The 72089-nt window shown below is 40.0% G+C and overlaps 1 protein-coding gene across 1 annotated transcript; it reads left to right on the plus strand.

The window, feature by feature from the left end:
* The first annotated feature begins 19762 nt into the window (after nt 1-19762).
* CTXND1 (cortexin domain containing 1) lies at nt 19763-58942 on the plus strand. Its single transcript, XM_081293326.1, has 3 exons — nt 19763-20191; nt 56705-56858; nt 58206-58942. The coding sequence occupies exon 3, from the start codon at nt 58268-58270 to the stop codon at nt 58445-58447; it is 180 nt and encodes a 59-aa protein (XP_081149452.1). The 5' UTR covers nt 19763-20191; nt 56705-56858; nt 58206-58267; the 3' UTR covers nt 58448-58942.
* The last annotated feature ends 13147 nt before the right edge of the window (nt 58943-72089 follow it).

A 72089-nucleotide genomic window follows, 5' to 3' on the forward strand; every position in this document is an offset into this window, starting at 1 on the left:
ATTTCACTCGGTATTAGACCCGATTTACCTAACTACACTGACTACCTAACTTTAAATCTGGCTTCATTCTCTCCCCATACCATGTCTCCTACTTCCTGGGGTGACCCTGGACCTGATGCCTCAAGACTGAGGCAGAGGGAGAAAGCATCTTAGAAAAAAAGCAGAATTTGAAGACCTGCCAAAACATTCTATTTGCCCCATATTCTTTTACTGAGGAAACTGGTGACAGCTTGGTGGCTTCTGTTCCTGAGACTGGACTTCCATGACTGAGATTGTCAGCACATGAGGAGCTCAGCTACTCCAGTCAGAAACCTGAGATACCTCTTCAGTTCATGGAGTCAACATGGAATATTGTTAGGAGTACCCCAAGGGATTAAGGAATAGTTTGTTTGGAAGTGATGTGTGTTGTTGACATAAGATATAAGATGAGGTAATGTTGTTGACTTAAGAGTAAACAAGTGTGTGTATTAGTGATAAGATAGGCCGCGACGTAAACATGTGTGAAAAATAAGTGATGTAATGCTTAAGGTATAAACAAATGATGTAATGCTAAAAGTAAGGAATATATATATGAGGCACAGAGGACTTGGGAGCCATCCTCGAACGGGCTAACATCTGGCCGTTCGTGGGTCCGACCAGTCTCTGCTCCGGAGCCGGTGTGTGTGGTGCTTTATCGGTGGTGACTTGAATAAATGAAGCAAACGACAACCGGGTTACAGTGTGTTCTTTGAGTACGTCGCCGGGTTACCAGGCCAGTGAGGACACCTTCGAGGGCAAGACGATACTAGGCCGATCAGAGGACCCCTGGGAGGTGATCCACTCCAGCTTCGGGAGTTGCTCGCGACAAATATATTAGGGGAATTGGGGCATCCTATGTCCTACATGGTACAGTTAAACACCCAGGTGTCAGGAAGGGCAGGAGCTAGCACAGTGTCAGAAATCTTGGTGTTGGCAGCAGAGACTCACATCAGTGCCACTGCCATGAACAGACTCAGCTTGTAGTTCTTTCTGTGTCTCAGAGGACAGAGAATCCGATGTCGCAGCTTTAGTTAGGGGTGACTAGAGACCAGTCACCTGTGGTCAGGGGCTGGATTCCCCGGGACCATTGTACTGATGGGATTCTTGTCATGGGAGACTGACTATGAGCCAGGTAACCACCCAGATGGTATTGACAAGAAAGAGAGGTGGAGAATAAGACATCTCTAGGATCATGAGGGCTGGCAAGGGGTGAGTCATTTTGAGTCATTTTCCAGTGCCTGGGTGGCCTTTACATTCAGCTCAGCACATGGCAGATGGTACTAAGGCCAAGACCAGGAATTATTCAGTTCCCTGAACACAGACACTCTGGAATCCATCCCAGCTGGCTGCAGACACCAACATGATGGTGCTCAAGTTCCCCATTCCAGACTCATCTTGTTCAAGGCACAGCTCTGGAGTCACTGCCAGGTTCAGGGTTCTCTGAGGTCTCCAACAGACCTCACCTCTGTGATTGGCTCTAGCTCATCCTGCACTGTGCCATTTGCTCTGCTCTACTCATTTTTTCTTGTTGTGTATAAAAGTTTTATTGTGTATAATTCACATCCTATGAAATTTACCCTTTGAATGCACAGTCTAGTGGTTTTAGTCTAGTTACAGATTTGTACAACTATCACTACTATTTAGTTGCAGCATAGTTTCGCTACCTCCAAAAAGACCATTCCCAATAGCAGTACATCTCCATTTCCCCAACACATAGAAAATACTAATCTATATTCTGTCTCTATAGATTTGCTTATTTTACAGAGTTCAAAAAAGTGGCTATGAACAGCTATTATCAAGTTGCATAATATATGGGACATAATGTTTTCTAATATTTTTTATTAGAAAATATTATGGGACATCTGACTGTCTCTCCCCTGAGACACAGAAAAAAACTACAAGCTGAATCTGTTCATGACAGTGGCACTGATGTGAGTCCCTGCTGCCAATATGATACTGCTGGTTATCAGTGATGAGTCCTGCTTTCCCACATGTTGAAGTTTGAACATTAGAGAAGCACACTAAGGCAAGCATATGGAACAGGGTTTATTTAAAAAAGAGTAACAAAGACTTCTCCTGCGAGGGAGAAGGAGGCCATAGCTGGTAATATGGTATTCCAAGAAACAAGGTGTTCTGCCCTTTTTATATGTCCTAGGCTTCCTTTGTTCTCCTGCCTTTCCCCCTTTATCTTTCTCCTTCCTGTGGAGGTGACTAGGTCCAGGAATGTTCCCTGGGATGGCCAAAAGGTGGGAAATAGGTGGGCTGAAGGGGGAAGGGCAGGATGGAGTAGACAAGGACACATTAACAACTTTATAGCTCCCTGTAGGGAGGGGAAATTCCTGGGACAGGTTACCTTGGCCACAGGTTGGAGCAGGGGCAGATAAGATCCCTCAGGGGACAGTCTCCAACTTTCCAGACTCACTCAAAATTGGCCTCTTAGGTCCGACCTGACTCGATTTACCTATCTACACTGACTGCCTGTCTAATTCTGGCTTCAATCTGACTCTCTCTCCTCTGAGTCACAGAAAAAACTATAAGCTAAATCTGTTTGTGACAGTGGCACTGATGTGAGTCCTTGCTGCCAACAACAAGATTTTTGACACTGTGCTAGCTCCTGCCCTTCCCGACACCTGGGTGTTTAACTGTACCATGTAGTATTAGTTCATTCATATTGTAGCATTTATTAGTAATTCATCCCTATTTGCCCAATAATATTCCATTTCATGGTTATACCACATTTTTATCTGTTCATTCATCAGCTAATAAACATTTGGATTGTTTTCATTTTCATAACTAGCGTACATTACTGTTATAAATGTATATGTACAAGGTTTCTTGTGGACATAGCTTTCAATTCAGATATATACCCAGGAGTGGAATTTCTCATCGTATATTAACTCTTATGTTCAACATTTTGAGAAACTGCCAAAATGTTTAGCAAAGTGAATGTACCACTTTACATTTTTTCCAACAGTGCATGAGTGTTCCAATTTCTTTACATCCTTATCAAAACTGGCTTTTTAATATTGTTAGTGGATGTAAAGTGTCATTGTGATTCAGATTTTAATTTCCCTATTGACCAATGATGTTAAGCATCTTTGTATGTATTTGTTGCCTATCTTGTGCGTGCAAGTGTGTGTGTGTGTCTTTGGAGAAATGTTGTTTGCCCTTTTATTGTCGTTCATTGTTTATTGTTGAGTTACTTGCATATTCTCAACAAGGAAGAAAGGAGGGCAAAAGAGAGGGAGAAACCATTGGATTGAAGGATACTCAGGGTCATTGATACTCTTGGTGAGATAAGCTGAAGCCCTGTGAGTGGGAAGTCAGGTTTCAGTAAAGTGAATAGTGAGTGAAAGGTTAGACAACATAGCTAAGAGTGGGAGCAGAGTGATGAAGAAGCTGGAGAGAGATGCAGCTGGGGGATAGGCATCATACTGCCTTGAGCTCTCTTTTCTTGGTTATCCAGAAGTTAATGCATTGCTATTAAACTTTGTTCTATAAAACAAAGTTTTATAAAATTGGCTCCTTAACACCTTAAATCCAGGAATAGTCTTTCTCATACACATTGTCCCAGTGGTGCTTAACACCCAAAAGTTGACCAAGAAGCAATCTGAGGATTTAATTTGTGTTTTATGAATGACTAATAGTGTCTGGCTAAGACCAGTCCACACCCACTCCAGGGACAAAGTGCAGGTAGTGTGACTTGCTTCTGTAGGATTTGGATAGAGGCAACCCATGTTCCTCCATTGGTACAAAAATCACATGGAACTGGCTTAGCCATGTGGTGGGAATTCATTGTTTTTTCCACCATATGGTCTGGTGCTGATGACAACTGTGGATAGAGGCTTCCAGCTCCCACAAATCCCAGGGTATGCACAAAGTGGTGCAAAGTGATGGTTATAACATCAAGACCAGGGAAGGATCTTGTACTTTGCTTATTCTAGACCCTGGAGATCTAATCAAGCTGCACTGGCAACTAGTGCTATAGACCCCCCTCGTCTGGATTTTGTATGACAGTTCTGAAATTGCCAGGACCTTGCTGGGTTGGAAGTTCTATGGAAATGACACCCAAGCCTCTTTGCAACTCTTCCTCACAACTATCACAATCCTGAGAGCAGCTAAGACTGTGACACATTACCATATTATCCTCCTGGGTGATTTGATAGAGAAAGAGACATGGGTCTGAGAATCAGATAGACCTGGGCCAACTCCCACATCTAATTTCAAATAATACTTGCAATGGTCTAGATGTTTTAATATGCATTGTGGTGGTGTTATGAGGTGGGCCTTTGGGATGTGATTAGATCATGAGGGCTCCACCTTCATGAATGGGATTGGTGCCCTTATTGAAGAGGTATGATGAAAACTTATGCCTCTTCTGCCATGTGAGGACACATTGGGGTATCCCTAGGAGTAACAGGCCCTCAAGATAGAGAATCTGCTGGTGCTTTGATTTTGTGCTTCCTGTCCTCTGCTTACTGTGATCAGTAAAATTATGCTGTTGATTGGTTACCTAGTCAAAGGTATTTTGTCAGAGCAAACCAAACAAAGACAACACTGTTATTGTTTGTATCCAGAATGTCTTCCAAAGGCTCATGTGTTGAAGGGTTGGTCTCTAATGCAGCAATGTTCAGAAGCAGGAATTTTTGGGAAGTGATTTGATCTTAAGGGTGCTAACTGTATCAGTGGATTAGTCAGTTCATGCATTTATATATAGCTGAATGGGCGATTAGTAAGAGGGGCCTAGTTGGGGGAAGTAGGTCATTGGAAACATGCCATGGAAGGTTATGACTTGTCTGCAATTCTCTTACTTTCCCTCTCTGCTTCCTGGCTGCCATGAGGTGAGCATCTTTCCTATCCTATACCCTTCCACCCTTCTGTTCTATTTCACCATAGGCCCAGAAACAATGGATCCAGTTGACCTTGGACTGAAACCTCTGTAACTGTGAGCCAAAATAAATCTTTCCTCCTTTAGTTGTTTTTCTTGGGTCTTTTTGTCACAGTAATGGAAAGCTAACTAACACAAAACTGAATTGTAAACAGAAGTTTGGTTCTCATGGGTTCTTTGAGGCACACAGAAGGATGTAGGATCCATGGGGTCCTTTGTGTGTTGGTGTTTAACTACTCTTTTCCATTTTGATTATAGCCTGACTGGATCAGAGACTGAGATATATCCCTCTTTAAAATATACACTCACAGAATCAGATGATGAGTTTGGGAGATTGGGTAGAAGAATGAATTCTCATCTCTTTTGAATCTTGTACTATTTGACTATCCACTTATTAAAAATATGAATCAAATGCAAAACAAATATGTTGCAAAAGCAAGGATTCCAGTATACTTTATTCATTGTCTTAAGAAAGGGGCAATTAAGATAGAGCAAAATGTGAGTATTCATTGAATCTAAATGGTAGGTATGTGGGCATTTGTCATAAAAAACTCTGCTTTGCTTTGGTTTTTCTAACTGTGCTGATGTAATGGAAAATGCAATGGAGGCAGTTATGTTTGTGGAGAGAGTGATGGTATTATGGCTTGAATGTGAAGTTTCCTCCAAAAGCTCATGTTTGAGACAATGCAAGAAGGTTCACAGGAGAAATGATTGGGTTATGAGAGCCTTAACCAGTCAGTGAATTAATTACCCGATGGGATTAATTTAGTGGTAACTGAAGGTAGATAGGGTATGGCTGGAGGAGCTCTGTCCCTGTGGGCGTGCCTTTGGGGTATATATTTTTATCTGGTGAGTAGAGTTCTCTCTCTCTGCTTTCACATCATCATGTGAGCTGCTTCCCTCTGCCAAGCTCTTCTGCCATGATGTTCTGCCTCACCTCCAGCCTCGAGGAATGAAGCTGGCTATCTATGAACTGACTGAGACCTGTGAGACCAAGAGCCCCCAAATGAAATTTCCCTCTTATAAAATTATTCTTGTCAGGTCTTTAAGTCAGAACAGAGAAAAAACTAACTAAAACCAGAGGGATGGTGGGTGGTGGGTGGAGATATCTTGAGTCACTTGCTTTTAGTGACTGCTGTTAGGAGGTCCAGGAGGCTTCAATCTGGGCTGACTTTGTGTTGTGGATCTCAGAAATTGGGTGTGGGTTGTGGCACCAAATATGGATGTAAAGACCTGGGGAACAGTAGGTTGAGAGAGGGGATCAATTTCATCCAGCATGCAGAATGGTTGGTACCTGAGGGCCACTGTTATGGTTTAGATATGAGGTATCCCCTCAAAAAACTCTTATGTTAATTTGGGAGGCAAAATGTTATTAAAAGATTAAAAGAGTCACAATCTAATCTATTTAGTGGATTACTAATTTGAATGGTTTATTTGGTAGTAACTGTAGTCATGTGGGGTGTGGCTCGAGGTAGAAGATTACTTGAGGGGTATCTTGAGGATTAAATTTTTTGTCCTTGTCTTCTTACACTCTCTTTTTGCTTCCAGACTTCTGAGAAGCTTTCCTCTGACAAGCCCTTCCACAGGATGTTCTGCCTTACCTCAGACTGAGAGTGATGGGAAATGGCTGCCTATGGACTGAACCTTCGACACCATCAGCCCCAAATAAACTTTTCTTCCTTTAGGTTGTTCTGATCAGGTATTTTGGTCATCACAATGAGTGGAAAACTAACACAACCATGGATGGAAGGTCTTTCATTATCTCCAAACCTTGCTCCCCCAAATTCTAATCTTTGACAAACACCACCAGGTAACACATTTTTTTTGTAACTTCTCCATTTTTTTAACCTCTGATTTCTACTTTGCTTCCTTCATTCTTAGAGGAGGAACTTGCTTCATTCTTCATAGTGAAGATAGGAGCCATCAGATAGGGAACTGGTTGGCATCTGCTTCAGCTTCCAGGGATGTACTTTCATCTGTATCCTGATTCAATAGGACAGCTTTCTCTTCCAACTGGAGGCCACCTCTTCCTCCTATACCCTGACCCTGTGCCTAAACTTCTCAGGTTCCAGAGCAGTTCCTTGTGCTCACCAGCCTCTCTGTCTCTGCTGCTGATGACATTCATTCTATCAGCATCCAAATTGCCACGTCATTCCCCTTTGGGAAAGAGTAAAAAGCAAAGATAAGTACTTTTCCAGTACTCTACATGCTCCTCCATTCTCTTCACTTTTCAAGAGTTGTCTGACCTCAGCTTTTCCATCTCATCCCTCTTGCTCACTCCTCTGTCAATTCCAATCTGATTGCACTGCAACTGTCCTTGCAAAGGTCACCCTTGACCTTCACACTGCTAAGCCCCAGGCCAGAGATACTTTATAGCTCTTATGGTACTTGACCTCCTTAACATTTGCTGGCATCCATCACACCCTCTGCTTGAAGGAGCCCTCCTTGCTCTGCGCAGCAATTTTCTCTTGAGGTTTTCCCCTAATAACACTCTGCCACTCTATGTCAATCTCCTTTTCCTATTCACCCTTCTCCAATCTGTGTTTAAGCACAGATGTCCTGGGTTTTTATCTTATGAACACCTACCCTCCTTGTAGTCTCTGCTCTCTCTCCAGCAATATCAACATAGTGTATGATGTCAGTTACCCCCAACACCCTCAGACTTCTCCCTCTACTTTCCTTCCAACTTTATGCATCTATTTTTTCCTCAAAATCCTCATTTAAACATCTTACACACATCTCACACTTGACCTATCAAATCTGAACTCATGATATTTATCAAATCTTCTGCATACCTCAACAAATTAGTCCCCTTCAGCTCTAGCTCCACTGCTGTGCAATTGCTCAAGCTAAGAACCTGAGCACTATTCTTGGTAAACCCCATGCTGCTGAGCTTCCACAGCTATTCACAGATCGGTAGAGTTGGTTTTGCCCCCAAACAAATATGGTGGCACTTCTGTGTCATTTATCCCTACCACCACCCTCATCCAGGCCATCACCTTATACCTCCTTTCTTCCCTATAATTCATTATCTGACATTATTTTAAGAATGTATATGACCAGGTCACTTCTTTTGCCATTTTCAGGCCAAAAGCCTTTTCAAGGCCTCCGGAAGGGCATTTGCATTTCATTTCTGATCACAATTATGACTTCGTTTCCTGCCCTACCTCCCCCTTTCTTCACACTGAACCCCTGGCTCCCTGAGGGCCTTGGCATGCACTTCTGTAACCATCTGCTCTTTCTTCACTCTTGCCTTTTCAGCTCCTGCTCCTACTGAAGATGTCAGCATGAATGTTCCCTCTCCAGAAAGCTTTCCCAACGATTCAGGTTTGGTTAGGTCTCTTATTACCTTCTCTCACATGACTTCACTTCTTTCTCAAGCATTAATGCAGCTGTAAACAGATAATGTGTAAATGTTTCTCGATCGCCTCTCCAACACAGTGGATTGCAAGTTTCAGGGACAGCAGGGATTGTGCCTTATATTATTCACTGAACCTACAGTAAAAACAATGGATGCTTATTGAATGAGTGAGTGTGTGGTGTGGCAGTGGGGAGAGAGGAGATAGATGTGGTATTGGGAGGACAAAAGAAGAGTGAAAGATTTGTCATCACATTGCAGGCTTGTGGAGAATATGGAATTACTAGGCACTATGATAGGGGGATAGAAGATAAAAAAAAAGAGGGTCATGCCTGCTCCCATGAGTAGAGGTGGCAGGTTACTACCCTGTAGTCTAAGCAGCCAGGCTGTCCTGAGCAGGTCATCTCTCGAGATATGTGCAGTGGTGGTAGGAATCACTATAAGGAATACCTGGGATTCTCAGCCTTCCACTGTGTCAGGCCCTTTTCAATGGCAGATTAATTAGTACCTTAGGGGATAAGATTAAATCACAGACCAAGTTTGAGTGGCCTGAGATTTAATTTCAGGGATTCCCTCTTCCTATCTCAGGTTCAAAGCTTTTAAAAGTCTTACTTCTCTGCTTTTCTTCTCTCTTCTCTGGCTTTACCTTCTTGGAGACAGGGCTTTTTGGGTTAGAAATGCATCCCTTTGGGTAGAGAATGCTGATGTGTGGAACACCCAGGAGGAGGGTGGACAAGGGGTGAAGGGGCAAAAGTCCTCTTTGGAATGGGGTCCGTTATGACTTCCCAGGGGACCACGGTCTCTGCATGGGCAGGGCCTCCCAGGAGGCATCTGTGTTGACTCACAAGAGGAGAGTCAGAATCACAGAGCAGGACCAAAACTGAGGATTCAGATATCTGCCCCTGCCATTGTCACTGCCTTCTGTTTGCCCAGAAGGTGGGAGGAAGGCTCAGAAGCACACAGCTGGCATGATTTTCTCTGGATGATGCACAATACAGACTAGGGGAAGGGTTGTGAGTCCTATTTCAAGAGAAACCCCAAGAGTCAAGGCTTGGGCCAAGCTCCAAAAGGAGGAAGAATTCCATAGTCTCTACAAGAATGGAAAAAGAGCCCTCAGTAGACAAGGGCTCTGCAGCCTCAGGGCTCCTGTGGGCATCACAAACTCATCACCTCTTCCTGGAAACACTTCATGTTTTGACACCACCTCTCAATAGCCCCCAGTGCCCAAGCACACACATATGCACATACACCATACATCATACACAATGTGGTCACCCATTATGGGTTGAAGGAGTAGCTGAGAGTGGGCAGACACCCAGGAGCACTTATTTCTCAGGGCTGAGTAAAATAATTCTCTCGGGTCATATTAGAACAAAGATGGCCCACTGTGCAGTCCAGAGATTCTGATCCACCAGATCTGGGTGGGGGCACATGAATGTGCATTGCTAATAAAAAATGGAAATTCTCTGGTGACTCTGGTGAAGTTCCTGGGGTTTCAGGCCTACACTTTGCTTTTTGCAGACTGTAATAACCCCACTGCAAGAAGATCAGTGTGGGTTTTTGACTTTGGGAGTGATCTTGGGAGAGCCTGGAGCAGAAAGGAGGAGCCCTGGAAACTGGCAGGTAACACTGGGGCTGGAGCCTGGACAAAGATTTGACAGCAGGAACAAATAGGAGTGTCAGATGGACACAGTTTCTTCTGTCTGGAAAGGGTGTCTCCTACATAGCCCCTGAAGCTCCTCCAATCATAAGCACTTTTATCCTCCTAAGTACCTGCCATTAATCCTCAGAAACCAGAAAATGCAGCTACTCAGTAATTCCACTCCTGGGGATACACCTAGAAACTTGCAGATAGGGCCAAACAAAAACATGTATGTGGAAACCTTCAAAACAGCTAAAAGGTGAAAACAATCTGAAGTCCATCAACTGGTGCATGGATAAACACAATGTGGTATATTCATGATATTATTTAGGCATGAAAAAGAAAGAAATTCTGATAAATGCCACAACATGGATGAACCTTGAAAACATTATACTGAAGGCAAGAAGCCAGATACAAAATAATCATGCAATATCATTTCATATATGAAATGTCCAGAATAGGCAAATCCATAGAGAAAATGCCGATCAGTGGTTGCCAGGGAATGGGGGAGGGAAGGGTAAGGTGTGGCTGTTTAATAGGTATAGGGTTTCTCCTTAGAGTGATGAAAATGTTCTACAATTAGTAGTGATGATTGTACAATATTGTGAATGTACCAGATGCCACTGAATCGTACACTTTAAAATATTTTAAGTGGTGAATTTTATGTTATGTGAATTTTAACTCAATTAAAAATTAAGTATCTGCTTACATTTTCTGCATCTCTAGATCCTATTTAGGAGGGCTAAGCTTGCATCCTGGATTTATTAAGTAGTGTTCATTCAGGCAGTCAGACACTGAGGGAAAGCACTTGCCTTCATTTGCCATGGCCCCATAGCTCCTACAATATTAGGGATTGGAGACTGATTGCCTCCATCCCCCATGACTCAGCTCCTTTTATACAGCAGAATAACACAAACTTCCTTCTCTGGAGTTTCTGGGTCCTCTTAAGTTAGCAGTAAACATACCTTACAAACAGCAGACTTGGTCCTGGATACTGAGCACAGTCTAGAGAGAGGACTAATGTTACCTGGTGTTATGGACAGTAGGAGGATGAGAAGCTGGCCACTGGCATGGGTGAGACTACAATCTGGCTCATAGAGACCATGAAGACTTTCTCTCATCTTATCCCTGCCCCATCAGGGCACTGAGTCACTGTGCTTAACACTGCTCCCCCCATCCCAGGGACCACACCCTTCCTTCATTCACTAGTTCATTAATTCATTATTTACTTCTGTGTGTCTTCTACACATAGGGTACTGTACTAGACTTGGGTCTGGAAATAAACAAGACAAGGTCCCTGCTCTTATGGAGTTTCCAGTCCAGTCATAGCTACTCTTTTCAGTCCTACCCCAGCATTGAACAGCCTGGCTTCTAATAAGTTTCCTCATTTGTAATTATGATGTACTGATGATGTCAACCTCTGCATCTGCTTCATTATCTGCATATAAAAGTGCTTTGCGATCTGCTATTTAAGTCAATTTATAATGTTGCACTAGGCATAAGATTAAGTTCTTCAAAATTATGACTATTTAAAAAAGTTGTCCCAAGCAATTTTTATAAATTTAATTTGTTTTTATTTCTCCAAATATGGAATCCTTTCTGATATAATGTAACAATGGTTATAGGATGCCATTTGTTTCCTCTCTTATCCCTCTGAACTTGAAGTAAAATAATAACTTGAATATCTTCAAGTAAATAGCTTCAAGCAAATTACAATTTAAAAGGAATTTCAGGCATATGAAGATGAGAGATTCAGGAATAAACCAATAAGGCACATTTGGTTTCAGTATCCAACACTTTGGATAGCAAGCCACTCATTCTTCATTCTGACTTGACTTGAGAGAGCCTTAGTTAGGGCTAATCGATTCTTAACATCTTTAACGCAAGATCATTTGCTTCCAGGAAGGATACTGTGCTGTGGCTCAGGCTAGCTAGCATGGGTCAGGTGCTCAGATAGCAGGGTGCTCAGATAGGAAGGCAATGGGGGATACACTGTGAGCAACAGGCAATAGGTGGACCCACATCTGGGCCCTCAGCAAATGTCTTACCATAACTAAATATTTAGATTCCAGGAAGTCCCCGACTTCCTTACCATCCCATTTCAATGTCTGTATGTTCTTCTGTACATTCTTCTTTCCTTTCCCTTGGTGTCTCCCTGGCTCTTGCACACCATTTCAGCCAAGGTCTGTGCTGAGTTTCTTTGAACTTTGGTCTAACATTAGTGAATGGGTCTCAAATTCTTCTTTGGTCCAGAGGAATATGGAGAAGCTGCAGGTGGGAGACTGTCAGAAATGAAGGAGGACCAAGTTTTTGAGTCAGGTACAATTGAGCTTCTTTCCTCTGCTTCTGTTAAGAAAAGAAGACTCAGGTACCTGTCAGCGTGTTTCCATCTCAGGAAAACATTGCTGTGGCAAGCAGCAGAGTCAGAACTTGAACCCGTGACAATGACCAAGTTTTTGCATCTATAGATTATGCTTCATGTGTCGAGAAGCCCATTAGAGATTCATGCTATCAGGCTTCTGTTCTTGTCCTGCACCCCCATGAACTCTACTCACTAGCACAGTAAGACTCTTCCCAAAGCAGACTCCAGGCATTTTCAGCAATGGGGATCACTTTTTTTTTTTATTAGTTACACATAACAGTACAATGATCTTGACAAATTCATACATTTGAATCAAATGGGGTATAATTTCTCATTTTTCTGATGGTACAGGTTGCAGAATCACATTGGTCATACAGTCACCTATAGGGGATGTGGCTCAAGCGGTAGTTCGATCCTCAATACCACATAAAAAAATATATTGTGTCCACCTAAAACTAAAAAAATGTATATTAATGAAAGTTATGATGAGAATGATAATCCCTCTTTATACTCTGGTTTCTCTTCAGATCATATAAATCTTTCACCTTTTACTTTTTTGTTTTTAAATTAGAGCATTAGAGCAGCAATGTGGATCTTTACTAAAGATTTTCTCCACTATGGGGTGAAAAACAGAGAACTATGTTGTATACATTTTATAACACCCAATAGGATTTCCTGAAATTTTGCTTAAAACATGCCTTTCAAATGAATAATAAAAGGGGGTCTTGTGAAAATAGAAGGGAGAATAGTAGAGTAGAAGCAGGGGACCAAGGGTAAGGGAGGAGGGGAGGAAAAGGGGAAGAACTGGGGAGTAATGTTGACCCCATTATACTATGTGCATATATGAATATATAACAATCCATTCCAATTTTTTTATTTATTTTATTTTTTTATTGGTTGTTCACAACATTACACAGCTCTTGACATATCATATTTCATACATTAGATTCAAGTGGGTTATGAACTCCAAATTTTTACCCCAAATGCAGATTGCAGAATCACATCGGTTACACATCCACAATTTTACATGATGCCCTATTAGTAACTGTTGTATTCTGCTACCTTTCCTATCCCCTACTATCCCCCCTCCCCTCCCCTCCCATCTTCTCTCTCTACCCCATCTATTGTAATTTATTACTCTCCTTGTTTATTTTCCCATTCCCCTCACAACCTCTTATATGTAATTTTGTATAGCAATGAGGGTCTCCCTTCATTTCCATGCAATTTCCCTTTTCTCTCCCTTTCCCTCCAACCTCATGTCTCTGTTTAATGTTAATCTTTTCTTCCTGCTCTTCCTCCCTGCTCTGTTCTTAGTTGCTCTCATTATTTCAAAGAAGACATTTGGTATTTGTTTTTTAGGGATTGGCTAGCTTCACTAAGCATAATCTGCTCTAGTGCCATCCATTTCCCTGCAAATTCCATGATTTTGTCATTTTTTAGTGCTGCCTAATACTCCATGGTGTATAAATGCCACATTTTTTTTTATCCATTCATCTATTGAAGGGCATCTGGGTTGGTTCCACAGTCTAGCTATTGTGAATTGTGCTGCTATGAACATCGATGTGGCAGTATCCCTGTAGTACGCTCTTTTAAGGTCTTCAGGGAATAGTCCGAGAAGGGAAATAGCTGGGTCAAATGGTGGTTCCATTCCCAGCTTTCCCAGGAATCTCCATACTGCTTTCCAAATTGGCTGCACCAATTTGCAGTCCCACCAGCAATGTACAAGCGTACCCTTTTCCCCACATCCTCGCCAGCGCTTGTTGTTGTTTGACTTCATAGTGGCTGCCAATCTTACTGGAGTGAGATGGTATCTTAGGGTGATTAGATTTGCATTTCTCTGACTGCTAGCGATGGTGAGCATTTTTTCATGTACTTGTTGATTGATTGTATATCCTCCTCTGAGAAGTGTCTGTTCAGGTCCTTGGCCCATTTGTTGATTGGGTTATTATCTTATTGTCTAATTTTTTGAGTTCTTTGTATACTCTGGATATTAGGGCTCTATCTGAAGTGTGAGGAGTAAAAATTTGTTCCCATGATGTAGGCTTCCTATTTACCTCTCTTATTGTTTCTCTTGCTGAGAAAAAACTTTTTAGTTTAAGTAGGTCCCATTTGTTGATTCTTGTTATTAACTCTTGAGCTATGGGTGTCCTATTAAGGAATTTGGAGCCCGACCCCACAATATGTAGATCGGAGCCAACTTTTTCTTCTATCAGATGCAGAGTCTCTGATTTGATATCTAGCTCCTTGATCCATTTTGAGTTAACTTTTGTGCATGGAGAGAGGAGGGGATTCAGTTTCATTTTGTTGCATATGGATTTCCAGTTTTCCCAGCACCATTTGTTGAAGATGCTATCCAATCCATTCCAATTTTATATTTAACTATAATGTACCAATTTAAAAAATATAAGGAAGACTAATAGAGTAGAAGAGGACCAGGGGGAGAAGGAGAGGAGCAAAGAGGGGAGTACTGGGGACTAAAATTGAGAAAACTGTTCTTGCACTTATGACTGTATCAAAATGAACCTCACAATTAAGTATAACTACAATGCATTAAAATAAAACAAAAATAAAAAAATTAAGACATATCTTTCTCTTTTCACAAAATGGCAGGGAAGTAACAGGACCTACTTCTCTGACGGTGTAACAGAATCTAGGTGTCTAATTCCATTCTGCCACACAGTAACAATTTCAATTTCAGATGTGTGATAATGTGACAATGGGCCACATGGATGTGGCAGAAACTGTTCCAGACATAGGCTCAGGAGATTTGAGTGCTAGTTCTGGGATTTGGGACTGAAGTCTTAAGACATTGAATAAGCATCTTAACTGGCTTCTGCCCTCAGTTTCCTCATCTGTAAAATGGGAATACATCACTGCCTGATCTGCCTTCCAATAGAGTGACAGTTAGAAATGCAGATGATATATGAGAAAGAACTCTGCATACCCTGAGACTGGTCCAGCTGGTAGGAATTTTCTCCTTCATTTAGAACTGGACCACCTATTAGACTTCCTGAAATGAAGAGGAGAGACAGCTTTCACTCATGTGTGCTTTCCTCTGTTTTCTAACATCAGAAGAGCCTGTATCAAGTAGGAGGTGTGGCCCTGAAGCACAGGGAAGGGCTGGAGGAGGAGCTGACCCCTTGCTGTGTCATTCAGCAGAGGCAGAGAGCCCAGAGCAGAGACATCAACAGCACCTGTGACAATGGCCAACAGCTGGGGATTTCCCAAAGCTTCTCTCAAAAGCTGCCTCCTCAAACTATCTAGGGATGGAACAGGAACACCAGAGCTGATAGGAAGCTCCAAGTTCCCCCATGTCCTTGTCTAATGGAGAAAAGGAGAGACACAGGGGCTGATTCAAAGTCATGAGTGGAAAGAGCCTTTTGGGGAGATTCAACATCCAACCTAAGTGCTGGTTAAATTAGGTATCAGTGAGTGAGATTTAACTAATCCAGTTGAAGGTATCTTCTGCTTTGAATATTGAGAATGAGAGAAAGTTATTATTTAACACTGAAGCAATTCTCATTTCAAAAACACAAAATAAAAAGATAAGAATGTGAGATAGTGCATGTGTGCATTTAGCTATTCCACAATGAACATATTCAGAACATCACATTGTATACCAGCAATAATCATATAATTCATATTTGTCAATTAAAATTAATTAATTAATTTAAAAACAGGAATTGGACATTCATTTTGTATACCACCCATACATTTATTTGTAAATTAAAATTAGTTAACTAATTTAAAAAGAATAGACTGAAATTAGAAATTTCTTTGCAAGGCATTGAGTGGACAGTGAGAAGCAACAGGCATTTTTTCAAGCTTAACAATAAAGACTGAACTCACCCTATAACATTCTGCTAGATGGTTCACATTTGATGTTGCAAGAATTGTTCTCTCTACTTTATGATTGAGAAGATATTAGCTGCCATATGTTGGCCATGGTTATATATTGAGTAAATTAGAGAGTAAGAACTGTAACCCAGGGCTGTTTGACTCCAAGTCTAGCATTCAGTCCAGAGTCCTAACCGTATAATCTCTGTGGTCAAAATTTGTCCATTTTCTGCCCAATTTTCTCACTTCGTTTTTTTCCAAATGGAGACATTTCAGAACACAGCATCATTGTCTATTCCTATATAATCATTATGGTCTTTAATGTCATATGCAGTTACAAACACATTTCCTTCACTAGATTTACTGGATGTCTGAGGCCATATTATTCTTCTGGGGAAGCTGATGATTTCCTTGCCCCACAACATTAGGCTTGGCTAGATGACTTAACACTCTGGTAGAAGTGTTAAGAACCTGTGGTTGGCTGTATCTTCATTTTCTTCCTGCAAAATTGCCTAGGTGTCAAGGTGCAAGGTGAAGGTGCGAGATGACCTGTATTCCCCAGTGGAGTTCCTGTAATAGAGCCAAGCCACAGTCAACCCACTGTAGATGTATAGAGCAAGTGAGAGGGAAACACTTTTATCATAAGGTACTGAGATTTAGGGACTGTTTGTAAACACAGCAAAACCCAGCCTGTTCTGACTAATGCTTTGCCCAGTGGGCATTATACCAACATAGGTTTTTAAAACTAAGAACCATGAACATTAATATCTTTGTGTGACTAATGCTATTACATGAAGCTCAGGAGGCTGCCATGTTTTCTTGAATTAAGGAGGTAATAAAGCCAGTGTAGAATTAAAAAGGAGAATAAAACTAATGCCCTGGCAGAAGCAGAGACAGGGAGTGGAGAGAAGCCTCGGAGTCAATGATGGTTGTAGTAGTTTTAGCTTATTTGTTGCTTAGATCTTTGTCTTGATTCCATTCCTATAAAATGGAGATACTTCTTATACCTTCTTTTTAGTTGTAAATGGCCCCAATATCTATCTATCTATCTATCTATTTATTTATTTATTTGATGTTGAAGATTGAATCTAGTGCCTCACATGTTGGAGGCAGGCACTCTACCACTAAGCCCCAGCCCCAGCCCGTAGTTGTACCTTCTTAGTGAGGATTTGTTTTTTGTTTTGATTTTGGTAAATTATTATATAGGAAGTGCTTAGAATTGTAACTATGTCACATTTAGTGCTTAGAATTGAATTAAATAAAATATAATATTATTTTATTTAATTATATTTAATTAACCAATCCTCAATTATTGTGTCAATTTTTTACTATTATAAATTGTATAAATATATGCTGTATGCATTTTGTCCACTTGTCAAATGATCCCTTTAGAAAAATCCTTGAAAATAGATTTGTTTGGTATATTGCTATAAACATAAAGTATTTAATTTGGTATTTTTTCTCAAACTGTATTGTAGAAATATGTACTAATTCACATTATCATAAGTAGTAAGGGAGAATACCCATTCTCCAAATTGCTCACCTGTGTTGGATTTTACCAATATTTTAAACTTTTCCAGTTAGTAGGTTAAAAAGTACAATTTTCTGTACTTTTTATTTGCATTTGTTTCATTGCTAGAGAGAATACTTATTTTGTTCTGTTATTTATTTTCTTTGGTGAATTGCCTGCTGATCTCTTTTTCTCCTTGTTCTAGTGGCTTAATCATCTATACTTTTTTTTAATGATTATAAGAATTTTTTTTGCAAATTATTATATTAAAATGTTGCTATCATAATATGGCCAAAAGAGACAAGACAGGGCATTCATTTAAATTTGACTTTCAAACCAACAGTGAGACAAAAAAATAATTCGTGGCTAAACTAAAATTCAAACTCAACTGGGTGTTTATGATTTCAGTTTGTTAAGTTTAACAATCTTCCATCACATGCATAGCAAATATTTTACAGATTGTCATTTAGTTTTGAATTCTGTTTGCAGTGTTTCCCATAAAGAAGTTTGTCTACATTTTTATATCATATCTCTCAGTTTTTATGGTTTCATGATATATTTAGAAAGTCTTTTGAGAATCCCAGGTTCATGGGATTCACCTACTTATTTATTTTTTGCCTTACATTTTTACATTTAATATTTGATGAATCAGGAATTTACTTTGGTTTGGGGCACTAGGTAGAAAATCAGCTCTATCTCCTGTTAATAGCTCCCTATTGTTTAAATATCACTTATTTAAAAATCCTTCTATTCCATCAACTAGAATATCACAGTTTCTTGCGTACTTCTCATTTTGGGATCTTGGTCCTACTCTGTGCCAATGGTGAGCTGTTCTAATTACTGCTGCTCTGTGCCAGAGCGAACAAGGCTATGCACAGGATGCAAGGATTCTGTAGGCATAATGCCTGTGTCCAATCCCCAGTCCCCACTTTTGCCTGTGTGAAATTGAGTGTGATACCTATTCTACTGGCCTTTCATTTCCTACACTTAAGTGCCAGCAATATCATCTGTGTCACAGGGTTGTAGTGATAAATGATAAACACATTGATAAATGATACATGTAAAGCATTAAACATTAAGCACTCAGCCAATGTGGCTTTTATTTATAAATCATGTGTGCATGCATGACTTCTTTTATATACCCAATAGGACTAGTTTCCCTTATAATCTTTATTAACATTTTATTTACTTTCTTTTTTTTTCTTTCTAAAGAGACTAGGAATCATTGAGGTAAAAAGAAAATTCTACTTGTAATTTGGTGAAGATTACATTGAAGAGGGCTTGTTAGGATCACAATATTTACTTCTTGTCCTAGAATAAGTTTTGCGTCTTAATAATTGAGTCAGATCTCCTTTAGTCCTCTGGTACAGAGTAGATCTATCTATCTATCTATCTATCTATCTATCTATCTATTTATTTTTACAGAACACATTTCCTGGTAAGTTTATATTCCTAGTTATGAATGTTTTTGCTATTAGTGAGAATGGGATTTGGCATTCACATTTCTCACTGGTGAATAAGTGTACAAGAACACTGTTAATTTGTTAAGTTTATTTTACAACCTGCCAATTCATTGGAAAATCGATTTCACTCGATGTTCAGTTTGGATTCTCCAACCAGACAACTACCTCTGCTGAAAACAGCAGTAATTTTCCTCCTGCTTTCCAATTCAAAAACTGAATATATATACATAGTAAAAAGGCACAACTTCATTAATTTTACACTTGATTTCTTTCTTATGTCTGGTTGCCTTGATCAGACTTTCTTTCCGCTTGAGCTTCCTCTAACTTTAATGGAAACGTTTGTCTTGCTATTAAGCATAATGCAGGCATTGAGTTGGGTTTTATGGTCCGCCCCCGCCCCCCACCACCCCTTTGTTTTTGTTTTTCACTGTAAAAGGAGTCTCTGAAGAGAACGCATTTGAAGAACATCTCAGAATAAACCAGATTGGCTCTTGGGCCCACTCCTCGCGCTGGCAAAGCTCCACCCCGGGGGCCGAAGTTTCTCCCTCCGTTTCCGCTTGAACAGCGTCCAGCTGCCTCGCTTTTAAAATGCCAGGGCGGCAGCGGCTCCCCTTAGAGCACCCTCTCGGCGGCTGGTCCGGGCTCGCCCGCGCCACCTGGGCGCTGACTCAGCCGCAGCCCGGCCGCTGCCCACTCAGCCGGGCCTGGGGCTCGCCGTCGCCCCGGCCCCACGCCCGGCGTCCCCAGCGCAGGAAAGCGCTGCAGCGAAGGAACCGCGGTAGTCCCGGGCTTGGTGCTGGCCGGGCCGCGGCTCCGCAAGCGCTCGGGATGGGCCTGGCCGAATAGGGAGCATCCCAGGAGGATCCCGGGACTTGCCGCCGCGGTGCCTCCGGGGCTGGAGCGCAGGATCTTCGGCGCTGCGAGGGCTTCGCGCGGGTCCCCGCAGCTGAGTGAGCCCGCTGGCCGCAGGCAGGGGAACTGTTAGCTGAAGTCGGGCGGAGAAGCGCCACAGCTGCGAGGAGAGCCGCGTGGACACCTGAGGCCCGGACTCTCCCCTCAGCGGCACTGCGCCCCGGGGCTTCTCTGTTGGCCGGGATCAGACCTACGTGGCAGGTAACAGCAGCCCTTGGGCTGCCTCAATGGGAACCACGCATGGGCCCGTTTTGCAGCAACCGTTTAGGCTACGGTTTCGGGTCTAAATCCTGGGAGAGTGCATGCTGTGTTCAGGCACCACCATCGCTGTGCTGAGCCATTATCTCCCAATTTGGGAGATTCTTGGTCTCTCTACCCCTGGGGATTTTGGGTAGTGTGAATTGAAACTGAATCAAAGTTAGAATTTCTTCTCCTCAAGTTCAGCACTTAAATTTCAGTTTCCTCTTGTGGCTGACAGTAACGTAGAACAGATTTTTCTAAGCATAGTTGATGAAGGTCATAATTGATGTAACTTCTGGGAAAAGTTATGTTGGTGGCAGTCTTTCTTAAGAAATGGCAAGTCTGAGACGCATTTTGTTCTGATCTGCTGTGAAAAGCCTAATCCAATGTTTTATACACACACACACACACACACACACACACACACACACACAATTTTATGTCCCCCCATCAGTGGAGAAGTGAAAATGCTTCTGGGGAATGTATTATGGATCTGATCATTGGGGTTTTTATTGCCCACAGGGAAAGTTCTGGAAAAGGAAATGTCAGAAAGTCCAAGGTGATGCATTTTGTCACTAGATGCACAATAGTGTCACAATGGCCTGTCTCCTGGGGTGGGAGAAGAGTCCCATCACAACCTTCCTGCTGGCCTTCCTAGACAGGTTCCATTCTGACCCCATCTGCATTGGCTGAAAGGTTCTCAGTCATTCTCTGGATTTACCCGAGAGGACCAGAGCCTTTGGCTGGACACTATGATTCAGTCTCACTACTTCGCATCAAATATGTATTCAATGAATTAGGGGGTTTAATGCTAGAGGTTCTGGGACTGGAGTCTTGTATTTCCTCACTTTCATGAAGCCACTTTTTGATCTTTGTGGACCTACAAAGTAGGTTTAAGATGTCATAAAGCCAAACATTCAAGGATTTAGATGTAATTTATAAGCTGGATTTCGATTAAAGCTACATTTTCAGGGATGGTTTAGCATGGGGTATGTATCAGCTTTGAGGATGCATTAGTGGGAATAATGTGCAAGCAAAACCTTACTTCCTTAGGAGAACTTCTGAAACAAATGGCTTTATCTTTATTAAAAGGAAAAATTGTAAGTAAGCTATTCATTTATTTATGTAATCTTTGCATTAATATACTCTTGTTCCAAAGGATTAATTTCTTAATCACTTTTTCCAGAAATACTTTTTATTATTTCTGAATGAAACATAAGTTATGAATACAGGAATTCAAATAAGTGTGAAATATTACAGCAAATTTCTAGGTGTTAAATTTTTCAGGTGTAAATTTAAAATAAACAAGGTTATGAGGGAAATGATTTTAAAAAATCTAAAATTTGATAAGCCTAAAAAGTAACTAGAAGTTCAGTGACTACTTATAAGTGTCATTTAGAGAACTGTGTATTTTTCTAGTTTATTTCCTTACTGGGTTAATGAAAGAGCAGCCATTCTGAATATACGTTCATGCTAGTTAATCTTTCTTTGACAAATATTTACACTACCAGGACACACTGCTACAGCAAAGACTCAAAATTTGTAGCCCTGAGATTGTTCATGTATACTATTGTTAAGTTTGTAAGCCTTAAATGAAAGATAAAACGATATGAAGGAAAATGACCTTAAATTATCCTGTTTGGCCACAATAGAAAGAAAAATGTTTATGAAATTGATGAGGTTCCAAATCTCTGAGATTAATGCTTCTAATAAGTTCAAATGTAGAGGAAGACCATAATGGCTCTGAATTTTGGCATTGAAGGCTATAGAATTGGTCTATGTCTGGGGATTTTTTAAGTAACTGAAGTTCATTATTAAAAGTGACATTTTTGAATATTTGAATTACTTTGGAAGGAAATATTCCTAAAGTGCATGATTTGGCTCCTATCATTAGAGAGTTGGCTAATGGGGATGTGTGTGCTTCTTGCCAGCTCAGAATCAGCACTGAGGAAATCAGTTATCCTGTGTACATAGGAGAGCAAGAATTCAGTGTCTGTCAGATAGATCCATGCTTAGTCCTGGCTCTGTCACTAGTCAGATGGACTTAAACTAGTTGCCTTTTTGATTTTCAGTTCTCTTATTTATGAAGTCCCACTATAATCAATACTAAGTCAGTTCTGTTTATTAAGCACCTAATTGTAGACCAAGCATTTTAAATATGATATCATTCAATTCTCAGAATAACACCCCTCCCCCTTCCATTTTTCTGACAGGGAAACTCGTGATCAGAGAAGTGTTCTGAGTTTCCTAAGGTTAATTGAGAGTAGGGAAAAAACTGTGTTCCAAACTGGGATATTTGATTTGGAAGCTTACATTCTTCTCTCCTGTGTTGTACTTATTGTATGAGATTGCTTAAAGGAAAAAAAAAATCTTTGATACAAAGTCAGCACTAAAAAAAAAAAATGTAGCTTTACTTAATTATGGCTACCAGTTTCACATTTTGAAGATTAAATTGAGATAATTTAATCTTTGAGCCTAGGGAGTGGCTGCTTTGTGAATGGTCATGACTGCACTGGTTATCTCCTGCAAGGTCCTAGAATCTGCCCTAAGACTCAGTTTCCATGTTTATAAACTTAGGGCAATATTGCCTTCCTGGTTGTATTATGCAGGAATTGTAGTTGATGATGCATGTGAATGAGCTAGACTAGCATGGAGCATGTGCTTTTCAAACATAGTTCTTGCCAACCATTCCCTCCCATAGTTTGCTCCTGTCATTTTCCCATGGACTCCAATGCTCAATAGATTTCCTCCATGTGTCCTTGAATGCATGCCTCTATGGCTGGATATTCCTGGAAGGGTCACCACTGAGTCCCCTTGGCTGTGATGTTTCAAGCTCTTCCAGGTGAAGCCCTTCTGAGAAACTCATTACAAGAGAAATTTGGGAAGACAAAAGTCAGTGATGGGAAGAGATTAGGCTGGGACACTTCATTCCAGAATCCCCAGCCCACTGTTTACCTCTAGAGCCAGACACTTCTAAGAGGCCTTCGTAGCACAGAGTGGCTTCCACATAAATGGGCATCCTCCTCTGTACCTATAAGCTTTGGCGTCAAGGTCCTTTATGGTGTCCAGCCTGGTTGGTGGTCCAGGAATGCATTTGCCTCTCACTCAAGGTCTAGACTAGAAGCACAGCAAGTGTTTCCCTGGTCTTCTCCTTAGCGCCCACCCTATAATCCTGACCCTTGAGATTATTCTAGGATTAAAAAAATCTGTTATTTTATTTTTGATTGACTTATAACAATTACACATATTTATGGCGTGGAACTTTAAGGTTTTACACTCATGTAGCAAGGACAGGTTCAGACAGAGGAATGAAAAGAAAGACCATTCTCCACTTAGACTTGAGCTTCTCCTAGTGACAGAAAATGTGACCCGGGGGTCTCAGGAAATGTCCTCAAGCTACATATTTTGTATTCAATATAGAGTTTATCCTCTGTCCTTATGAGGATTTTGTATCCTTCTCTAGTCCTTCAGAATCCCAAGGATTTCAAAATAGTCCATCTATACCCTTGATGCATGTGAATGAGCTAGACTAGCTGGAGCATGTGCTTTTCAAACATGGTATGGACCCTGATTGCCTCTCAAGGTTGGATCAGGGTCAGGAAGGCAGGGATTGTTCTGTCACCCTTGCAAACCAGGCTAGGGTAGACACAGGTGATTATAAGAATAGTGTTCTTTCTATAGATGTGAATTTTCATGCTTGGGTGGCCATGATGAGTTGACTAGAGGTGGCAGGCATTATGACACCCATTTGTCATCCAGAGGTTGATAGCTAACAAGTGGCCTGACACCACATGGCCTCAGTGGTCATAACCTGCTTCCTCTGGTTACACAGACACCTCCTTGGCTCAGGTGGAGCTCCCTGTGTTTTAAGAGTCCTTAAATAGAAGGCACATGCTTGTGGGCTAGGGTTGAAGCTCAGTGGAAGGCACTTGCCTAGCATGTATGAGGCACTGGGTTTGATCCTCAGCACCACATACAATAAATAAATAAAGTAAAGGTATTGTGTCCATCTACAACAAAAAATAATGATAATTAAAAAACAAACAAACAAACAAACAAACAAAAAAGAAGGCAGATGCTTGTCATGCCTCCTTCTCCTACCCAGAGCAGACATTACTATTTGGCTATGATACTCTTTCCTACCAAACTACAATGTGGACTGAAGTTGGCTTAGGAAACAGTATCTATGTGGGTACTGTAGATGATGGGAAGATTAAGAAGTTTTAAGTCAGTTTAGTAATGTGGTGGCAAAATTATTCAGTGTTCACTCTTCCTTCCTAACCTCCTCACCCTCTCCCCCTGTGCCTCCTAAGAGCAAAAAGGGCAGTTATAAAAACTATTTCTGTGTAGCTAAACATGCTCAAGACTCCTCCAGGCAGACATAGGACCTCTAGCTTGTTCAATGCACTGCTTAAAGGCCTGAGAGAATGTGTCTGTGCCCTCCTCAGTTTGTCTGCATTAACTTAGAAGTGACTTACATTGTTGAATATTAGGCAGAAGAGACCTGAGACTTGGTTCATTTGCATCTGAGAGGGCACAGACCAGGCAGGCTCAGCAGTGACACCCCCATGCATCATAATAGCCAGAGCACCAGGTACCTGGAGGGTAGGGGTAGACTTGCCATCTAAATCTTCATCAAGAGTATTACTGCATAGCTTCCAAGATGGCTCTCCTCTTGGAAAATAGTCCATCACTCCTCTTTTTAAGTGATATATCAGAGGGGCCAAATGACTTGACAAATTAACATTCTGAACTCAACTCCCAGGAAGTGAAGTTGGTTCCATTGGCATCAATGCTATATGCTCAAATTGTTCACTGTCAAAACCTGTGTTCCCCTTCTTCGTGCTCTAGTTATAATAGTAGCATATTCATTCTCAGCTTCTGCAAAAGAATCAAAGAAAGTTGCTACTTTTAGCAAGTGGAGCCGTGAAAATCCTGCTTTCCCCAGCAGCCACATATCCAAGTGAACAAGGACATTATTGCTAATCAATATATATGCCCAGTGAAATCTAACTCTTAAAATACATCTTTATGCTCAGCAATTTCTCCAACTTGAGATTTTCCCTTAAAAAAATAACAAGTTTGTATGTTAGTGTGGGGGAGGTTGTTTTGAGTGGAAGAGTCACCTTAATCACCATCTTCAACTGAATTCCCCCTTTTCCATTCTCCCCACCCTCAGTCAGCCATTTGTTCTTCAATTCAGAGGAGGTATCCCTACCATACTGCCAGTCAGTGGGACTTTTGCTTCCTCTGGAAACCAGCACTCAAGGTCTTTTAATTTAACCTTTCTACTCTTTCCCAAAGACAAAAGTCACCCCTCTTAGGACACCTAGAAGTTCAGGTGGGAGTTGAGGGACTTTCTGTATATGCAATGTTGCTAAGATGGATCAAATGGGGAAAGGAGTGACCTAGTAATCAACACCTTTGCTGGTTGTACTCATCTATCAGACAGCCTTGGAGATAATCCTCCCTGGGGAAACACAGGACCCTCCATTGTTGGATTTCCTAATTGGGCTTCAAATTTTACCACTTCCAGTTTGGTGACCACAGACATCATCCTGGCTGCTGAGTCATCATTTTCTCATAGGTAAAACAGAGTTAGGAATACTGACCTCCTAAATTTTAGAGGGAGATCACAGAGGAGAAAATGTGAAATTAAAGAGGCCATAGTTGTCATACAGCAGGCCTGGGGTGATTCATGTGGAATGATCTGGCCGTGGGAACATGTCTTACAGAGTAAGAAGGCAGAAGAGATGCTCAAAGAATCACTTGGGAGATTGTATGCGATTCAGGGCCCTTATCCTGAACCCCTAAACCAGAACTTCCTGGCACTTACAATGCATGTTTTAAACACTGACAATGCATGTTTTAAATACTCTGTGAGAGATTATTATTTTTTTGTTTTGTTTTTTTTTAAATAATTATTTACTTGTAGATGAAAACACAGTATCTTTATTTATTTCTGCGTGGTGCTGAGGCTCGAACCCAGTGCCTCACACATGCAAGGCAAGCCTTTACCACTGAGCCACAGCCCCAGCCCCTCTGTGAGAGATTATTAATCATAAAATGTAGAGTTTAAACTCTGAGAGTCGCTAACTAATCTTGGCCAGATTAGCAGTTTGCACACTTACTTGACAAACTCTTAATCTTCTAAAATCCACAGCTCATTGTGTCTGGACAAAAAATTACTCACAGTCCACCCTTTCTAAATGTAGTGTTGCATATGTACTTCCACAGTGGGCTTCCCACAGGACATTTCTTAATTTCCTGCTTTCAACAAACATCAGGATGTGGTAGGCTGGCAGCACTGCCTAAAGCCGAAGCTTCCCTGTCCTGCTGACCTGGTCCCAATCTGCATTGCTCCAGCCCTGGAAAATCACAGAAGAGCAAACAGCAGAGCCCAGATCTGGAGAGAAACAACTGTGCTTATAGACCTGATGCCACTGTGTCTTTGAACTATTACTCCTACAAGAAGATCCTGAGTTGCTTCAGTTTCAATCTTGTTAGTAGGAAAATTCTTTGCTCAGCTTTAGTTGCTTCAAGGTAGATTTTTTTGGGGTTCATTTTTAAATAAAGTGAACTTTGGAATTACAATTTGCCTTTTTGGAGAACAAAGATTTTAATAGCTTAATAGCTAAGTCCTTTGGACTCAAAGCAGGATGTTTTCTGTTGATTTTTAAAAAATTTTTCTGGAAAAAGCATTTTTCTGATTATACAAGTTATAGATATATTATGTGGAAGCTTCAGAAAATTCTGGAAAATATAAAAAAGGAAATAACAGCTATTTATTATCTCAGACACATAGCTATTCTTTAGTACCTCTTGCAGTTTTGCTTTCCTCTGTGTAAATTTTTGGTGTTGTTTTGTTTATTATTGTATTTTGACAAAATTGGAGCCTGTGAGAATGAAGTGCACTAAGTTGTAGTCATGACCACTGGCGAGTCTTTGTGTGTGCATGTGTGCAGTGAGGCCAGATCAGGAGATCTTGGAGACAGTAGAGTTTGTAAGATCCTTAAACCATAGGCAGGATCAGGCAATAGAAGTAGGCATGAGGTATTGCAGGGGGACAGAGAGGTGACAGAAGGAAGCTGAGGTGGCAAGGACAGAGCCTCAGAGTAGTTCTAATACATGTCCATAGATTCCTTGACAGTCACCCCAATCTACTGATGGAGTCCATGCCCTTCCCCATTGAAACTGGTTGGTGTTTTTAGCTGCTGTGATGGATAAAAGGGGATGGAAATGATGCTGCATTGGCTCCTGGAACTGAGGTAGATGAGACCACAGAGCTTCTGCTAGTCTTTCTTTGGATGCTCCCTCTTTGACCTTTGATCCACCATGACAGGAATTGGCTGTTCTGGAGCCCCATTTGTGGAGAGACCATATGGAGACAGTGAAGCCTGAGAAGGAACCTCAGCTACCCCAGGCCCAGCTGTGTGTTTCCTCACCCTGGCACCAGTATGAGTGAAGGGGCCTTCCTGAGAACCCCAGCTCCAACCACCTTGTACCTGGTAGAATTCCATTCCAGGACTGCCCAGGAGAATCCAGTCACCCCCAGATTCATGAGCAAAAGAAATGATTGTTACTAGTTTGAAATAAAACAAGAATAGCTAGTTTGAGAAAAAAAATTTTTACCTTGGTCTTGAGATAAGCACAAGATTGCCAAGGGCAACATACTTTGTGAGGTGGGTTGGGGACAGAGTGGAGAGGCCTTGATGCCCATAGCATTGAGGGTTGTCAGAGGCCTCACTTGCTTAGCTACCAGCCCCTGCCTATAGAGAGATGGCCAAGAATGGCTGACATGTGATTACCAGCTCTGTGCAGGCACTTTTCTTGGTGGTCCACATGACATTATGCCTCCAGTTCTGAGTCTCTGGGGCTAAAACTCTGATCATTGCTCCTATTCTATCCAGAAGTCTGAGACAGGATAGGTGAAAGCATTCACCCAAGTTGCCTTGCTAATAAGTGGAATTGGGGCTGGTATTCAAAACCCAAAGACTGGCTCTGTCCCTATTTTCAACACTTACATGTGGTACACAGATGAGATTATGTACCTGAGAACATTTATACTGTGTGAGATGCCTGACACTGTTAGGGGCTGAGCTTGCCCTTCTCAGAAGGAAAGATTCAGCCCATGGGGCTAGACAAAGTCATTGGCTAGACAAAGCCAGATCAAATGCTGGACCTGCAGTATCAGCATCAACAGGAAACTTGTAAGAGAGAAATTCCTAGTCATTTAAATCTCCTTTGCACCAACTGCAGAGGGTAATGTCTCGGTCTGGTTCACTAAAGCCACCTGGGTCCCATGTATCACTTCTTGGTGTGAGCCCATCTGTACTGACTCAGACAACATTTTCTTGGATCACCAACAAGGGTGATTCTTCATTGTTCCTGAAATTGAGATCTCTTCATAAGCTGCACTCCTCCTGGGAGCATTTGATCTGGCTTTGTCTAGCCAATGACTTATCTGAGAAGAAGGTGGCTACTGGCCCAGCCTCCCACAACCAACCCTGCCTCAGGCTTTGCCTCCTGGTGGTTTGTTTTATCAAGAATACTAAAAAGAGGGGCTGGGGATGTGGCTCAAGCGGTAGGGTGCTCGCCTGGCATGCGTGTGGCCCAGGTTCGATCCTCAGCACCACATACCAACAAAAGATGTTGTGTACGCCGAGAACTAAAAAATAAATATTAAAAAAATTCTCTCTCTCTCTCTAAAAAAAAAAAAAAGAATACTAAAAAGATCATTACAGTTTCTGTTGATTTTGACACATACTTTAACAGTGTATCTCCTACTGTCCTAAGTGTGGGGCTTTGTACATCCATTCTCAGGTCTCATCTGTTCATTTGAATCTAACTTGCTAGGTTCAGAGGAAAAAGGCATTAGTAGAGTCTGAATAGGATTGTTTTATGTTCAGCAGAAAACAAGCAGGCATTTTCAAGGACTCTAAGCAGAGGAAAGGTAATGAGTAATATGGCTGGATTGATCTTCCCACATCTTTGGTGACTAGGATATGAGAAGAAAGTTTTCTGTGCTCAGTTGTGGAGATGCAGGAGAGGGGCAAGCCATGGGGGTGTCTGAGGCCAGGCACTATGGGGAACTCCAGTGGAGCCAGACTGCTCTTTGCCCTCTGGATGGCCAGGAGCAGTTTCCTCCAAAATCCATTGCTCTCCTCCCAGGAGCTGGCAACACAGCTCTTTCCACTTATGCAAAATGCTCTTCCATATTGACTATACCATCTAAGCCATAAGCTCTAGAGATGGGGTTTTATTGCTCCACCCACATGAGAAGGGCACAGAGACTCAGGTACTGCAGGGACTCACCTCCCTGGTGATTGGTGGACCAAGCCAGTGTGAGGTGCCAAGTCTGCAACTCTGTCCCTACCTCATCTTTATGACTCTCAGTTGGAAGCATTATTTATCCATGGAGAGCAAGGAGAAAGGCAACTTTGGATCAGAATTTTTAAGGAAAGGAAGGAAGGAAGATGATGATGGCAACCAGTATGATTATTTTAATGTGTCACTACTTGCCTGGCCTAGAAAATAATTCTGGACTCTTGTATTGTAACTGTTGGGGCACTAGCATGTGGAAAATCTGCCTTGGCAGGGTTCCACTACCCAAACCCCTCACAACTCATACCCCAAGTGGCCAGCCATGCCTTACTTTCTAGGACTCTTAGAGCTTGGCTCAGAGAACATTCCAAGGTGACAACTGGCAAAGGGAATCCCCCAAGTGGGAAAATATCTTGATATCCATTGGAATAGCCACTGTCTCTAGTGTAGCTTACATTGTAATCCAGGCTTGGGGGATATAACTTGGGGAAATCTAACTTTGCCAATGTGAAATAGCTTATAGTAGCCCCCACAACTAGGCCACATAGGAGACTTTGGAGATCCCCAAAGTCAGACCTTGGTGGAAGTACTGACTGGTATCTGTTCTGTGTGGCAGGTTAAGGGAAACAGGCAGATGCCCTTCACATGGCTCCTTCTTGAGTGAGGAGGAGGTGGTGGTTCAAAGGAATCAGGAAACTGGAAGATGGGGGTGGCAGCTCATGTGGGCATAGGTCAACCCTTTTACAAGTCCAACGCTCCTGCACTCTCCCAATTACAAAGTTTGCAGGCTCTAACTCATAGCCTGCTTCTTGAAAGCCACACATATATGGAACAAAAACATCAAATGCTTATGGAGATCAGTTGGGTGACATAAATAATGATGAAGATTGGGTCTGAGTGATAGTGGAAAACCAGCTCCATGAGCAATCTAAAGAAGGCAGTGGCCACTCAGCTCCAGCTGCACAGTGCCATGCAGAAACAGTCGCAGGGTAGCCAGACTAATGAAGAAATTTATGTGAAAATTTTCAATGGCTAACTCTTTCAAGTAAGAACAATATTTAAAAAACTTTTTTTTTGATAGTGCTAGGGATTGAACCCAGGTCTTTACACAAGCTAGGAAGATGCTGTACTCCTGGGCTACATCCTAGATAGTCCTCAAAAGTAAACCTAAAGCCACCTGAAGCTCAAACATAGCATCTTTGCACAGATCAACTGAGGGCCACTGTTTTGTGACTTTTGATTTAGGTGTTCCCTAGACATTGAAAATGAGGTGTTGTTTGTGTAGATAAACTAGGGAATGGGGAACAAACTTGTCTCAAAAACAGTCATCAGGGGCACCCCAGTTTAGAATAAAGAGACTGTTCAGAGCAGTTCTGTTTGAAGGGAGGCCAGATGGAGTCATAGCTTGGCTTCCTCTTCTTTCCACAAGGTGTTCTGACCCTGAGGTCTCTATGCTAAGTCTTCTAAATTAACTTTTTGCCCTGGCTCACAGAGACCCCTGTGCACCAGGAGTTTCTGCAGATTTCAGAGATGCTGACTAGCCACCAAGTCCTGAGACTTGGGTGAAGGATACCTATTGTGCACTCATTTTAGACCAAAACACAGAATAACCATGATACAGGTCCAATGCAGCCTCCTATTTCTTTAGGGTGCCCTGAGTCTTCTCAACTTCCATAGCATATAACATAATAAATAAGCCTGTGAGCCTCTGTTTTCTCATCGGTAAAATAGGAATACTCATCCTTGCCCTACCTACCTTACAAGGGTGATACTGGAATGAACAAGTGGGATATGGTCATGTTTCCAACGGTGAAACCAGGCAGAAGACAGGACTTATTATCGTTTTGCACATCTGTGTTCTCTACTTGTAGGAGGGTAAGAACTTGACCTTGGTATTTCTGCTCCTTCTTCCATAATCTGTGCTAGACAGATTTCCAGGAGGTAGGCTTGGCCTTGTTGGATTTCTGAATGTCCTGATCATCAGGACTCACTGGTTCTGGCTGTCAGTAGGTTATTATGATCACAGTGCTGTGGGTAGAAGAGGAGTGGGAAACAAGCAACTCTGCTTCCAGAAAAGTACACCTAGCATTCATGTTGCCTGCTGTCTCTACAGCCTGTTCAGTCCTCCCCACTGTGGGAAAGTGGGGCACACAGTGGGATTGCTGTCCCCACTGTGCGTCGTCACTGAGCATCCTAGGACTCTTGGAGCTTGGCCCAGAGAACACTGGACCAGACAGAGGTGAGAGGTGAACAAGATCCTTGCCCTCACAGCTGTACAAGACCTTGCATGTCTGAGCATGTAAAGGGAATATAGGTTCTCCAGGCAAAAAGATCTGTTGAACAGAGGCATGCATGTGGGAGGAGTCCATATTGTGTTTGAGATATTAGGTGATTGGAGAGTAATGTAGGAGAAAAAGGGGAGCAGGAGACAAGAAAGTAAAAGGAAGAGAGGGAGTGTGTGGGAGGGAAGAAAGGGGATTAGAGAAAAAGGAGAGGCAGATTCTTCTGCCTGTATGCCCACTATCTTAGGAGATATTGACTGTGGAAAATTGAAATGCTACCTGTTACCTTCCCCCATCCAAACCCCTTAGTCTCCAGAGTGGAGACATCTCTTAGTGGGAGGTCTCCAAAAGAGGCCCTGTGAGGCTCCTCCTACCCTGGGGAGGGTCCTAAGTTAGTGGTCATCCAGGGGATTTGGCTGCCACTCCTGAATGTTCATCTCTGGCTCCATCTCTCACTTAGCAGCAGCTAGTAATGACCTCTATCTGTTTGTTTATAAAGGAGGGTTAGCTTGGCTTCCCTCACAAGGCTGTGGTGGTGAGGTCCAATGAGGTGTGAAGCACACTGTGTTTTAAGGATCCAGTGAACAGCAGATAGTATTTGTTGTGTTTCAGCACTTTTTACACTGTAGAGCTAGTCTCGGTAGAACCTGTGTCCTCAGCAATTTCCTCTCAGGGTCTGGCATCAAGCAGGGTGAAAAGGTAAAGCAGACCAGGTATGTCCTGGGAATTTTCTAGCCTTCAGAATATCCAGGTGCCTGGATTTGGATTTTTACTGCTTCCTGATTATATGAAAATTACGTCTCTTGTAATTTTCATAAGGACTGTGTAGTCTTTATTCATTGAATTTATTTTCACTTCAAGTGACATTTGCTACTGATTTTTATATCTTGTACAAAGTATCTCCAATAAACAGATACATTTTCAAGAGCTCTTATCTATGAATTGGGGAAACAAATCCTGTTCCCCTTAACAGATGTCTGGAAAGTTCTCAGAACTTTCAGAGGGGAGTCTTTATATAGAGAGACTTCCACTTTACACAGTGATTAAGAGCTGATTTCCATTGCTGAGAGCTGTTGGTGAGGGAGGTGGGGGAGTGTGTGTGGAGGGCATAAAGGCAGCAGTAGGTTGAGTGTACTATTCAGTTGAACAAATGGTACAAACTTGTGAGTCAGTTTATTAGGGGAGCTGAGCCGTGTCCCCAGTGGGATGCCTGGCAGGACAGACAAGGAGAGTGGCTGTGATCCATTTTGTAGATGAACAAACTGAGCTTCAAAGGGGATAAGAGGTTGGCTCCATACCATCCAGTGTGGGCAAGGGGCCAAGGCACATACAAGCTTGTTGAGGAAAGGAAGGGAGTAGCAGAGTCAGGTAGTCATGGTAAGACAGCTGGAGGGGCTCTAGGTCTTGGATATGGAACTACACAGTGATGACTGTGGCCCCAGAGCCACATGCTGGAACTCCCCAGTGAAGATATTCAGTGTTATTTGGCCCTTAGGAAAGAGGTCAGGCCAAACATGGAAACTAGGACTTGATTTTCCTTGCAGCCTTCCAGAGTTTTGTCATGGCACTCCCAGTATGCCTGCTGTCCCTGTCAACCAAGTCTACAACTAGGTTATGCAAATGGGCATGATTTAGGGCAGACTTTTTCTGAGATGCCAGTCAAGGAGGCTAGCCTTCCTTGTCAGTACTCTACCATGGGGCTGTGTGTACCATGGCCCTTGGATCTGGAGGACTGTTGTCCTGCATCCTTCCACAGCCTGCCTTATGATGTATTCTTGTGTACTGGGAGACAGTCTTGTTTCCTAGGCTTTTGAAGATCAGGCTTCCTATCAACTACCTGATAAGCAGCTAAGGAGGGACCCCAGGACACCCTAACTGGAGGAACTCAGGAGGCTGGTGCACTGGTTCTCCATCTGCTCAGTCAGGTTGGAAGGGCTGCCTTGCATCTTTCTAGCCAACTAGTACAGGAACCTCCTTCCCTAACTTCCTTGTAAACTTCCAGGGAAGATCAGCTAAGGGGCAGGGGAAGAATCCCAGTTGCAAGGCACAGAGAAGTTATGCAATATGCCTCGAATCATACAACTACTAAGGGACAGAGCCATTGCTCTGCTTGGGGACTGACCCTCAGCCTATTGCTCTTTATGCCTCACTGTCACTTTCTCTTTGAAAAAAGCCATGGTCATGCAGCAGAGAATGGAACATGGTCGGTTTGTGTTCAGAAATGGCTTGGAATAGAATGATGTCCTGTAGAATTCTGGGGAGCAGGACACTGGACATGGCAGTTTTGATAAGGAGATATTTGACACAGGTGATTTCACATAGCTCTGTCAAAAGAAGCCTGGTATCAGAGGTTTTATTTCTACATACTGTGTATTATGCACAGCCCCATCTCACTCTGTTCATAATCCTACCTTTGCCCTGCTTCTTACTTTTTCCTGACGGTAACCACTTTACTGATTTAGCACAGATTCATCACATTGCTTGAATAAAATAAAGCATGTTTAATGATTTGTCTACTAAATTTCATCCAAATTCCCCTGGTCTCAGAAGAGCAGCCTCTAAAATGTCAGGTTTCCATAATCAATTTCTGTCCCCAAGACATCCCTTGCCCCCCAGGAGGTTTATCAATGCATTAAATCAAGACAGCAAGGTTGCCTTTGTTTTCTAATTTCTGCATGCTGCCCTGCACTCAAGGACCCAATTCTCCAAAACAACATGATCATTTGCTGGTAAGGATCCAGGCTCAGTGACTTGCTCAAGGTCACTCAGCTTCTCCACAGCAGAATTTCTCTGTTTGCAGATTTCTCTGTTTATGGGCATGGAGGAGATAGGCAGGGGGCCCTTAGGATGGTGACCCCTGAGCATTTGCTGAATCATGGATGACCTCTGTGGATTTCTGAGGACCATGGTGCCCAAGGGAGGCAGGGGTGGGTTAGATGGGGGATTGTCTGTCCTATAAACATCTTTGCAGATGTAAATGAATCTTGCAACTTGGATGCTTGCCTTTGAGGGGTCATTAATTTCAGGGAGATTAATTACTCCTAAGACAGCCAAATCAGTCACTTGCTGCTCATTGTAATTGGTCTGACTCATTGTGGGGGATGTAGGTTTGTGTAGCTTCTCCCAGACTTTTTGTACCAAAAGGGTCCTAGCCTGTCATGGGCTGGTCCTGACCAGTAGATTGCAGCCCCAGACCTTTGAGCTTACTTTGGTCTGTGAGGAATGATCCTTGGGAGACCTAATCATTGTGGCATGTCCCTTTATTAGAAGAGACTCCAGGGATGGGTTGTGGGGAAGCCACCACACAGAACCAGGTCCACAGGATGGAGGATAGGAACATCCTATACTTCTGTAGCTTGACTGGGGGACCAGAAACCTATAGAGGGAAGGCATAAAAACACTACTATAAATATCAGCTAATATTTTTATTGAGTGTTTACTATGGGTTATGTGTTATGCTAAGCACTTTGGACATATATTCTCATTTATTCTTCTCAGAGATCCAATGAGCTTCATTGGAATATTATTATCCCCATTTTAAAGATAAGCACGAGACTTGAAGCCACACTGCTTTTTCGTTGTCGCGCTGCTTATTATATCCCAGGACACATCTGTTAATCACTGCAAATCCTGCCAGGATGCAGACTTTCTGCAAGTGCCTAATTTCTGTTTACTCTTGGAAAGGGCTTTGGGATTTTTTTCTTGTCCTGGTGGGACATGCTTACAAAAGCATAAATACCTGAGTATATGTCTGAGAAGAGAAACTACCTGCTGATGCTTTGGGGAGGGAAAGGTTTTATTTTGGGGTGAGGTTGCAGACAGGGCAGCACAAGTTCAGAAGGCTTGTGTGTGAGGTCATGAGGATTTCAAGGGCTTCTGTGAGGGGCAAGTGGAGAAGAGGTGTATCAGGTTGCTAGGAGGATTCTCACTGCTTATCTAAGTTATTTGACTCAATTTCATGATTTGGAGGAAAAAAAAAGATTTTTTTTTTAAAAAAGAAATCCACTAGGAGCTCTTTGCCAGTGTTTAATAATGTACAAGGTAAATAAGGACCACAGATGAAATTGCAATCAGATTAGAAATGCCAGATTGACTTCCTAAAAGTGTCTTTGGCCACTGGTCTGATCTAAGGTATTAGGTATCTCCAAACACATGAGATTTTGTCAGTGGTTTCTCTGTAATTGAAAGATGAAGAAGGAGTGTAGAAGCAAGGGGTTATCCTTTGGTCCAGCAGCTTTTCCCACACTTTGCACATTTTTGCTGCTACTGCCTAGGTCACACCCCATCATCTGTGCTTGTCATTCAGTGCTTGTCACAGTAAAGTCCCACTCTATTCCTATAGCCTTGCCCCTCATGCCCATCTTGTGTCATTTTTTTCCCATCACAACCAGAGTCACTGTTAGTTTCTTTGACTTGATCCCATGCGGTACCCAGAGGCTTCTTACTACCCAGGTGCCTGAGACTTGGACACCTCTGTGATCCTGCTTAGCTAGAGAAAAACAGAAAGCCAATTGTTAATACTTAAACAACACTATGAATGGCAAACTTCTTCTGAAATATATATTATTCACAAACAATAGCTGCTATTCTCAACATATAGACTTTTCTCTTGTTGCAAGATGGGAAATATTTTTACAATATTTTTCTTTTTCTTACTCCAGGGTATGTGACCTTGAGCCTAGATTGTCCTGGTGATGCTTGCCTGGAAGGAAATTAGAACATTACAGGAGGCATGCAGAAAGAACGGCCATGGGGATAGTCAGTTCCCGATAATCAAAAATATGATTATGTAGCAGAATAATAGCCTTGCAGACCAGGCTCTTTTCTCCAGGATAAATTTTCCAAACTCCCGTATTTCCTTCTTTATTTAGCATATCACAAACCAATTTAGAGGAGTTGGTTCATAAATTTCTCCTGTGGTTTAGTGCCATGTTCATGTCCTTAATGAGATATTAGCTGTGTTCAGGAAGGAGAAGTTGATTCAGGGGAAATGAAATTAAAAAGGCAGGACAAAAATGGCAGAATGTATGATAAAAGAGAGAGAAAAGATGTCTTCCAATTTCTCTTCTAGTTAGACTTGGGGGGAGCGAGGCACATGAGGAAAAAGTGAAAGAACACTGAGGACTGGGTGGTGGGGTCTTGACCATTTGGGGCTGACAGAAAGCCATTTTGAAGACTGCCCATATGAGTCTGGGGTGAGGTTGAGCCAGAGAAGTTGTAATTAGACTGGATGGAACTACATCAGCTATTGGGAATGGGAAGATAGCTACGAAATCTCTAAATGTTTGGAAATTAAGCAGCATCCTTTTAAATACCTATGAGTCAAAGAAGAAAGCAATTTGTATTAGAAAATATTTGAACTTGTGGGTTACATCTAAAGCACTACTTAGAGGAACATTTATAGCTCAACATGCATATTTTAGAAGAGAAGGAGGGTCTAAAATCAATGTATGTAAGCTTCCTGCTCAGTGTAGTAGAAAAAGAATGACAAATTATATCCAAAGAAAATCAAATGAAGGAAATAATAAAGACAAGGGTAAACATTAATGAAATAGAAAGCAAAAATAGGACAAAGTAAAGAGCTGATTCTTTTCAAAGATCAATAAAACTGATAATCTGATAAAGGAGAAGAGGAGGAAGGAAAAAAATGCAAACACCAATATCAGAAATGAAAAAGAGGCATCACTATAGATTTGGCCAACATTTAAAAACAGGAAGTTTCCACTTGTTCATTTTAGGTATTTGGGTGAGAGTCATCACTTCAAAAATTTGGACATTTATATTTTTACACTTCTGTTATGCCCTTGGAAACATGGTGCTGTGTCAGAATTGAACATCATACCAAAGTTCTGATATTCAGAGAAAATGTAATATCCCTATTTGACCTTTTACTGAAGTAATCTTTTTCCAAGTAGTTAATGCAGTTTAAATGTACACAGTTTAAATATCTAATTATATAGAAACAAGTTTGATGATTTAGATGAAATGGACAAATTTCTTTAGAAACACAGGTTATTGAAAATAGTGGGTAGAGTGAGGTCTCTCTGGGTTTCTGTGTAGCCCCGAGGCCAGCACAGTGGCCCAGCACCTCATTATAGAATCTGGAGTGAGCTCTAGGGACACCAGGCTGGGTGGCAAAGAGGCAAGGGGATCAGAAGTTCTGGAGGCAGGGAAAGCTGGTGAGAATTCACATAAACCAAGGAACCAAAAGCCAAAGCTCCCTCAACACAAAAACTTAAAAGCAGAATTTTTAAGCAAATGACAACAGCAGCAGTAGCAGCAGTAACAATAACAACAAGACTCCAGAGACCATGTGGACAAAGGCCACAGCACCCCAAGGGCATTTTCTCCTGGGTGCCACAGGGCTCATAACCCATACAGTCACAATCTCTTGAATCCAGACACACTCTCAGGGAAAGAGAAACCATGAGGAAAGTTTCACACTTTTTCTTAGAGAGCCTGGTTGCTTCCTGCAGGTACTGAAAATCATAAGATCATTGAATTGGAAGAAATTCAAACTGTATTACATGCTTAGAAAAGGATTATTTCAGTTATTGTCCAAATAGAGATAGTACATTTTCTCTGAATGTCAAACTAGTATGAATGATGTTTAATTTTCACACATTGCCTTATTTCCAAGGGCACAGAGTATGATCTTCCAAAAAGGTAAAGTCATGAAAATCATAGAAATATATAAAGTGAGTCAGTGATAATGAATTCTTGAGTTCATTAGTGAGAGAACAGGTAACATGGAAAAGCTGGCACTATGGTCTGAATGTGTACCCCCCAAATTCATAGACTGAAACTGAATCTCCAATATGATAGTATTAATAGTGGGGAATTTTTGGGAGGTGATTAGGTAATACGACAGAGCCACAGGTATGAGATTAGTGCTTTTATACAAGAGACCCGAGGAAGCTGCCTTGTACCTTCCATGTAAGGACACATTGATAAGACACTTCCTATGAGCAACAGGCCTTCACCAGACTAAATCTGTGGGCTCTTTGATCATGGACTTCCTATTCTCCAGAACAGTGAGAAATATGCATTAGTTTTTTCAAGCCACCCAGTTTATGGTGTTTTTGTTATAGCAGCCCAAGCTGACTAAGACAGCTAGTCAAAGAGAACCAGAGATAGTGAATCTTTATAGTTACTGAAAGAAAAGTTGCTTGAATAAAATTGCTAATTTACATATAGAATTTGTTTCTGTCCCACAAGTAATGAAACTATAGCCTTCGGATGATCTTTCCTACTATACAAAATTCCTCGCATTGTTATCAAGGCAAAAATCATCTGCATTTCTATCAGTATCCTGCAAATTATATTTATCTTTCAGAGTTGTTAAAAATTCAAATCAATAATAAGAAACAGATCAATCAAAGACACAGAGACATAGAGAATCAGATAACCCACTGTAAGCTGCTGATCAGACATGCCCAGCAAGACACAGAAAGGCCTGTAGGAATCCTTTCAGTCCATTTTTAAATCATGTCCAATTTTTCTTAATTAGTCTGTGAGCATGTGCTCATGTTTATAACATTTGGAGGTCATGAATATTTAAATAGTAGGAACTAAAAATCTTCATTCTTATCAATAAAGACATGGCCCCACTCCACAGAGGTGTTTAGAGATTGTCATCACACTTGCCAGCCCAGCAGGATACAATTTGCAATTATATTGCTGTAGATCTGGAAACAGAATCCATTTTTTAAAACCTTATGCAATGCTATTGACACAAGCGTTCTAGAAAGACATTCTAGAAATTAATTAGTTGATGTGGGCAATGCCTATAAAATTCCCAGAAAATACCTAACTAAGCCTTATTTATGTAAGATTGTAGGGTGCAAGTCCTTCAAATAATTCTGAACACCCCCAGGGGTCCTATGTCTCAGTGTTCTTGTCCTCCAAATGGGAAACGTGCCCTCTTGCTCTCATTTGCTCCTCTGGCCTCACTTCAGTAAACAGACTTTCAGCCTGTGAAAGGAGAATTTTCATATTCAGCAAATTCCAGTCTGGATAGAACCTTTTTGTGAGAAAGAGAAATGTAACATAGAATTTAAAAAAAATCTGTAATGTATCTTTTGTATATTTTTCATCCAATCTTTATTATAGTCCACTCAAAGTGAACTCTATAACAAGGGTGCAAAGAAAAAGAATGGCTCATTTAGCTTTTGGGCTATCATACACCCTACTAGAATGTTTTTAGTCAAGTCAATTTCTGTGGAGAGCCAGAATACTAAGGAAAAACAGATGTTGTAGCATGTTTTATTTCCCATTAGACTGTAGAGATCATTGTTTCTTCCATTTCAAGGAAGGGTTGGTGCCCCCATTGTGGTGGCCAGGCCTAGGTAGAATAGAAGGAGAGTTTGACAAAAAGCAATATTCCTAGAAGCCTTTGGAAATTGAACTGTTATTATTAAGCTTTTCCCCAAATTTCCAATCTGTCATGGACTGTACATGGTTTTACTGCATGTGAAAAATACCCAGAATAGACAACATGTGACTCACAAAACTGGTCTGTGTCCTGTTCAAGAAGAGTCCATTAGCACACATTGAGATATCACCACAGTGTCGGATTGCTCTAAAAGTTTACTAATGCTTGCTTTCCAATGTGAACCAGTAACAACAGATGATGCACAATGTAAATGATCCAGAAAGCCTGAAAACATTCCCTTCCAACCTGGACTGTGGGAAGGACGGAGAAGACAGAGAAAGTCAAGTTATCAGGTGATAGGGTCTTGTTTGCCAGCTTCACACCAGTTTCAGAGTTATGCTAGAGGCTTTCAAAATACCCAGCTACACGTGAGAAGCTCAAGAACATGGACCAGGGACTGGGAATATAGCTCAGTGGTAGAACACTTGATTAGCATGCACAAGGCACTGGATTAAATCTTCAGTACCATAAAACAAACAAGCAAAAAGCAGAAGAACATGGGGGCAGTAGCTCCCTGGGAATAATAGAAGAAAAGCTTCAGAACTACACTTACTATATACCAGTTGCTTGCTTATTTTGTTTTTCTTCATAACTTTAAAGAAGAAGCTAGAATTCAAGAGCCAGAGGAAACACATAGGAAATGATGTATTTCACAAAATAGAAGTAAATTTTAAACAGCATCTGTTTGATTCAGTCAATAAAACTCAATAAACCATGATCTCAATGAATAAAATATGAAGACTAGACTAGTTAATAGGCAAAGGAGCAAAGAGATGAGGAGAAATCCTGTTCAATCAAAATGGTGATTAATTACTTGTTTAGTGGGATATAGAAAAATATCCCATTAAAATTATCAAAGAAATTTTAAAAAATAGATGCAAAAGTCTGTACTGATGCTAGAAGAAAAGGCAGGGTGCTATTGGGGAACTGAAAACTAACAGGAATTTCTGGAAGACATGAAAAAGATAGGGTCAGACTGACAGTCAATGGCTGAATGAATGTTCCGCCCTCATGTCAAAGGCTGACCCCCATCAGGAGAAGAGTGGACAGTGTGCCCAATAGAGCAGCAGAAGATTCCAGGGTCAGGGGTCAGGTGTTTCATCAAGGGGAATCTGGAATACTCAGCTATAGAGGGGATGGAGAAATGGAAAAACTCTGATTTAAGAGGGTTCCTTCCAAACATGGAAGACTTGCCACTTGCCACAGGGTCATGTACATGAACTGGTTCCTAAATGAAGCAGAGGATATGCTCTGGAAGGCTCCTAACACCAGAGGGCCATAGATAGATGGGGCCATCACAGCAAACAATGGGGAAGAGGACTCTTTTTTTTTTTTAAGGATGGCAGTATTTATTATCATATATTTTACATGGAGGAGACAAGTGGGATATACAGAGATTTAATATCTTATTCAAGGATAAGAGGACTCTTAAAAAGAAAAATGTCCTAATTGCTTTTCAACCTTCATTGGAATAGTTTCCTTATTTTCTGCTGAAATATATCTCCAACCTAACACAACTACCCCAAATCCTCAATAACATCGTCTGGAGAGGAAGGCAGGTTGAATGACTGACATCAAAGAACGAGCACAAAACCTTATGAAGTTTTACCCTAAGTCCATCAGGAAATTACCAATTGAAGTAGTCACCTTATCTCTTTTTCTTGTATAAAAATTTCTATTGGTATTATGTACCAACCAGGACCAGTTATAAAACACAAAAGAAAAAAGGCTATTACTAATAAAATTGAGTCTATGAACCACAAAATGCCTAGTATAGATAAACAGAAAAATGTGTTTCCCTATTAAGAAAATTATAAAACATGATTAATGGGTATGGTGAGAGTCTTCAAAAATTCAAAAATGCAATATCATAAGGATGATATTCATTACAAATTAAATTACAAATTCAATGCAATTCCAGTCAACATCCCAGTAGAGCTCTTCATGGATGTAACAATGTAATCTTGACATACATGAAATAGTGAGGAGCAAGGGTATCCTTGAATAAAAATTACAAGGTATGGGACTTGGGTTAGCCAAGAGCAAGCTATATGATAAAGCCATTTTACTGCAAACTAAGACAGTATAGTGTTGGCACAGAGGTAGATAGTAAACAAATCCAAAAGGATAGAGAACCCAGAAATGGATTATTGTGCAGATGGAAGTGAGAATTGATATTACAATGGGGATGAGATGATTGTTGATTCATATGGGAAGAGCTCAATCTAAAATCTGAAATGAAATCAACTTCAGATGGATTGTAGACCTAAATGTGAAAGACAAAAATCTCAAAATTCTAGACTATATATATAGAAGAATATATTTATGATATTGGGAAAGGAAAAAAATTATAATTCATCAATTTTATAATTTACTGAAAGCAATAATGCTTGCTACGTTAAAAATTTAAAACAGTTAAACAAGAATAAGGTTCTATAAATAAAGTTGAAAGAAAAATCATGGGAAAAAAGTACAAAACATAGTACCAAAGAAGAAATGACATTTAGATGACATTTAGAATTGAGTAAAACAAAAACAAAAACAAAATCAAAACCAAAAAGACAACAAAAAAAGAAAATCAACCCAATAGACTGAATTCAAAAGGGAAAACACTACACTCAATAAAATGATGAGATGTTCATCATTGGAAATTAGAGAAATGCCAATTAAATCTATAATGAATTCCATTTAAACCTAATGGAATGACAGAAATTCAAGGCTGACAGTACCAAGTCATGCCAAGGATGGACAGGGGTAGGTGCTCTCAAGATTTCTGGGGGTAACTGTGGATCAGGAAAGACTGGAAATGTCTAATAAAGCTAGAGTGATGCCTATTTTATGACTCAGGAATTTCTAGGGGGAAAAAAACCTGGCCTAAGAGTACCTATATAAGAATGCTCACTGGAGCATTTTCTCATAGTTAAAATTTTGAAGAAATATAAAAATTCACTAGGGCCTTATATACATACTGAAACTGGGAGGCAAGCAGGTAACTCAGGGACAGAAGAGCATCCACAGCAAGCCAAATCCAAGGAGGCACAGGTCCAAATTTGGAGTCACCAGAGGTAGTAAAACTTAGAAAGAAACCTCTGAGAAGATCAGGGTCACTTACAGCTAGAAGCAACCAGAAGCTTCCAGAGTGCATCCTGTCCCTGTGCTAATGGGAGAAGGGGAAAAGACATGGTAAAGAAATGGACATTTCTTTCATTTGATTAGCTTGGAAACTCCATAAAATGGGCTTGGCTAGCCCTATTTTACAAACAAGGAGATTGAAGCCTAACAGGAGCAATATTCTAAAGACCCTCCACAAAATTTGGACCCACAAGCATGTGTCTCCTGTGTGTGTTTTTCTGTAGTATCTACATTGCCTTAGGAGGTATTGTGGAGCTAGTGTATAGTATCATTGTTTCTCCCACCTCTGTCCTTCATAACCAGTGGGAAGCTGGCACCCATTTTAGTGCTGATGATTTTTTTTCAGGTGTTTTATACTTGAGAGGAATTAAGAGACACAAGGTCCTAAGGTTCCTTGAGGAATGGATGTTTTAGTACAAATACAAGCAGCCGTCTCACCTCAGTTCTTCTCTCATAGTCTTTACTGATGTTCCCACTCTGGCTTCTTTTGTTGCTGTTGCCACTACTAGAGATGGGATCATGTGACCAGGTGGATCAGTAGGTCAGGAAGGTGAATCTATAGCTCCCATTGCAATAGGGTCCATGTCTCAGCAATAGCACTGACGAAGGTCTCCTTAGCTTTGTGAAACTTCTTTCTCTTCCCTTTCCCCAGCTGGGTGGTTTCTCTGGCAGTCAGTGCTCAAAGTTGGCACACATCATTTTGGTTTTTGGTTCCATTTTAAGGTGTATTTTTCTGACATTCATTTAGGAATGATGAGGAATGGTGAGTCATTTCTCATCTAGTAGCCAAGCATCATGTTCTTGTGTACCCTTGATTGATTTGTTTTCATTTCTCTAAACTTGGGGAATAGAGCAAAAATAGCCCATGTCTTTTATAGACTGAATATTAAGATTAAAAGGATTATGTACAAAAGTGCATTATATTAAAACTCCACAGTGACTGCTTGTATAAATTTAATAAATTACTATGAACTTGGTGCCTTAAAGCAACACAAATGTATTCACTTATGGTTCTGAAGCTTAGAAATCCAAAATGAATTTTAGAGAATAAAAATCAAGATTTCAGTTTCTTTCTGAAAGCTCCAGAGAAGTTTTCAATTTTCCTTTAGAAACCACTTCTAGAGGCTGCCAACATTTCTAGGCTCCTGGCCACATTGTCCCAGTCTTTCTTTTTGTGCTTGATTTGCCTTCTCTGCTGCTGTAGTTGAATCTCCCTTTGTCCCCAGCTCTAATGAGAACACTAGTGATTACATTTGGGCCCACCCAGATAACCCAGGGTTATATCCCCATCTCAAGATCCTTAACTTAATCACATTTTAATAGTCCCTTCTGCCACATAAGATAATACTCAGAAACTCCAAGGAATATATTGTAGATTTATAGTGGGGTTACTCAACCTACCACAGTATACTCTCTGGCTCCCAAAGTTAGTGTCTGTCTTACATACATTCACCTATTCCAACATTGCCCAGAGTCTCAACCAATTATATCATCAATTCAAAGCCCCAAATCTCAATTAAATCAGGTATGGGTGACATTCAGACTCTGAGTATGATTCATCCTGGAAAAAAATTTCTTTCCATCTGTGGACCTAGAAAACAAGTTAGTTATCTGCTCTGAAAATACAATGGTAGGACAGACAAGCTAAATGTTGTACACATTCCCTTTTCTAAAGAGAAAAGAAAAATGATTAAATGAAGAAAGGACTCACTAGTCCAAAGAAATTTCAAAATCCAATCAGAAAAATTCCATTAGTTTTCAAAGCCTGAGGCTAATCCTATATAGTTCAAGGTGCCACCCTCTGTTCTTATCCTCTCTGCCCTTTGGGCCACCACTGTTTCCAAAGAATTATTTTGCTTGAAGGGTAACATATATTTGTTGGTTTTATCAGCATGTTTTCCACTTGTAGAATTTTAGGAGCCAACAGCTTTCTTTGGTTTCCTCTGTCTCTTCATTTTAGTCTAACCTGATGGTGTTTACGCTGATATAACATTCTCAGAAGTTTTGTGGCTCTCCCAAAAATGTTATGGGGATTCAATTCATTAGACCAAAGGGTCCTCCAAAGATTTTTTCTGGGTAATCTCATCTCAATTGATGGCTTCTGAAGGGATGGTGGGGAGATCCATGAGTGACAATCTAAATCTTCAGCTCTAGTGAAAGATTGTCCAGTCACACCCTTGGACTTCTCTCTAGTACATGATTTTTCTGACCACGATGTCCTAATTTTTGCATCTGTTTCTATTCAGACAGGCTAAGAATCCTGGAGGGCAAGAACTGGGTCTTGTTTAACCTTGAACATATTATGCTACCTATCTGACTTCCAGTGGACATCTGATATCTTGAATTAAAGTATGGGATAAACACAGGGGACTAATGTTTTTCTGTCTTGGGTCAGGTTACCCCAAGCAAGCTCTGAGATAGTAACTCACGGACAAAGATGTATATTTAGGAAGAGTTCCCACATGAATCTAGTAGAAAACTGGAAGAAGCAGGGCAAGAGGGACTAGAATCTTAGCAAAGATGCAATTTCAGGTGAAAGACAATTCTCGCCTGGTTTTAGATGCCCTGGAGTATAAATTACACCTCAGAATCTGTTCCCTCTCAAGACCAGTGGGCTGGACTTTCATTTTCCTGCAAGAGACAATTGTTAGCCATGGACCACCCCATGGTGACATAATCTCCTGGGTACTTGTAGCATTCTGCAAACATGGTTGGAGAAACTCTAGTAGCCCAAGGGTTTGCTTCTAGGAAGTCATAAGTGTGGGCTTCTGGAAGAAAATCATGCAGCAGTGAGGTGTTGTGCTGCAGAATGGTGAAGGGAACCCAGAAAGACCTGAGGGAGAGCAACAGCAAGAGCACCATCTCATAAATTGGCACAGCAGAACTGTAATGGTGGGTTATGAAGTATGATACAATGAGCATACATTCTCTTGGCAGAAATAGTCCCTTACTTTTATCTAAAAACAGTGCTGTTTCATACTGTTTCTTTATTCTGGAAGGCTTCTAAGAGATTAGGAATATTTAGGTATTGAAAGAGAAGTCCTAAACACAATACTATATTCCATTAACCCCATTCCTTCCGTGCACCTCTGCAATCCCAACAGCCATCACGCTTTTAATCATGGGTTAGCATATACTCATCATTTCCCTCTGACAGACCTGTTAATTGTTCTGACAGAGGAGCAAGACCACAAGGTGCAATCCCATAGGACAATGTGAGTGGTAGGGGTTATGACACTGGAGTCTCCTCTTATTTGAGCAAATGCCATCCACTTAACCCATTTGTCAGCTGGGGATGTCATTCTCACAGGTCACCTTTCATAATGGCTCCACTTCTATTTATAGAACCAGCTGATTAGTGCTCGTGGTCAGTGTAGATTTATGCTACTGGGAGGGAATGCACAATGTCCTTACAGCCTGCTGTTTATCCACACAGTGATAAGTGGAATTCTTCAACACCCTCATTTTCTTCCTGTTGATTCCTGGAGAGAAATAGGCAGATATCAGCTCTCATCCAACTTTTGCTGTGAGCTAGCTTTAGATATAGATCCAAGTCCATACTCCTCAGTCAGAGCCAGATATACTACCCTCAATGAACTTAATGCTCTGAACTAAATTTTGTCCCTACCCCCCCAAAACAAAACAAAACAAAAAACAAACCAACCAACCAACAAACAAACAACCATATGTTGAATCCCTAACCCTTAATATGATATGATGATATTTGGAGATAGGGCTTTTAGAAAGTAATTAAGATTAAATAAGGTCATAGCAATGGGATCCCAACTCATTAGCATTGGTGGCCTAATAAACACACACACACACACACACACACACACACACACACACACACACACACCAAAGATAAGCTATGCAAGGCCACAGTGAGAAGGCAGCCATCTGCCAGCCAGGAAGAGGGCCTTCATGAGCAACTCCCAGATCCTTGCTGGATCTGGATCTGAGAGTTCCAACCTCCAGAACTGTGAGCAAATAAGTACTTGTTTAAGCTACTCAGTCTGTGATATTTTGTTATCGAGCTTGAGCAGACTGAGACACACACAGGGTCAGCAATAAATACACTGGCACAGAAAGTGAGGCTGCTGAGTCTGAGTCATTGGGAATGGGGTTGCTTTGAGCTCACATCCCAAGGATTGATCTTCCAAACAGATATCAAAGCTCCACCAACCATGATCTTATTGTTTCATTAGATACCTGTCCAGGAACAGAGAGGTGACATGAGAGACCAAGTCCATATATTGTGCAAAAAAGGGGAAATCCCTCCTTTTCTGTATATATTCTTTGCCTGTGGGAGGGTGGAATGCCACAGAACTGGGCTGTGGACATAGCTCAGTGGTAGATTGTGTAGTTAGCAGGTGTAAGGCATAGGGTCCAACCCCCACCCCTAAAAAAAAGAAAAATAAATAAAACCACAGAACTGGAAACAGCTTTTTGATTCATTTTGGCTTGACCAACTAAGCAGATTGAAGGTGGAACAAGTTTTACTCACTTGAGAAGAAATACTTAATGAGTGCTAATATTCAGTAAATTAATAGTTAAATTAGCATTAATTATTAATACTAACCTTTAGTGCACTGCCTAGAATGAGCCTGGCTATATGCCTCATGGTCACCTTGTTGCCAGAGAACAAAGAGCAATGATGGAGGCAGTGAGTGAATGGATCTGAGTCTGAGGTCAGTTAAAGAGAAGGTCTGACATGCCAGGCTTGTGCTTACTTTACCAGATGATTGGTGAAATTCCTGAAGCAACCTAAACAGCAAGAACATTTTTTTTCATATCTCTTCATAAAGGTTTATAATCTATAACTGTTTTTAAGTTTAAGTTTGTATTAGTAGTTACATAAATGATTTTAAAAACAAATAAATTGTTGAATTTATGAAATGTAAAATTGTCCCAGTTGACATTTTAGTAAATGATATCAAAAATGCAGATGCAGGTGATACTAAGGAAATAAACCAGGCTTAGAAAGTAAATGGTCTAATATTTTCTCTTGTATGCAGAAGCTAGAGAAAAATAAGGAAAAAATGGAGTGGGTGGGGATTCCACACAAATATAAAGGAGATCAGTGGAGCAGAGGAGTTGTGGAAGTGAATTGAGTAAGAGGAAGAGGGAGGAGGAAGGAACTGCAGAATGAAATTGACCAAATTATGCTATGTTTGTCTATCTATGGATATGTATACACACACACATACACACACACACACACACACACACACACATATATATATATATATACACACACACACATATATATATATATATATATATATATATATATATATATATCACAATATTTTTTGTGTATCTATAAAGTATCAACTTAAAAACATAATGAATAAATAGAAGGAAGACCTATAGAATAGAGAAAGGTGAATAGCAGGAGGAGGAAAGAGGGAAAGAGGAAGTATTGGGGACTGAAATGGAGCCAATTATATTCTGTGCATATATGAATATATAAAAATTAACCCTAGTATTATGCATAACTACATGTAAGAAAACATTAAAAAATAAACAAATAGACTTTAAAAAAAGGTTATATGTGAGTCTAACTTAGGTTAACCAAAACAAAAAAAAATGTAAAAAATAGAGGATGAGATGAGACCATTCAAATGTATGTGCCTTCCCTGAATACCACCCTGACCCCAGTCCTGAGGAAGTACACAAATTTGTATGTAAATCCTGGATTTGTGCACCCTTTTAATTTGACTGCCCTTATTTCTAGTTTTTTTTTCTAAAATCACGACTCAGTATTTGTTCTAGGTCCTGTATTTGGGTTCTTCATTTTGTTCTCTGTTTTTTCTCATGGCAGTTGGTAGGACTCTTCCACTTGGGCCTGCTACTAAAACTGCACACCTTGACAAGTATGCTTGGTCACCAGGAGCCAATTCCCTTGAGGGTCATTTGCTTGCTCTGACTGAAGCAGCCACCTCCTTCCACCCCAAGAAGATGACAGATGAAGTATTTAGCTTAGGTGCTGACTGAAGGTGCCATTATTTTGGGAACCACTGAGCAGGCCATGGGAAGATCAGCAGCTCAGGTCCCAGGGAACAGCAGCAGAGTTCAATGTGTTCCCTTCTGAGTGTTGTGTCCTCACTTCTAGCTGAATGGGACTTGTGCTGGCCTGGTAATTAAGGTTAATGAGCACACTCCATCTGGAAGGCCAAAAGACAAATCTATTCTTTGAGTCCACATTCTTTTCATTTTCCCCAGCAGGAAGGATCCAGAAGACACTGATAATCATCCCCTGGGCTATGTTGGCCAGGTTCTGGGGCTCTATTCTGGTCCCAGACAAGATGGAGGTCACAAGAAAATCCCACTGAGGTCCCATGCCTATGATGGATGAGGTGTGTGATATTAATTTGAGGTAGACTCTGTGCCTGGAATTTCAGAGTCAGAGCTTAAAAGGCCAGACTCAGTCCTACTGTGAAACACAGGAGAATGAAGCTCAGCACATTTATCCTCATCTGAGAGTCAGTAAATGACCAGGTAAAATCCACACGGCAGGCCTCCAGGCACAGGAGGAAATCAGAAACCTGGGCTTGATCCACATTCACCTGTGGTGTTGCTCTGTGACTCTGGACAAACCCCTTCCTTTCCCTACTCTCCAATATCCTCCTCTATGAAATGGAAATAGGTGGCTAGATCATGTGTTCAGAGTGAAATCCAAGGAACCCTAGAAGTTTTGGGGGCCTCTGGAGTGTACTCGTGACTGTGGTACTTATGGGAAGAGTGAGAGATATGATTCTGAAGGTTAGGAATTACATGAGGATTTACTTCTTAAAAAACGAAAAGACCAAGCAAATATAGTCACATAATTATTGCAGATTCTGCACCATGGAAATGTAGGTGCTTAGTATATTGTTTTTTTTTTGAACTTTTCTAAGGTTATAAATTTCTCAAACAATAGAAAAATCAAAGCAGGATCAGAAGAGCCTCCCATCCCATCACAAACATGTGCACACAGCAATGTATGACTTATTTTGTGTTGTATGTATAATACATCATACTTGAAGTATTTTTCTTGAACTCACCTCTTTGCTTTACAGAATTTCTTATCCTTCTTTTGTATATCTGTGTGCTTGTATATTTTTTTAAAAAATTATTTTAATTAGATATATATGACAGCAGAATGCATTTTGATTCATTATACACAATTGCAGCACAACTTTTCATTTCTCTGGTTGTACATGATGTAGTGTCACACCATATGTACAGAGAAGTGAGGGGAGGGGAGGGGAGGGGAAGGGGGGAAGGGAAGGACAGCAGAATAAAATAGACATTACTATTGCTGTATATATATATGTGACTTTATGACCAATATGATTCTGCAACCTGTACACTCAGAAAAATGAGAAATTATACCCCATCTGATTCAAATGTATGATATGTCAAGATCATTGTACTGTCATGTGTAACTAATTAAAACAAATGAAAAAAATAAAAAGACAAAGAAGGGAGAAGGGGGAGGGAAGGGGGAAGATGAAATAAATAGGGAAAAGAAGGAAAGAAGACAGGAGGGTCTTGCAGGAGAGCACAGCCCATCCTTATCCCTTTGCAAATCCTGTCCTATTCTCTGGAATGCCAGTTAACTTGAAGAGGATGGACAGAGAGTGAAAGGGGAAAAGAACCTTCTGCAGAGCAAGAGAGACAGACAGACAGACTGGAGCAACCTAGGGGATCCATCAATCCCAGAAGCTGATGGCAGATGGTGGTCCCATCCAGATGAACAAGTGGGCAGTTGAATGAATAAATTAATGCATCTTGCTCAAGGGAACCATAGGTATCTAAACAACATTAAAACAGAAAAGCCAAATGTGTGTAAACATAAAGACTTAGACAGGCAAGACTCACCTTGGGTTTGTGAGAAAGCTGCATAACGCCCCCAAGCATCCACTCATTTTCATATGCCATGGCAATTCTTGAAACACTCTCCAAAAAGTGTTCTGTTGCTGGAAGTATCTGACCAAGACTAGGTAAAAATGTGTTTTCTTAAGGTTCATTGGGTTCTGACAAGCATTTGGACTGCTCTCCCTGACAGACATGGTTATATCTATTTTAAAATCAGTTACAGTTTAATGCTTCTGACTTTTTTGTATATGTCCATAGTGTAACAAAAACATGACAGCTCTGTAGCCATAATTACAAAATAAAATTCAAGGTAGCTTGAAAAAAATTATTTTAATTAGGTATATATGACAGCAGAATGCATTTTGATTCATTATTCACAATTGCAGCACAACTTTTCATTTCTCTGGTTGTACTTGATGTAGTGTCGCACCATATGTGCAGTAAGACCTTAGATACATCTAGGGTAATGATGTTCATCTCATTCAACCATCTTTCTTGCCCCCATAGTCCTTCCCTACTACTCCCTCCCCTTTGCCCCATCAAAGGTCCTCCATTTTTCCCATGTTCCTCCCCCCCATTATGGATCAGCTTGCTAACTCTGTTACAAAGTTGTAGGTCAACAGCTTTTCTCAATCTTTGACAGTGGAAGTTTATTTTGGTACAGTTTCTAAAAAGAATAATACCAATCAGAATTAATTATATAGAACCTAGAACCTATGACTATGGTTAATAACTTATTGTATATTTCCAAATCTCTAGAAGAAATAATTTTGAATATTTTCAACACAAAGTATTTGAGATGATGCGCATACTAATTACCCTGACTTAATCATCACATGTTGTATATAGCTATCAAAATATCACACTGTTCCCCATGCATAATAATTATGCCTATTAATAATAATTTTTTAAAAATCCCAGAGCCAAAGAGCAGCAGAACTTCAACCAAACACACATTCCTAGTCCTGGCTATGTACTTATTAGTGGCTAATAGCAAACAGCACACATATTCAAGCTTCATGCTTTTACAATCCACAGGACAGAATCAAACACCAATTGCTGAAGAACCCTGATTATTCTTCCTAAACAGTTTTCTGTTATCTCAAGACATTGAATAGAATGAACAGTTTAAAGAAATATCTCAGGTCCTCAGCTTGGAACTCTGGAGGGCAGAACACTAGAATTGTTGTCAAACCAGATGTAGACACTATCCTTGATTATAAGAAATGAACTACTCAACTTGGCTCAGCCCCACAGTGGCTTAAGGTGCTATACCTGCACTCCAGCTCCTTCTCAGAGGAAGTAGTGCACCCTCTCTGCAGGAGAATATTATTCTAGCCATGCAGTGTTTCATATTAATGTTCAATATCCCACCCAAATTGGGACTGGGGTTGTGGCTCAGCGGTAGAGCACTCGCCTCACAGGTGCGAGACTCTGCGTTCGATCCTCAACACCGCATAAAAATAAATAAGTGAATTAAAAATATTATGTTCAACTACAAGTAAAACTAAATATTAAAAAAATCCCACCAAAATTTTTATCAGGTGTTATCAAGAAATTGAACAAAATGAAGAAAAAAACCCACAAGACAATAGAAGCTGACTCACAGAAGACCTAGACATAGAAGTTCTAAAATGTGGATTATAAAAACATTATGATAAGGGTTTGGAAATGTAGTTCAGTGGTTGAGCACTTGCCTACCATGCATAAGGCTGTGAGTTCAACCCCCAGTACTGCAAAATAAAACAAGACCTCCAAAAAAAATCATTGTGATAAATATTACCAGGAAAACAAGTGACAAGGTAGAAATATTTTTTTTGAGGGCTGACAATTATTTCAAAGGATCAAAAGATCAGATAGAAATTCTAAAACTAAAGGGTAATGAAGGGAAGGGAAGAGGGATGAGAATAGGAAAGACATCAGAAACAATTGGTTATAGCTTTCCTGTGCTCATATATGAATACATGACCAGTGTAACTCCGCATAATGATATTCAGCCACAAGGATGGGATCAAAATTGTATGGGTTGCACCCCATGTATGTATAATATGTCAGAATTCACCCTACTGTCATGTATATCTAAAAACAAAAAATATGGCTGAAATGAAATTTGAACTGATAGGTTTAGCAACTGATTGGACACAGCAGATCAGATGCATGAATTGGAAGTTATTTCATCAGAAAATATTCAGATTACAGCACAAAAATAAAAGAAATGTGGGGTTGGGGATGATCCTTAAGCTGACTTCACTGCAAAACTTGGAGAAAATGTAGATGGACATAAATATCATATTAATTTGTGAATGCTACATACCCTGACTGTGTAGAAATAAGAGAATAATGGCCAATGGGAAGAGAATGTTGAAAGAAGGTGGACTCCTGAGCAAGATTCCTAGTTTCCTAATATTTAATAGCAGGAAATAGAAAGATATTTAAAGTTGACTATTCAAACTACAGAGATTGAAGCACATCTAAAAAACAAAGGTAAACAGTAAGAAAGCTAATACTAGTGACTAAAATTAGATATTGGAAGAGAAAAAGAGGAATAAGAGTAGCAATTGGCAATGAAGAAAAAAACACAAATGAAATAAAAATCAGAAAAATAAAATAAGTATATATACCTAAACTCCATTTTCAAGGCCAAAATAGGGGGAGACCAAAAACTCAGGAGGAAATGGATTAAGGATATTAACAAAGTTCACAAAAAAGGAAATGCAAATGGACTTTAAACATATGAAATAATGTTAACCTTGTTCACTAAAATAAATCAAAATTAAAGCTACACTGACAGTTACAAGGATGTATTCATTTGTCAAATTTTAAAAGTGATATATATTATCTGTTTATTTCACTGTATGTAAAATTTGCCTTTAAAAATCTGTAAACAAATATTGAATTTTAGTTATTACTATGCATGTTGATATATACTTATATCTTTCTTTGAAATGCATTAAACAGCAAGAATAATGGATAGGGGACTGATTATCAATAAAACAAATGTGGCAAAATATCACTGTACTGTGTACTTCTTTCAAATCTTCTGTATGTTTGAAAATGTTCAGGAAAAAAATTCATTGTGGCAAAAATGAAAAAGCTTACTAACTCTGTTTACAAAGTTGTAGGTCAACAGCTTTTCTCAATCTTTGAAAGTAGAAGTTTACCTTGGTACAGTTTCTAAAAAGAATAAGACCAATCAGAATTAAAATGGATTTATCTTTACACACAGCAATTTCCTCTATAGGAATTTAATTGAAAGTCATACTCAGGCATATGGAAAATGACGAAGCTACAGGGATATTTGTTCCATGATTGTTTGATTAAAAAAATATTAGAAATCATCTTTTATAGAAAAACGGTTTTACAGAAGTATGGTTAAGTATACTGTGGTATATCCATACAATGAAATATACTACAGCTATTAAACAGAAAGAGACAGACTTGTATATATTGATATGTAATAATCTCCAAGATAAAACAAATTGAAAAAGTAAGATGTGGGACAGTTTGTATAATTGGCTTGCATGTGTATGAAAAACAAATAAATATGTTATTTTCTTTCATAAGCATAGGATACCTACAGACAAGAAGGATGTAGAAGGATCTAAAAATAATAGCTACCTTTCTGAAGGTGAATTGGATCACTAGAAACTGCTTTTTCATTTTTAGGCACTTGGGTTGATTCTGTATCTTAGTTATCACAAACAGTGCTGCAGTAAACATGGGTATGTAGGTATTTCTTTGGTATGCTGATTTAAATTTTTTTTGGATTTATATCCAGAAATTGGATAATTTGATCATATGATGGATCTATTTTCAATTTTATGAGGAAACTCCATATTGTTCCTCCATAATGGTTGTACTAGTTGACATTCCCACCAACAGTGTATAAGAGTTCCATAATAGATGAAGACAACATGGTACAGACACACAGTGGAATATTAAAGCCATAAAGAAGAACGAAATCCTGTCATTTACATTTAAACAGATGGAACTGGAGAACATTATGTTATGTTGAATGAAGCAAACTAAACACAGAAAGACAAGTACTATATATTCACTCAGAAGTGGAAGTTAAAAAAAGTTGTTCTGGATATAGAATAGGGGTTACTTGAGGTTGGGAAGGAGTAGTGGAATGAGGATAAAGGGAGACTGGATTTGATGAGTGCACACTATATGCTGGTATTGAAACATTGCATTAAACCCCATTAATATATACAAGTAATACATGTTAATAAAAAATTTAAAAACCCTGCTTTTCCTTGTTTTCTTTTTATGCTTTTGAATTATGTACATGTATCATTTATATAAAAATGTTAAATCTAATCTTCAAAAAGTTAAAAATAGAATTACCAGGTGATCCAGCAATTCCACTTCTGTGTATATACCCCAGAGAATTGAAATCAGGGGCTCAAGGAGATTCGTACACCCATTTGTAGCAGCATTGTTTACCATAGCTGATAGGATAGAGACAGCTCAGCTAACAAGTGACAGATTAATGGATAACAAAATGTCATGTGTTTATACAATGACATATTCAAACTTAAAAAGGGAGGGACATTATGGCATAGGATACAACATGGAAGAAACTTGAGATCAGTATGCTAAATGAAATAAGAGAGTCATGAAAGGACAAACACAGAATGAGTCCACTTATACACAAGGTCCCCAAAGTAGTCAAATTCATAGAGATGGAAAGAATAGTGGTTACCCATGGTTAGGGGTAAGGAGAACAGAGAGTTCTGATTAATGGTAGAGCATTTCAGTGTGAAACCATAAAGAAGATCTGGGATGGAAGGTAATGATGGTTGCACAACAATATAAATGTATCTGATGCCACTGGAATTGTACTTTTTTTCCCCAGTACTAGGGACTGAACTCAGGCTTCTCTCATGCCAGGCCTCTAAGCTACATCTGCAGCCCTGGAATTGTACACTTAAAAACAGTTAAGATGGGGTTGGGTACAGGAGTGCATGGCTATAAAGCCAACAATTTAGGAGGTTGAGGTAAGAGGATCATAAGTTCAAGGCCAGTGTCAGCAATTTAGTGAGACCCTAAGCAGTGAAACCTGTTTCAAAATGAAAAATAAAAATAAAAATAAAAAGCTACATCCTGGGTGGGGGTGTAGCTCAGTGGTAAATCACCCCTGGGTTCAATCCCTGATACCAGCACCAAAACAAAATTCCTCCCAAATTGATTCCCCCCAAAACTGTTAAGGTGATAAATTTTATGTTATGTGTGTATGTGCATTTTTGCTATAATATTTAAAGTTATATTTAAAAAGGAAAGGGAAAGGCAGCATGAGCTGACAGCATGGCAGCTCCCAGCCCTGAATCAGGAAGAAGCTGCCAGGGCCAATGCTTTTTGCCAGGAGAGATCAGGACTGGGGCTGAGCATCTCAGGAAATAACAATTTTTCCTCTGTCCCATTCTGTTTCAGTTGCTCCAGGGCCACTGCCAGCACAGTGATTCTCTCTGAGTGAAAGGCCATGCTGTTCTCACTGGCTCTGGGCTATAATGTCCTGCTGCTCCCCCTTCTTCCTGGAACAGCCTGACCCAAGGTCCTTCGGAAGTGGTGACCACTCCAAAAGCAGGTCAGTAGCCCAGTGAGTAGGTAAGAAGAGGCAAGGTCTAAGAGAGGGGAAAGCATGGGATTCATGGTCACAGATATTCCAGGCCAGCTGGGTCTGGAATAAGCTTTGAGAATGCTTACATAGCCATGTTCTTAAAGCTCAGATTAGGGGGGGGGGGTATCCTCACTTTGCCTTGCACCAGAAGAGGAAGGTATATGTAGAGATCTCGGGTTTGTAATGTAGGACCTTGGGTAAGTCATTTTTCTGCTCCGTGATTCAGTTTTCACATTCATAAAATGGACGTATTGATGCCTGGCTAACTAGCTTCCAGGGCAGTCATGAAGTTTAAAAAACAAAACTGGATGTGACAGCACAATATGAGTACTAGTGCTATGCAGGTTCAGAGATGAGTACAGGAATGCTTGTTATGAATGGAGAGAACTGCAATTGGCCCTTTATCTTGAGGTTCTCCTTCCCTGCAGGAAGCAGCTCTGCCCACCCTTGCCTGCTCCCAGAGTTCCTATATCATTTCAAGTGCTTACTGACTGCTCACTGGGGCCAGGGACTGTGCTGAGTTTTTACACTTAAGTTTTATTGCTTATAATACTCACACTCTTGTAATGCATGCATTGTTTCCTGCAGTCAGCAGGAGGAAAATCAGGTCCTTGAAAAGTCAGTAAACCTCCTTAAGATGAATGAGTGGTCAATGATGGTGAGTTGCCCAGACTTGCTCTGCAGAGCAGCAATGGGGCTTCAACTCCTTCTGACTGCCAAAATTCTACTCCCATTGCACCTGCAATTTTCAAATGGTGTCACCTGAGGCCTGCACAGAGGGAAAGGAAACATAGACCCTGCATGACTCCTTTCCTCTGACATAACAGCAGCTTCTCTTCTATCTGTTCATACATTGTGTTTGACATTCAGTTTTATTTGAAAAATTCATTGCCTAATTTAAAAAATGCATTTGATTGTGTTCAAATGTTGGGTTGACTAAGTGGAAAACATTATTTTCATCTTCTTCCTGAATGGCTTCAGGGAGTGAAGGCAGCTGCAAGGGCTCTAATCTCAAGCTGCCCTCAGCCCCACTTGAGCCCCACCCCTGTTGGGAATCATTGTCACATTCCCCATCCACCCTGGGAAGGAATAGGCTGCACAGTTAGAGACACCAGTTAGGGCTATGACCATGTGGCTCCCTTAAAAGGTATGCATATAACCTCTTCCCTTTCTTACCCTCCTGTGGGTGCCCTGAACAGCAAGTTCTTGCTTGAGGTGGTAGTGGGGGCCAGAAAAAAAAAGATATCATCACTCTGTACTGATCCAAAGAAGTGGCCCTAACCTTCCCCTCTCCATTGCCCTGGCTCTCCATAGGGCTGGAAAATGGTACCAGTCAAGCCTGAGCCGCAGGAGGAGCCTACAGTAGCCGCCAGGAGATGGAGGAGCCCACGCCTGAGCCTGTCTATGTCGATGTGGACAAGGGGCTGACCTTGGCCTGCTTTGTCTTCCTTTGTCTCTTCCTCATAGTAATGATCATTCGCTGTGCCAAGGTCATCATGGACCCATACAGTGCCATTCCCACATCTACTTGGGAAGAGCAACACCTGGATGACTGAGGCACAGAACAGCCACATGGGGGCAAGACCCTGGTGCTCTCTGGACAGTGGTGCCCCAACATGCCCCTCTGTGTGCCTGGCTACCCACTTGCTGGCCCACAGAGGCAAGGAGTGGATCTGGCCACCAGAGATGGAGAAGGTTCACGTTAGCCTTGCCTACTTTCACAGGAGTGCCAGAGGGAGATGCTCCAGTATTGAGGATGCAGGAAACTACGGCCCCTGGAGAGAAGAGCACTGGTCTGGGACTCAGGAGGCTAGTTCCATGCTCGGGTGCCACTGTAAGACTGTGGGGTAGTCACCTAGACACCCCCACCACACAAAAGTGGTCTGTTCTTAAAATGCAAAATAGCACATGGAGGCTCCCAGCAGAGATGTCCCTCCAGAAACCATGATCCTTCCCATGAACTAGTGATGGAGCAGGCAGTGAAGGATGAAAGGAGGCTCAGAGTGCCTCCCTGAAAATTCACAAAAGGCACAGAGGCTGCTTCCAAGCAGTTTTTTTTTAAAACTAAAATATAGAGGGATATATTTTTCCTGTAATAAATGAAATGTGCATTTTAGAAACCTGGGAAAATACAGAAAACTTGAAGGAAAGGGGAAAAATAGCACAATCCCACCTTCCAGAAGTCACCATTTTGATATATTTCTTCCACCCTTTTTTAACACTTTTTTTTAAGTCAAATTCATACAGTATGCATGATGCCGAGTTGCTCCATGTGAGAGCACAAGACCTCCCATTTCGTCACTGTTTGTCACTTGTTTCTAGTAACTACAAAGCATTCCCTCGGGGAGTTATGTCATGATTTAATAATTAACTTCTTTGGTTGTTCATTTAAATTTTCCACTAATTTCTCCTCACACAAAATTACTTCATCCAGTCACCTCTTAATGGTGCACAGTTCGTGAGGGGAATATTGGACTGGGATAGCTGGGCTCCAGTCCTTCTTTAGCTGTTCAAAGTCTTGTAACCTTGAGCAAGTCACCTCACTTCTTGGTGCCTCCATTTTCTTATTTTAAGATAAGGAGGTAAGACTTTGTTTCTTTTCCTTTTTTCATTTCTTATTTACTTCATATGAATGAAAGTATAGGAGAGGGAGATTTTTGCTTGTAAATGTGCTATAGAGGGAGGGGTGGTCAAGGAATAAGTTTTTGATAATGACTCTTCTGTGGGTCTCACATGTTTTCTCTAATATGTAGAGATAAAACAAAAACCAAAACAAAACAACCTGAAAGCAGAAGAGGTTCTTTTAGGGGATATGTAGAAGACTGGCAGAAGAAAGGGCAAAGGAGACTAGTAAGGAGGGCAGACATGATCAATACGATCAATACACAATATATGCATGTATGGAAACATAATAGTGTTAATTTGTACAATTAATATGTGGTAATAATAAAAAAAGTCAACCTGAAAGTAACAAGGTGATTATTAGGGACTTGGAAGTGTGCTGTGGGGAATAAGGGAAGGATGAATGAAGACAGTCCAGAGACCGATATGATCAATGCACAACTGTCTGCATGTATGGAATTACCAAGTGAATCCCATTAATGTGTACAATTAATATGTGTCAATAAAAGTTGACATAAAAAATTAAAATCAACTGAAAATTTAGGAGAAATTAACTAACCAAAGAAAAGTCTGTGAAGTACTAGAAAGGGATTGGATCTTTGGTAAGTCTTAAGAAAATACTTGACAAAAAGGAGAGTATAGATTTATACTTGAGAGTCTGCCTTAGTCTGAACAATGCTTGTGTCTGGTGCCCCTGAGACAAGCTATAAACAGATTTGGCACCTGGGAAAAATGGGTAAAAGCAACTCAACCTGACCAGTATCTCCTGGCCTGTACTCCTTCCAGCCAATATTCTCAGTGTGTGATTATTGACCCAGAAGGCTCTGATATGGTACTTCCTCTGTCTCTGTCTCTGTTTCTTGCTCTGGCTTGAAGATCACCTCAGGTTTGTTAATGCAGCCTTTTTTTTTTTAAAAAAAAGATTTATTAATCAGCTTTATTGGTTCTTTTTAGTTATATATGACAGTAGAGTGAATTTTGGTATAAATACACAAGCATGGAATATATCTTTTTCTAATTAGGATCCCAGTTTTGTGGATGTATACAATGGTGAGATTCACTGTGGTGTATTCATTATGTACATAGAAAAATTATGTCAGAATCATTACATTGTCTTTTCTTTTCCTATTACCCCTCCCTTCCCTTCATTCCCCTTTGTCTAATCTACTGAACTTCTTAATGGGAAATTATGTAGGACTTTACCAAACAGCTAACTCATGTCTTCTGAAGTATGACATGTTTAACTTTAGGAACTGTTCATTCAAGGGGCCAAATTAAATATTTCCTTAAAAAATTTTGACACACATTCTTCATGTACTGGGAATCTTACACCTATATAACACTGAACCTTAGAAATTATTCCTGTATTTATCAACAAAAAAGAAAGTGCTTGGGGAATTTCACTTGCCCAATGACAATAGGTTGCTGTAGCTTTCCAGTACCACATCCTGTACAGAGTCCTGTTAGCACCATCTAGGTCCTTCTACTCCTTTAAGATGAAGTTCATAGCTACATTCTCAGATGATACCAATCCCTGAAATGGCACTTTTTTCCTTAACTCAAATCATCAGCTCTGGGTCACAAGAACATGACTCGTGGTAGCTTATTCCATGTTTGCATATCTTATATAAGATAGAGCTTGATTTGTGCTTTATATGAAGGGAGAAAGAAACATCATGGTAGTAATATCTTGCATGAGTACAAAAACTAAATTTGTACAAATACTAAAAATTTTAGTACAAGTACTAAAAATACTATTATAAACTTTCCATTATAGACTCATAATTGTTCTTGTTGCTATGATAAAATTTCCAAGTTCCTTATGATCTAGTGTGAAGACACAAATACATACATGGCAATAATGTTACATGAACTAATTTAGACAAACGTTCAATCAATTTAAGTCAGCATGACAAAGAAGTACAAAGAGTAGCTTTTAAAAATGTAGTCCCAGGGACTGGGTTTGTGGCTCAGTGATGAAGCACTTGCCTAGCATGTGTGAGGCCCTGGGTTTGATTTTCAGCAACACATATAAATTAATAAAAATAAAATTCTATTAACAACTAAAATAAAAAAATAATGCAGTCCCAGCTGAGCATGGTGTCACATGCCTGTAATCTCAGCGACTCAGAACACTGAAGCAGGAGGAGTGCAAGTTCAAAGCCAGCCTTAGCAACTTATTGAAGCTTTAAGAAAATTTAAATAAATAAATAAATAGATAGATAGATAGGGCTGGGGGTGTGGCTCAGTGATTAAATGCCCTTGGATTCAATTCCCACTATCAAAAAAAAAATGCATCCCAATTTTCTCTCCCTTTTTTCTTCCCCCTGTTTTCTTTCTTCTAACTGGTTTTCCTCCTATTTATTTGTTGGTTTTTAAATTGGTGCTTTATAGATACATATAAAGGTAGAATTCTCTGAGGTGTATTCATGTATATACATAGAATGATTTTGTCAATTTCATTCTTTAGTTCCTGTCCTTTTCCATCCCTCTCCCCCATCCCCTTCTTCTACTCCACTAATCTCCCTTTCACTTTCATGGGATCTCCCTTTTAAAAATTTTACTCTAGTTCCACATTTGTGAACCCCAGAATTATGTATAACTATAATGTACTAATAAAATAATAAAATATTTTAATTTAAAAGATTAAAAACATTTTAGGGTTATGTATAGTATAAGAATGTGAGTTGAAAAACTTGATTCACACACCACATGCACACAAAACTTTTTGTATTATCAAGTTGCACTTTACTGAAAAGCCAAAGATATTTCAAACTTCTCCATGAATTTGTTCTCATGAACAAGAAGATGCAATAGCAATATGAAAGCACAAAGAACTTATGCCAGGTTAATGGACCTATAAATAGTTCCAGTCTAGGTGAGTGTTCCTTGGATGTGATGAGACAAGCAGTAAGCATGTTTGAGGAACTTATAAGCAAGCAAATTCACTTTTAAATAATTACCTAATTCTAACAATGAAAACATTCATGTGCTCACTGTTATTAATGAATTCTTTAGTTCCTGCCTTGGCATCCTATATTTTTCTTATATATCTAAAAGAGTTGCTAGTGTCCACATAAAACTGGACACCTTCATCCTAAAGCAGAGAGTGTATAATGAGAGGCCAATAAAAAGTGATGTTGTTGATCAAGTTTATGTTCTCCTCATAAAAGAATGGAAATGGGTGTCAGGGAGAGTCAAAGCAGAAGAAAACAGGGGACAGGTGATCACCTCTTAGGCCACAGAATAATAAAAATGCATAATAGGAAACTCATCCTAGGAACGAAAACAAGAAAAGAATAAGAGAAGAAAAGAAAAAAGTGATGTTTTTAGTTAGCTTTTCATTGCTGTGACCAAAATACCTAAGAAGAAAAACTAAGAGAAGAAAAAGTTGATTTTGGCTCACAGTTTCAGAGGTCTCAATCCACAGATGACCACCCCCTATTTCCCTGGACACAAGATAGAAGAAAAACATCATGACCAAAGGGTGCTGTGGAGGAAAGCTACACCCCTCATGGTGGGGTCAGGAACAGTGGGAGGCCCAGGGAAGATGAACCATTTCAGGACACACCCAGGACCCAGCTCCTCCAGCCATACCCCACCATCCCACAGTTACTACCTAGTCAGTCCATTTAAACTAGGATGGATTGATTAGCAGTTTCATAGGCTCAGGATATGTTTGTTTATTCTGGGGGGCACAAATCAACCTCTTTTATATATAAGAATTTGAGTAACTTACTAAAATAATATAGTTAGTAATAGCAGAGCAGAGATGTGAATCTAAGCAGTCAGACTCTAAAGCTCATGTTCTTAGCCACCAAGAAATGAAGGGATGAGTCCAGGCAAGATTTCTCTAGATGTATAGTGAAGGATGAGTGGGAGAGGAAGTAGGTGACACATAGGCCAACAAGGAAGTTATTACAAGGACACTGGAAAGACACTAAAGAACATATGGACTAATTAATACATTGACAAAATTGATGGAGAAAAGGGCAGGAAACCCTATAACACATCCTCATTATTTGTTTCTCCCCAGCCTTCCATTGTTAAAGCAGATGATCTTTAGGGGATGTATCATGCCTTTTCTGATTACTATGAGGAATAAGAGATAAACGGTTGTGACCTGTGCCTAGAGAACTAGCTAGGATATCTTTTACCTCTTTCCCTCTCCTTGTACACACACTTAAGTAAAACTGGTAAACATGAATTTTCAGAGGTGGTCTGGATTTGAGTATGTACATTTGTCAGCATTGGCTGCCATAACAAAATATCAGGACTAAGTGGCTTTAACAACATAACTTTCTCATAGCTCTGGAAATCCAAGATCTTTGATCAATAAGATGCAGATCCAAGAGAACAAATGATACAGTTACACTCTTGAATCTAAAATACTGAGAATCAGGAGAGTCATTGGTATAAGTTCCAGTTAGGTCCTAGTCCAAAAACAGGAGAAAAGTAACCCAGCTAGAAGACAGACAGACAGAATTCTTTGTTATTCAAATTTTTATTCTTTTCAGGCCTTCAAAGAATTGGATAAACCCCACTCACATTGGGGAACTCAATCTCTTTTAATCAGTCTGCTTGTCCAAATAAAATGCTATCTTATCTGGAAATACAGACAGACAGAATTCTTTGTTATTCAAATTTTTATTCTTTTCAGGCCTTCAAAGAATTGGATAAACCCCACTCACATTGGGGAACTCAATCTCTTTTAATCAGTCTGCTTGTCCAAATAAAATGCTATCTTATCTGGAAATACCCTCATGGGCCACAGAAAGAATAGTTAATCAAATATATGGGCACTCTGTGGCTCAGACAAATTGACACATAAAGTAAACCATCACAGGTTTATTTGGTCATATGGTCATATTCTAAAATTTCATTGCTGCAAATTATTTTAAATTCACATTTTATTATATAATTATTTAAATAGTTCTAAGTATTAGTCTTAGAAATATAGTAAATTCTTAAATATAGTAAATTCTTCAAAAAACCAGAGTAGTATAATCAAACTATTCTAAATCAGTTTATATTTTTTGTCTTATAATAGAACTTTTTAATGAATGAGAAATAATTTGTTGTACCAATTTACCAAAATGAGAAATAGTTGAATAAAATTTTTATTCAAATATATCATTACAATATTACAAACTTCCCTCCACAAATATATAAATTTATGTGCCCATAGTACTAATGTTATTTATATCTATAAATATCTATGCATTAGTTATAGTTCAGTGAGATATAAGAATAAAATTTTGAGAGAATTATATGTTATTGAAAGCACACTGCATCCATTGAAAACCCACCTTAGTCTTTAATACTTTTTTTTTCTTTATGTTCTATTTCATGTAGTTGGGAAAGATGGGGCAATTGCAAGCTCTTTCTTATTTGACTAATTATCAACTAGAATTAAAGATCAACCTCGGTGCCTCCAGAGAATTTAATTCTCATTTACCTGTCTTATACATAGTGTTTTATTTTTTATGCAAGCAGCAGTAATTGCATTTAAAAGGTGAGGAAAAGATTCTGATATGTACATGGTGCTTTAGAGGTTCCCAAATCTCTAGGGTGGTGGTTCTGACACCACATTACCACTGAAGCATCTTTTTTTGTGTGTGTGTACAACTTTTTTTTATTGGTTGTTCACAAATTACAAAGCTCTTGACATATCATATTTCATACATTAGATTGAAGTGGGTTATGAACCCCCAATTTTACCCCAAATGCAGATTGCAGAATCACATCGGTTACATATCCACAATTTTACATAATGCCCTATTAGTAATTGTTGTATTCTGCTACCTTTCCTATCCCCTACTATCCCCCCTCCCCTCCCCTCCCATCTTCTCTCTCTACCCCATCTACTGTAATTCATTTCTCTCCTTGTTTATTTTCCCATTCCCCTCACAACCTCTTATATGTAATTTTGTATAGCAATGAGGGTCTCCCTTCATTTCCATGCAATTTCCCTTTTCTCTCCCTTTCCCTCCCATCTCATGTCTCTGTTTAATGTTAATCTTTTCTTCCTACTCTTCCTCCCTGCTCTGTTCATAGTTGCTCTCATTATATCAAAGAAGACATTTGGTATTTATTTTAGGGATTGGCTAGCTTCACTAAGCATAATCTGCTCTAGTGCCATCCATTTCCCTGCAAATTCTATGATTTTGTCATTTTTAATTGCTGCATAGTACTCCATTGTGTATAGATGCCACATTTTTTTTATCCATTCATCTATTGAAGGACATCTGGGTTGGATCCACAGTCTAGCTATTGTGAATTGTGCTGCTATGAACATTGATGTGGCAGTATCCCTGTAGCATGTTTTTTAAGGTCTTCAGGGAATAGTCCAAGAAGGGCAATAGCAGGGTCAAATGGTGGTTCCATTCCCATCTTTCCCAGGAATCTCCAAACTGCTTTCCAAATTGGCCGCACCAATTTGCAGTCCCACCAAGAATGTACAAGTGTACCCTTTTTTCCACATCCTCGCCAGCACTTGTTGTTGTTTGACTTCATAGTGGTTGCCAATCTTACTGGAGTGAGATGGTATCTTAGGGTGGTTTTGATTTGCATTTCTATGACTGCTAGAGATGGTGAGCATTTTTTCATGTACTTGTTGATTGATTGTATATCCTCCTCTGAGAAGTGTCTGTTCAGGTCCTTGGCCCATTTGTTGATTGGGTTATTTGTTATCTTATTGTCTAATTTTTTGAGATCTTTGTATACTCTGGATATTAGGGCTCTATCTGAAGTGTGAGGAGTAAAAATTTGTTCCCATGATGTAGGCTCCCTATTTACCTCTCTTATTGTTTCTCTTGCTGAGAAAAAACTTTTTAGTTTAAGTAGGTCCCATTTGTTGATTCTTGTTATTAACTCTTGAGCTATGGGTGTCCTATTAAGGAATTTGGAGCCCGACCCCACAATATGTAGATCGGAGCCAACTTTTTCTTCTATCAGACGCAGTCTCTGATTTGATATCAAGCTCCTTGATCCATTTTGAGTTAACTTTTGTGCATGGCGAGAGAAAGGGATTCAGTTTCATTTTGTTGCATATGGATTTCCAGTTTTCCCAACACCATTTGTTGAAGATGCTATCCTTTCTCCATTGCATGCTTTTAGCCCCTTTATCAAATATAAGATAGATGTAACTTTGTGGATTAGTCTCTGTGTCCTCTATCTATACCATTGGTCCACCTGCCTATTTTGGTACCAGTACCATGCTGTTTTTGTCACTATTGCTCTGTAATATAGTTTGAAATCTGGTATCGCTATACCGCCTGATTCACACTTCCTGTTTAGAATTGCTTTTGCTATTCTGGGTCTTTTATTTTTCCATATGAATTTCATGATTGCTTTATCTATTTCTACAAGAAATGCCGTTGGGATTTTGATTGGCATTGCATTAAACCTATAGAGAACTTTTGGTAATATCGCCATTTTGATGATGTTAGTTCTGCCTATCCATGAACAGGGTACATTTTTCCATCTTCTAAGATCTTCTTCTATCTCTCTTTTTAGGGTTCTATAGTTTTCATTGTATAAATCTTTCACCTCTTTTGTTAGGTTGATTCCCAAGTATCTTATTTTTTTTGAGGATATTGTGAATGGAGTGTTTTTCCTCATTTCCGTTTCAGAATTTTTGTCGCTGATATACAGAAATGCCTTTGATTTATGCGTGTTGATTTTATATCCTGCCACTTTGCTGAATTCATTTATTAGTTCTAGTAGTTTCTTTGTAGACCCTTTTGGGTCTGCTAGGTATAGAATCATGTCATCTGCAAATAGTGATAATTTAAGTTCTTCTTTTCCTATTTTTATGCCTTTAATCTGTCTAATTGCTCTGGCCAGTGTTTCGAGAACTATATTGAATAGAAGTGGTGATAGAGGGCATCCCTGTCTTGTTTCAGATTTTAGAGGGAATGCCTTTAACTTTTGTCCATTCAGAATGATGCTAGCCTGAGGCTTAGCATAGATAGCTTTTACAATGTCAAGGTAAGTTTCTGTTATCCCTAGTTTTTCTAATGTTTTGAACATAAAGGGATGCTGTATTTGTCGAATGCTTTCTCTGCGTCTATCGAGATGATCATATGGTTCTTATCTTTAAGTCTATTGATGTGGTGAATAACATTTATTGATTTCCGTATATTGAACCATCCTTGCATCCCAGGGATGAATCCTACTTGATCATGGTGCACAATTTTTTTGATGTGTTTTTGTATTCGATTCGCCAGAATTTTATTGAGGATTTTTGCATCTAGGTTCATTAGAGATATTGGTCTGTAGTTTTCTTTCTTTGAGGTGTCTTTGTCTGGTTTCAGAATCAGGGTGATGTTGGCCTCATAGAATGAATTTGGAAGAGCTCCCTCTTTTTCTATTTCCTGAAATAACTTGAAAAGTATTGGTATTAATTCTTCTTTAAAGGTTTTGTAAAACTCCACTTTATACCCATCCGGTCCTGGGCTTTTCTTGGTTGGTAGTCTTTTGATGGCTTCTTCAATTTCATCCATTGATATTGGTCTGTTCAAATTGTGTGTATCCTCCTGACTCAGTCTTGGCAAATCATATGACTTAAGAAATTTATCGATGTCTTCACTATCTTCTATTTTATTGGAATATAGGTTTTCAAAATAATTTCTAATTGTCTTCTGTATTTCTGTAGCATCTGTTGTGATATTGCCTTTTTCATCCCGTATGTTAGTAATTTGAGTTCTCTCTCTTCTTCTCTTCATTAGCATGGCTAAAGGTCTGTCGATCTTATTTATTTTTTTCAAAGAACCAACTTTTAGTTTTGTTAATTTTTTCAATAGTTTCTTTTGTTTCAATTTCATTGATTTTCCGATCTGATTTTAATTATTTCTTGCCTTCTGCTACATTTGCTGTTGTTTTGCTCTTCCTTTTCTAGGGCTTTGAGATGAAGTGTGAGCTCATTTATTTGTTGGTTTTTTCTTTTTTTGAGGAATGACCACCAGGCGATGAATTTTCCTCTTAAAACTGCTTTCATTGTGTCCCATAGATTCCGATATGTTGTGTCTGTATTTTCATTTATCTCTAAGAATTTTTTGATTTCCTCCTTTATGTCTTCTGTAACCCATTGATCATTCAGTAACATATTGTTCATTTTCCATGTGAGGTAGAATTTTTCCTTCCTTCTTTTATCATTGATTTCAAGTTTCATTCCAATATGATCAGATAAAATGCAAGGTATTATCTCCACCCCTTTATATTTACTGAGGGTTGCCCTATCGCATAATATATGGTATATTTTCGAGAAGGATCCATGTGCTGCTGAGAAAAAAGTATATCCATTTGATGATGGTTGATATATTCTATATATGTTAGTTAAGTGTAGGTTATTGATTGTGATATTGAGTTCTATAGTTTCTTTATTCAACTTTTGTTTGGAGGATCTGTCCAATGGTGAGAGAGATATGTTGAAGTCACCCATAATTTTTGTGTTGTGGTCTATTTGATTCTTGAACTTGAGGAGAATTTGTTTTATGAATGTTGCAGCACCATTATTTGGTGCATAAATATTGATAATTGTTATGTCTTGTTGGTGAATGGTTCCTTTTAACAGTATATAATGTCCTTCTTTACCCCTTTTGATTAACTTAGTCTTGAAGTCGATTTTATTCGATATGAGGATGGCCACCCCTGCTTGCTTATGAGGACCGTGTGCATGGTATATTTTTTCCCATCCTTTCACCTTCAGCCTGTGTATGTCTTTTCCAATCAGATGTGTCTCCTGGAGGCAGCATATTGTTGGATTTGTTTTTTTAATCCATGATACCAGCCTATGTCGCTTTATTGGAGAGTTTAAGTCATTAACATTTAGAGTTACTATTGATATATGGTTTGTATTTCCATCCATGTTTGATTATTTCTCCTTTTTTTTTTTTAACAAATTTAGTTTGTTTCTCCATGATTATCTTTCCCCTCGCCCTCTGTCTTTACTGAGGCACTTCCTACTGATGATTTTGGTTATTGTTTTTCATTTCTTCCTCGTGTAGTGTTTTGCTCAAAATGCTTTGCAATGCTGGTTTTCTGGCTGCAAATTCTTTTAACTTTTGTTTATCATGAAAGATTTTTATTTCGTTGTCATACCTGAAGCTTAATTTTGCTGGATACAGAATTCTTGTTTGGCAACCATTGTTTTTCAGTGTTTGAAATACGTTGTTCCATGACCTTCTTGCTTTCAGTGTCTGTGATGAAAAATCCGTTGTTAACCTTATTGGTTTACCCCTGAATGTAATCCGTCTCCTTTCTCTTGTAGCTTGTAATATTTTCTCTTTGTTCTGTATATTGGATATCTTCATAACAATGTGTCTTGGTGTTGGTCTACTGTGATTTTGTGTGCTCGGTGTCCTGTATTCATCTTCAATTTGTATATCTGTTTCCTTTTTTATTTCTGGAAAGTTTTCTGTAATTATTTCATTCAGCAGGTTACTCATTCCCTTGGTTTGAATCTCTGTATCTTCTTCTATCCTGATGACTCATAAATTTGGTTTTTTTATGTTATACCATAACTCTTGGATGTTTTTCTCGTGATTTTTTACTAGCCTTTCTGAGTTGGCTAGACTCTTTTCAAGATGATATATTTTGTCTTCATTATCTGGTGTTCTGGCTTCTACTTGCTCCACTCTGTTAGTGATACTCTCAATTGAGTTTTTAATTTGGTTTATCGTTTCCTTCATTTCTAGAATTATTGTTTGATTATTTTTTATAATCTCTATCTCCTGATAAAGATGCTTTACTTCTTCTTTTATCTGTTTATGTAATTCATTCTCAATGTGTTCTTTCACTGCTTGAATTTGCTGTCTCATATCCTCTTTAAGGTTCCATTCCATCTGTCTAAGGTGCTCCTTGAGTTCTTTATATGACCATTTTTCTGATGACTCTAGGTCCTTCTGAATATTTAGGCCGTCCTGCATTGTTTGTACTCCCTTTATTACTTGCTTTTTGAAGCTGCTCATGTTACTTCTTGTTCTGTTTGACTGATGAGTTACTGTTTACTCCTATAAATTTATTAGGTGCTTGGGAGGAAAGGTATTAGAAGGGAAGAAGTCACTAAAGAGAATGAGAGTAAGCAGGTAGAATTCAAGGAAGGGGGGGATAAGATAATTGAAAAGAAATGAAAAGACAAAAGAAGAAAAATAATAGGAAATAAAAAAATTAAAAAAATTTAAAAAAAAATAAAAAAATTAAAATTAAAATTAAAAGAAAAAAAAATTTAAAAAAATTGTAAAAAAAATTTAAAAAACAACAAGAAAGGAAAATGAAAATGAAAGAAAAACCCAAATCAAAAAAAAAAAGAGAAAAGAAAAAAAGAAAAAAAAACTAATAAATGCAGTCTTAGAGTTTGATTAACTTCTCTTCCAGTAGGTGGCGCTGTGCCCACCAGGCCAAGTTTCTCCTGTCAGTAAGCGGGAACCAATCACTGTGCAGCAGCTCCTCCTCCCAGACTGGGCGAGTCTCCAATCCTGAGTGCCTAGGGCCTCCTCTTGTGTCTAGTCACTTCCCCACTTTTCCTCTAGCCAGGTCCCTCTCATGGGTGCCGCTCACCACAATACTGGCTACACGCCAGGTCTGCTGCTCCCGGGAGCCCTGTTTTCATGGACGACTGGGCACACTCTCCCTGTTTGCCATTCCCTCAGACCCTAAGTTTGTAGAGCTTGGGGCTGAGAATCCTCAGTGAATTTTACTTGCCCTCCGATAGCCACGCCCCCAGTAACTGGTACAAGAGACCTCAGCTGTCAGCCCTGGTGGGAGCGGTAGTTCCGCGCAACGGGTCCCGCGCCACGTCTGATTCCCTCGGTCTGGCTATCGTGCTCACAGGAGAGCTGGGGGGGGCCCTTACAGGAGAACTGGGAGGGGCCCTTAAGGTTTCCCCGATGTGTGGAGAGGGAAGGCTAGGGAATTACACACCTGTATCCACAGGTTTCAATGAAGTTATCTCCTCCACCGCAGTTTGGTGACGTCAGTTCTCTGCCATGGTGGTATCTCTTGCAAATGGCGACAGTTCGTTTCCCTTTGCCGGGCGACCAATGCAACGGGTGGGTCCTGACTGTCTCTCCCAAGCCTCGTTTCAAACCTGTGGCCACTACCTATGAAGGCTTGGTAGGCATTTACCTCCGTAGGATGAGAAGGGCTGACCAATTGTTTCAGCCGGATGGATTAGTGCTGAGTCACAGCTGTTTGTTTGCGGGAAGCAGGCGAGCGGGAGCTTGAATTCAGCCGATCCGGGCTCAGTGTGTGTTCTGAGAGGCCCAGACTGTTCGCCCCAGATCCACGTCAGCTCAGCATTGCCTAGTGATCCTTATTTCTATTGCCAGGTCCCAGACAGCTCCCCTCTCTGGTTCCCACTTCTAACCGCCCAGCAGGGCAGCAAGGATTACTCCTTTAATACTTTTCTTAATATGGCTGAGAAATACATTCATGCAGCTGAGTCTTGGAGTTTTTTTGTATATGTGAATTGTGCCCCTGAGGACATTATTATAAGGAAAGGATGCTATCAGTTCATTTCCTTGCGGGCTCATAATTTTCAAGGCAGTTCTACAAGCAAGCAAAGTCTTGGCC

This window comes from Spermophilus citellus, assembly GCF_964194105.1.
Source record: "Spermophilus citellus genome assembly, chromosome: 4".
Taxonomy (NCBI): domain Eukaryota; kingdom Metazoa; phylum Chordata; class Mammalia; order Rodentia; family Sciuridae; genus Spermophilus; species Spermophilus citellus.

Coding starts and splice junctions, on each gene's coding strand:
- CTXND1 (XM_081293326.1), top strand. CDS start 58,268: ATGGAGGAGCCCACGCCTGAGCCTGTCTATGTCGATGTGGACAAGGGG.